The sequence below is a fragment of the Dermacentor variabilis genome, chromosome 8 (genome assembly GCF_050947875.1).
Source record: "Dermacentor variabilis isolate Ectoservices chromosome 8, ASM5094787v1, whole genome shotgun sequence".
In the NCBI taxonomy this organism is placed as follows: Eukaryota; Metazoa; Arthropoda; class Arachnida; order Ixodida; family Ixodidae; genus Dermacentor; species Dermacentor variabilis.
The window spans coordinates 21836418-21905428 of record NC_134575.1 but is presented as its reverse complement, the minus strand read 5'-3'; the positions used below and the strand labels follow the sequence as shown (position 1 = coordinate 21905428).

Sequence of the window (69011 nt, the reverse complement as noted above, 5' to 3'; positions counted from 1 at the left end):
TACGCCAGCAAGGACAATATTCCAGCTGTTCCCGTCTTCAAGGACTTCCCTGCCGATTTAATTCTGGGGACGTATTTCTTTCTGTGCGACGACATTCATATCGCCATCGATCACGGTCGCGTTAAGTTCCACTCTTCTATAACCCCGGCTCAGAGCACCATGTCCACCATGGCCGCTAGTTCCGTCACCGACAGGTGACCCTGCACATTCGCCTATCTTGTCGTCGGTACTCGCTCGCCACGCTGCATTGTTTGCCCATAGTACGGACGACCTCCCAGGCGCTAATTTGCTTGTGCATTTTATACCCATGGGTGACCACTCGGCGATATGTGTGCCATTGAAGAGGTACGCAATACAAGAGCGTACCGTGATCGCGGAACGCATGGTGAAATGCTTGACGCGTGCATCATTCGGCCCACTTCAAGCCCGTGGGCAGCGCCTGTCGTGCGTTGTTCGGAAGATGAATGATTCTGTGAGAGTTTGCGCCGACTACACGGAGCTAATAAGTGTCCGATGCCCGATGCATACCCGCAACCTTGAGTTGATGACGCTATTGATACGGTCCGCCATTTCATCTTCTTTTCATCGCATGATTTACGTGCGGGATACTGGAGATCTACGTCGCGGAAAACGACAAGTGCGAGACAGCCCTACGGACTTTTTCAGGATTGTACGAATTTACCCGCATGTCATTTGGTTTGCGCATGGACCCTAGTACCTTCAGTGTGTCATGAATCGTTTGCTAGGACATCTGAAGAACCAAGCTTGTGCAATGTATCTACAAGACATCCTGATAGTTGATGCAACAGAAGAACAACATCTGTGTAATTTGGATAAAATACTACACAGGCTCTGTGAGGCAGGGTTTCGGTTGAACCGCGAGGAGCGGGAGTTTTGTCTCTCCAAGATTTCATACTTAGGACATACTACCTCTTGATACAGGAGAAATCATCGGTGCTCCCGCGAACCTCAACAAATCTGTCCACAGTGCTGCATGAGGACTTGCTAAGCGTGCAGCCACAAGGCAACAAGATGCTGAGGTTCCAGATTGCAGGAAACCCCTCCTCACGTACAGCGAGTTAAACAAGCGCTTCTAACTAAGACGCCGGGCCACCCCCTCCACAGAGTAAACTAAATGGAGCTCAGGCCATTACGCTAAGGCTCTTGCAAAGAAGAACCTATCCAAACACGCTTCTAATCAACAAGATCTATCCGGAGTAGTCTACACCTACATCGTGCAATAAATGTAACGACACCATAGATCTTAGTCATATGCTCCTCGTTACGCAGCGACAAACACTACACTGAAGCGCGGTGGGACGCAGCTCTACGCAGTCTCACATACGATGAACAGGTATGGGCAGTCCCAGAAGGCTTTGGGTGCGAGCTAGTTGGTACGGATCATTATTCATATTTAAAACAGCGCCAAAAGCACTGACAAGGGAGGACACAGGACGAGCGTTGTCCTGCGTCCTTCCTTGTTTGTGTTTTTTGGCGCTGTTTTAAATATGAATGGGCAGTCCAACGGGCCCGCGTAGCAGCCGGAAGGTTCGGCTTTTCGGTCCCAACTTGGGAGCAGCCGGGCTTTGGGCTAGGAATTTAGCGCTACCTAATGGAGCACAATAAAATTATTCCATCTATCCATCCATCCAGCCGCTCCCGGAGCGCATTGCTGCTGCTGCGGAATATCCCACTCCAAGTTGCCAAGTTCAGCCATTTGTTGGTATGGCTTCATACTTACACAAATTTGTCCCCCACTTCGCATTGACGGCCGCTTCCCTGACCAATTTACTTCAAAAGGAGTTTGTTTTGAATGGGGCACCCCACAAAAGATCGCTCTTCCAACATTAAAACCGCAGTTAACTCGTTGTCCAGTACTAAGCGACCTCAATGACGACTGGACTATGGAAGTGCAGACTGGTGCCAACAAGATGAGCCTCGGGGCCGTAATAGTGCCACCTGACCCTGATGGCACAGAAGATGTCGCTTATGCAAGCTGCAAACAAATACCAAGTGCCACTACCACTCCAATGAACTGGAATGTCTTCCGGTGGTATGGTGTGTGGATAACGAATTCTTTCACTATCTCTTTGGGCGCAAGTTCACGGTCGTGACTGATAATGCTGCATTAACGTGGATGTTTTCCAAGCAGCAGCTGAAGCACAAGTTTGCCAAATAGATCATCACGCTGCAAGAGTAGGATTTTAACGCGCGCCACCGTGATGGGGTCTATACAAAGTCGCAGATGCTCTCTCCCGGCACCCTCTTGACTGCGTGTCCCGAAATGAGGAGAGTCGCATTTTCTCCTGCCAACAAAGCCTCTCCGAAGCCCAACAGCCGGACGAAGACTTTGTAGCAATTATCGCCTCCAATCGCTGCTACAGAAAAGAAACCGACATATGTAATACGTGAATGCATTGTATCAGCGTCAGTGGCACAAGCACCACTCAGAAGAATGATTTGTAGCTGCTTTAGGTAAGCAATATTTTGAATCATTCATGACGCCCCGGAAAGTGGGCACATCGGCCAAAGAGCCACGCTCCGCAAAATAGAAGAACGCTGCTGGCGGCTGAAGATGGAAAGCAGTGTCTACTCCTATGTCTCCAGTTGAGTGTGTCAGCAATATAAGCGACTGCCAGGATTCCACCCTGCATTAGAGACACCTATTCCGGTGCCGGATACTATTTTCGACATTGTTGGCATTGGCTACATCGGATCTCTACCAATCGCTACAGCATAAAACCACTACATAACTGTGGTCCTGGCCTTTTTGTGGAATTACGTCGAAGCGGCCGCTGTGCCATCTTTAGCGTCCGGTGACCTAAACGATTTCCTGAAGCTGAGATTTGAATGGAGGCACGGCCTACCGAAAATGTATTAATCTCGGCTACGACATTCTGCAGTCGCGAATTGAGGAATTGCGTTGGTAAGGCAGCGGTGCAGCGCAATTACACGACCGTATCTTAACCGCAGGCAAACGCCCTTACGGAACGAAGGAACCAAAGCATCCAGGCCCGACTGGCACTGTACTCGGAAACAGGGGCAAAACAGAGAAGCCGACTAGGACGCACATCTTTAATCAGCTGGTTACTGCATGACCACGGCACTGCACACGTCTACCGGGATAACGCCGTATGAAACCGTCTAGGGAAAGGTGCCTCAGCTGAAAGCGGTCTTCAATCTAGACACTCCCGTTACCATGTCTAGCTTCGCCGAACGAGCGACCGTGCTTGAAAAATTAGAAGAGCAGCAATCAGAAGACCTTCACAAGCGCAAGAAACCCAGAAGTGCCACTATGATCACCGATTTCGACCTGTTACGGTGTATAACATCGGTGGCGAGGTGTGGGTAAGAAGGGGAGTCAGTTTACTGGGCTGGAAGTCACTCCCAAGATGGGAACGACCCTCCACATTTACTGAGTGCATAGGAGAAAATACCTGGCGCGTAAGTATCTCAGTTCCAGGCTCCACTCTAGACAGGCGTAAAGTAATAACTTCGCCGTGCACGTGTCACGCCTTAAGAAACTGTTCTGCGGTAGATGTGAGCTGTCCGTTTTAGAATAAGCTGTCGATATTTTTTCGTCAGGTGCGGGGCGCGGTCGAGTGTGAAGACAATGAAGCGCTCTTGGGTGCCGACGCTCATCACACTACGGGCACGAGGAATGTCGGCGTTCTGGCGAACAGCGGATTGTCTACTTCGCTCTCTCAGTATATATATATATATATACTGAGATATATATATACATATATATATATATATATATATATATATATATATATATATATATATATATATATATATATATATATATATATATATATATATTGACGAAAAAGAATACGACGTACGTTGAATAAGCAGACTATATTTGACTGAAGTTTCGGCTGATGGAGCAGCCTTTGTCACAGACTTGACAAAGACTGGTCCACCAGCCGAGATGTCAGTCAAATATACTGTGCTTATTCAACGTACCTCGTCTTCTTTTTCTTCATTTTACTACTGGGGCCAGCGTGATTTCCTCAGCCATAACTATATATATATATATATATATATATATCCAGGTAGTTAGAGGTAATTTGAAGAAACGAAGGAACACACTTACGAAAATTGCATTTTTACTGTTTTAACGTTTCAGCCGGGGGCAAGAAGCCAAGGCATACGACCAAGGCGACCACCAAAGCCATCCGCGGAGCAGCACGACCGTACGATGGTGCGCCAGGACAGGTTCCGGCTCTGGGTTCAACTGAGGTAAACTATACCCCGTGGATCGACTGGCACACGCGGCCAAGTCGAGCGACATTAGGAGCATGCATCGTAACTTAACGGACATCCTTTCAGCTGACTGATAGAAAATCACGGCAGGACGAGCCCACACATTGAGAATCGACTTGTCGCCCAAGTGATGCCGTACGTGAGTGAGATGGAACCAGACCTTCTTCCTTTCTTTCAGAAGCGCTTCGTGAAGGCCCGGTGTTCGCCCTCCAAAAAACACATAACAGCGTGCAACCGAAACTTGGTATGAGCACTCGACAAGAAGAAGCATGAACTGGTTATTAAATTATGGGGTTTTACGTGCCAATGCCACTTCCGGATTATGAGGCACGCCGTAGGGGTGGGGGGTGGGGGGTTACTCCGGCAATTTGGACCACCTGGGGTTCTTTAATGTGCATATAAATCTAAGTACGCAGGTGTTTTCGCATTTTGCCCCCATCTAAATGCGGCCGCCATGGCGGGTCTTCAATCCCGCGACATCGTGCTTAGCAGCCCAGCTGTTTAGCCACTAAGCAACCACCGCGGGTCACTAACTAGTTGATCCCCTGCTTAGGCAAAGGCTGCAAAAAGCGAATAGTCTGATATGGAACACCTGGAAGACTAAAAATACTTGCAAACCGCAGGAGAAACGCCTCGGAAAGCAAACACTGCGAAAAGGTATGAACAGAGTCCTCACGACCGCCACAAAAAGGGCTCATTGTACGAGCCGGAATGGCTGCGAAGGGCCTGTAACACATCGGCAGGCACCCTCGCCCCAGGCGGTACATCAACGTAGCTTTTATGGCGTCGAGGAAGCTGGCTATAATGAGCATGTTTTTCCAGTTTGGCCTCTGGAAGAACAGATTGTACCTTTGCAATTCGGAGAGAGACCTGGGGTAAGTATATCGACTAGTTCTCCGATGGGAGTATGAAACTACATCGATGCAGGCGCGTGGTAATAGCATACAACTAACAGAGCCGAAGAGCGCATCACACCGACGGGGCGGGTGTTGGCAACTCTCTCGCTATCAATTGGCTGCTCTGCCTTAAATCCCATTGGTCGTCCCATCGTCGGCAGGATGAAGCTGTATCGGTACTGACATCAACAACGTCGTTTTTTTCTTTCATCGAAGGAGTAGCCCAAGCTGTACAAAAACGGTCTCCATGGCTAGGGTCAGCAGTTCTGTGGAATTGCGAAAGCTGCCAATGGATTCGTCGTGGTGGTCTGCGCCCCCAGTTTATTCAGTTCAACCCGTGGAAAGAGTTTGGCAGTCCGCAGGGTCTTTGCTGGTTGTCACAAAGGGGAACCACCTCAGAACAAGGAGGGGGCGGGAGTGCCCTTTGCCGCGATGATAGGGACGCAGTGTGGCACAACAGTAGCTTTTAAGATGTTTAAGATTGTTGAGATTTTTTTCTTAATTGTATCATAATCACGGATAGCAAGCTGCCAGATACGAGGCCCGGAGGTGCCTGCTACATTGCTCGATGGCAGCTACGAGACCAAGTGGCGTCAGCCACTTTGGCTGGTTGTGTGCCTGATGTGTGGTTTCATGTCGCCAGAGCTCTCTAGCACAGGCATATGTGAGAAGAATGTTCTTTGTTTTCTTTTTCTAGACTATCAATTTAACGGGCCAGTAATACGAGCACGAGATCGCGATGGAGGAATTCCAAGTTCAGGACCTTGTTCTAATACGCGAGGAGCTGGGCATTGCCACTGTCTATGAGAAAGCAAGGAGAGCGGTTCTCGACGTGAGGCGTGCGGAGGACGTGGTGGCTGAGGAAGTTGACGAGGCTTGAGAGATGATTGCATAGTGAAAGCTGGAGACAAGGGAACATGAATGACGTGAGAGGCTCGATCGAGAAGTAGTACGAAAATCCTAAGCAAAAGGAATGGCAAGAGAGCGGTCGAGAAATTCAAGAATTCATATGACGCAAAGCTCGATACCATCTCCACAATTTCAAACAAGGCGAGAGTCTTCTACTTTTCTAGTGGACTTCGAGAAAGTTTGCGAGAAACGTGTAAACCGGGACCTCTGGTCCGAGCGATTGATCCTCTTGCTCCCTTGTAACCTCGCGTGTGTTCTGAAACACTTACTCGACGAGGAGAATCGCGACTACGAGAAGGCAAAGATGTTTTTGTTGAGACATTTTCAGGCTGTAAGTAAGGCCGACGCGGTTGACGTCAGCGACAGTCCTGCCTCGTCCTACCGACGATGGGACGCCCAGAGATATTCAAGACAGAGCCAGGCCATTGTTAGAGAGAGAGTTGCCACCAGCCGCACCGTCGGTCTGGTGCACTCTTCGGCTCCGCTACTTGTATGGTATTACCTGCTATCACCTGCTATCGCCTGCTACATATAGATACTGTATAAAGTTTTTCGTCTCCTCCTCGTGTGGGGTCTGTCTCTCGTCCAAGAGACCAAGTGGCAAATACCACGCAGACGGCAACAGAGGTTAAACAAGCAATGCGTTGCGGAGACGATGCTTTACAGAAAAGCGTTGCTTCGCCCACGGGTGTGCAAGTGAACACAGAATGCACTGCGCGCCTCTGTAGTGACAGTCGTCGGCACTAACTTCCCTTCATGGTCAGTAAGAAAAAAGTTACATCCTAGTCCCACTTTGTACGTTCCGATCCCTCAATGAATGTCCTAATTGTACTTGACTGCCTCTTTTCTTCTGATATTATCAATGAGAACAATTCGGTTTTACTGCAAAAGGTGAGCTTGCAAAAATAACTGGACCGGATGTATATCTCGCTTCAGCATAGGCAATCTAGGAAATGAGTAATTGTAGTATTCAGTAGGGAAACACGTCTTTAAATATATTGCAGTAGAAAGGATATTGCTGCTAATTAGCGAAAGTAATAAAAGTTATCCCGCAAGCGCTTCCACTGCGCTGAATTTCCACTGCTATCATGCTCAGTGGATGCAAATTGTCTCTATATATGCCAGTGCATATATTTCGATTTGTACAAGAATTTCTGATGAATCTGATGTTTACTGCAGTGAAACTACGAGTGTTTCGTACAAGTGTAGTTATGTGATACTGGTAGCCCCACGGGAAAACTGTAGTGGGCATGGAGAAATGTCAAGTCCTATATCACAATAGCAACAAGCTTAACCTTCAAAAATTACTAACGTTTCTACTAAATTCTTTAATTGCTTAGCTCCACCGTAGCGGTGTTTAGCTTGAGCATTGAAAATGTTTGCGAAATATAAAACCATCCACGAATGTCTAGTAGGGGGCAACGTAGTATTAATATTCTAAATAGTTGTCTTCTTAAGTTCTATTTCTAGCCTTAAGCCTATATTCATGCGCTTGGAATACCACATATGTTAGGTCACTCTTAAGTAGGACTAAAATAAGGGGAAGTTGGCCATTTGACTTATACCGGGGAGTTCGCATTTCACACAATGAAACAGGGCACAGAGAATAAAGAAAGAGAACAAGAAAAGAGTGTTCGTTCAATGACCTCCATCTTTTTTGTTTATCTTGCTATATTCTTGTATAGAGGCCTGAGATAAACGCGATAAAGCACATTATCCAATCAATTTTTGAAGAACAATTGCGATTAAAATTTCCGTCTTTAGTATAAGGTTGACTAACATAATATGACATGACGTTATCAGGCTCGGAATTGGCGCCTCATTTCTAAAGCCTTGCGTAAGTCGATTGCGTTGAGAATTTTTCCAAGAACCCAGAACAATTCTTATGAGTGCTTGCACTTGGGCATAGAAATTGAATTTTGAATAACTAGGGGAGCGGAATTCAGTGGCGTGACATGGCAGGCTAACAACTGAACGTCATATAAACGCTAATCACGAAATATTGCTTCTTTGTTAGTTAATAGTACCTCTGGAGCAAATGCTGAAGGATTTATTTTGTTACAAGTGACGTTTGCTACATTAGCCAATAAATATTGCGATGATTGAAAATACTCGATGATTTCTTAAATACCTAGATTACACAGAGATTTCATGGCTCCTAGTGCGTATAAGTCTCTAAACTGAGACGGCTAGCTGCTTTATATAAAGATTGTGTAAAATATAAAAATCTAACACAATATTTGATTTATGAACACAATAATCTTACCGAAGTAGCTGCGAACACAGGAAATCATAACAGCAGTAGTCAATAGGTTATCAACTATTTGGCATTAAAATGTGTATTGCTTGACAAAGAATAGTGCGTTTTGTTCCTGCTGTACAAGGACAAAGAGGAGGAACATAAGTTAATAATAGAAAGGAAACGCCACCAGCGGTAGTCACCTTCTCAGCTTTTCTGCTTGCGCCAGCAGAGAAAGTCTTTAGTTCTGAACCCCTACGAATTTAGCTGCCTGTCGGGCTAGCTATCCCAATTGTTTCAGGTCATCTGAAACCACATTCTACACCACGGCCTCCCACTGTTCAAGAGTGGGGTTGGGAAGAGGGGCACACCGGAGTTGTGCAGCCACGCCTACTCATCACCCAGGAGACGTTTGTACCTGTACAGATTAGGATACATCCCATGATGAATACTTCGATGCGGAAAGGTGTTGGCCTGAAACTGCCGCCAACTTATGAACTGCACCAACTTATGCCGCCAAATTTATGTATGCTCACGTTATTTGAATGCAAAAGCGGTGTGATTTCGCTAATTAATTGGTTACGTCCAGGATTTTCTCTATTTATTATTGATGGAACTCTGGCAAAGCTCACAATTTTGTTAGAATTTCATTGAGACGAGACAAGCGCACTCAACATCGGCGGACCAAACGTAGTCCTTACGGAGATGCATTTAGAACGCCGGCGAGATCTTGCGCGGACAAGGTGCGCTTGGAAAACGCGACCAGTGAGGTAATTGATTCTTGAAAATAGAGAGCAGCTTCTATGGAGGACGCGTTGGAACGCAGACGAGCGCCACGGTGGCCCACTTATTCGAGAGACCCTTCACGAAAGTGGGGTGACCTTCATTATGTGCGTGGTATTCTCTGTAACGGCTTATCGCTCAAAACACGGCCGTCTCTGTTTCAAGGGTACCAGCAGAAGCATTTATTAGTAAAAATTCCAAAGAATGCCACGCACTGCATGGCGATTCGGCAGTAAGAACTTTCTGCCCCCATTTTTATTACCGGTGCCCTCCACATCGGCGGACCAAACGTAGAACTCGCGGAGGAGCAGTTAGAACGCAGGCTAGACCTCGCGCGAGGGAATGCCCCTAATCACCTGGCGTCCTTGTAATCCCCAACGCCTCGCAATATCGGTGGCAAGCCGCTCTTTCCAGTACAGCCTCGGACGACCAGCGATACCTTATTGACCGGGAAAACCGGATAGCAGCAGCAAATGACGCCCTTAACTGAGGGACTCCACCTTTATTCTTTATTCTTTATTCAGTGAGTGCCCCGCTTTGCCAGTAAGGCGTTAGAGCAGGGGGGGTTACAGACTTAAATAGAACACTTCTTCATCTATACAGCACACTTGCGTCTCTTGCAGCCGGTTCCAATCTCTTGTAGGATTTTATTACAAAACAACAAGTAAAATTTTCTCCTACTACTGCTGCTAGTTCGTGGGGCAAGGTAGGCGCGGATAACGCGAGGAGCGAGGCGATTGTTTCGGCAACAATACAAAGAAGCTACTGAAGAGGGCGCGTTGGGAGGCACGTACGTGCGTCCGAGGGCCAATGACGCAAGAAAAAAGAACAGTACAGCAACAGGAATCCTTCGCGAAAAAGGGCAGATTGTCATATTGTGCGTGGCATTCTTTGGAATCGCTTATCGTCTATAAAATATGGAAGTCTTCGTTTCAAGGCTGCAGTATAAGATTAACAAGTAAGTATTACAATGAATGCAACACGCTATATGACAATTTGCCAGTGGGGAGATTCTGCCCCAATTTTTATTACAGTGGTCTGAAGTGTTGCGAGACAGAAAATACCTGCCAACCTGTGTACCTACCGCAACTTCCCTCGAACAAAACAAATAATATGTCATACAAAAGCTGTTTCTCGAAGGAAAAATATCGAACTGTGAAAAAGCAAGTCTACATCAACCTATGTGCGTGGAAGCCGTCTGCTGGAAACTCACTTCGTTATTACATAGAGACAGCGGCGGCTTGCTGACGCATAAGTAGCGCCCCCTTACCTTCTGCACGGTTTCTACAATAATGCTATTCTGGGTGCGTTCGCCAACGTGTATCTGAAAGGTTGCCCAATCCACTTCGTTTCTTCTCAGCCCATGCTGGTCTGCTTTGTATGTGTACTGTATCTTTGCCACAAATGAATATGGATAATAAAAGATTCAATACCATATCGTCGGGTAATGACGTAGCATCTGTAAAACGCAAGCCGTCGGGACACCTTCCGAAAAGTAGCTTGTGCGATAAAAAACGAGAAAAGTAATGGAATCTGACCAACCACATTTTTTGCTACAACCATTCGAACGACACTCTTTTTTCGTTCTATGTTCTTTCTAACTGGAAAATAGAATAAACAGAGTACATGGTTACGTGCAGCTGCTGAAATCTTGTAATTGGGTGCTAAAGCCGGCAATGCACTGGCTTCATCAGCATCATTCCTATGGTCATTTACAAAGTGCACATTAACCATAGGAAGCGTGTACCTACTTGGTTGCTACACAACAACATAACACAGTGCACGGATAAAGCCCTTGTGACAAGTGGGATCCGTCAGATGCGCACAGTGGCCCTTAATTAGTCAGGGTAGAATTGCCTCAAAACACTTATAGAGTGGTTATCTAAGAAACAAATTACGGTTTGTGCACGATTGCTATTACGTTCGGTAATATTTTGCTGCGGCATAGATAGTTAAGAGTTGATTATCTGAGGATGTAACGAATCCATAATGCGACAAAATGCCGCAATGAATTTAACTACACTCTGCAAGTACTGTCGTCGGTGGTTCTTAGCAGCTAGAGTAACTTAAATATACGGAATCGAAAGTATGCCTCACGCAGAACTCTTTAGGGCATTTTTTTTCAATCACTAAAAAAACATTATTGAGATTCAATTCATATCTTGAATCCAGATAAAAAAAATGAGGCCTCATTGCATGTAAAAGTCGCACGATGGATATATTTTGTATAACGGTCCGTGTTGGTACGTGGCATCTGTCCAGAGGTATCGCTGGAGACGCCAAGCATGTGCAGATACCAGTGTCGTCAAGTCTTCTCTTAATAATGATATCTGGAAAATTTCTCTCGAAGGGTTGTGTCCAGCTTCGCCAGCATGATAGACCTGGACGTTGCCTTGTATTCCACAGTGGGCTGGTAACCACTGCAGAACGACGCTATGATGCAGTTTGCAGGCTTTATTGCAAAGGCATCCGGTGTCCATTGCGATCTGTTCCTGCATGCGTGGCGACTTCAGCGACTGCAGGGCCGCTCTTGAGTCGGTGAAGATGACCCAAGTCTGAGCTGTCTGGTAAATCAGATGTAAATCAGAGAGGCCTGCAGTGCAGCTGGTGCAGTGGCTGTAGTTGAAGTGCGCTGACTGAGAGTGGCAGACATGGTAACACTTCCAGCCGGAATCCGCACACCAATGACAGGTGGTGTAGGCGTAATGCAACCACCAGTGTAAATATGACGGTGAGCCCCGTAGTTCGTGTTAACATGCTCTGGAACAAAACATGTGAGTGCAAGACCAGGAGTACTTCTTTTGCTTGCGGTGACACGCACGAAAGTAACGATGTACCACAAAGGAATTTTCCACAATGGTTCCGTCGGCATAGAAGGGCTCTGATAATTCAGCGGGAGCAAGCTCCACACCAGAGGACCGCTGTCTGAAGCAAGCGGATGACGCGGCGCTCTGGTGGATAAGCAGATGTGTGCTCGAAAGAACTCCTCCTGCAGAAGCACTGGAACTTATAGGCGTCTGGTTCCTGCAAGCGTTCCTACGCTTTGTGTTTTTCGGTATGCCGAGACACACACCCAGGACTTTTGCTTGCGTACAACTTAGTGCTCCTCAGGACTTTTGCTTGCGCACCAGTGACTGTTTCTTTGTTCGTTTGGGAAATGGCTGGTAGCACACGAAGCCTGTATACCTTCACAGAGAGCCGTACACACGCGTAGCAGAGAAACTTCGGAGAAGCCTCCAGTGTTGCTTGGTAGCATACGGAAGGAGCTCACGTATGACTTCAATTTTCTTTGTGTTATATGGAATCTCCACGTCATCAGTCGGTTGATTGTCAGTCCCAGAAACATGTGACTTGGCATGTATTGAGCGGGAGAGTCTGCAACCACTAATATTTAGCGCCAGGCATCACGTATGTTGTATTGTCAATGGTAAATACAACAGTGCATGACTGTAATTTTCACTCAATTCAGTAACAGAGGTGACGAAGGGAAGCCTCAGGCTAGAGCCAACATTAGAACAAGCAAACATATTTGTGAGGAACATGATGAAGACAAGTTCAAACGCTGGGTCTCTCCTTGTGTATTGTCAATGTTGAATGAATCAGTACATGCACGATATTTTCGTTGAATTTAGAAACAGGGGTGACCAAGGGAAACATCAGCCTGGAGCCAGAATTTGGACGAGCGAACATATTTGTGAGGGCCGTGAAGAACATGAATTCCCACGATGAGGTTTTCCGTGTTCATCCACGGTGGTAGCCTGATTCTCAAGCCAAACTGACAATTCTCCAAGTACACTTTAAAAACATTTTGGAATCACACTGTACTCAAGTTTTTCATCTTGCGTTTGAAGAGAGAGGAAAATTGTTTTCCGTCATTTGTCCTATTTGTGAAATATCGAGTCGGCCAGTTGTTTGAGCTTGCCTTTTCTGGCTGTCTCTTATCTTACTGTGCAGGGGTAGCCTAGTTATTTATTTCTAACTATTCATGAACCATGTAAGAACAACTGCCAGAACTTTGTTTACATGAAAGTATCATCATCATCAGCCTGGTTACTCCCACTGCCGTGCAAAGACCTCTCCCATACTTCTCGAAATACCTCGGTCATGTAGTAGTTGTGGCCATGTTGTCCCTTGAAGCGTCTTAATCTCATCCACCCACCTAACTTTCTGCAGCCCCTTGCTACGCTCCCCTTCCCTTAGAATCCAGTCCGTAACCCCTAATGACCATCGGTTATCTTCCCTCCTCATTACATCTCCTGCCAATGCCCGTTTCTTTTTCTTGACTTCAACTAACATGTCATTAACTCGCGCTTGTTCCCTCACCCAATCTGCTCTTTTGTTATCTCTTAACGTTACACCCCTCATTCTTCTTTCCATAGCTCGTTGCGTCGTCCCCAATTTAAGTAGAACCCTTTCGCAAGCCACCAGGTTTCTGCCCCGTACGTGAGTACTGGTAAGACACAGCTGTTATGCACTTTTCTCTTTAGGGATAATGGCAACCTGCTGTTGATGATCAAGTTCATATTTCATGTTCATATTCATGAAAGTATAATTCCCTCTAAATTGCATGGAGCGATTTTCCTCATTTTGAAATTCTTTGCATTCTAATGCAACAGATTGTCGTTGTGATGGAGTATGTGATACATAGTGGCAGTGCCCGGCAAGCTGATTTGCAAAGAGCAGATAGAGTTTCTGCATTGGTTACTGTGAGCTTACTACCTTGTTATTTTTCTGCTCGTCATGGTTGTAATGGCATGAAATCAAACAAGTTGGGACTCAACATGCAATTTGTGTTTGTCATAAGGCGATCTTAAAACCAAGTAAACGGCTACGTATAATTTGCTCGTTACAATACAGAATGTAGAATGCTACTTTTGTGATGGTGCTGAGACGCCCCTATATTCTAAACTTGCAAACATTTCATGGCGGCGCACGGAGTTCAAGTGTACTTGTTTTTATTACGGTGACCATTCATCTTCTTATGACTTGGCTAAGGCAGCTTGCAGACCCATTTTCTCCCTTTTGTCCGTCTTCGATAAAAGAGAAATGATGAAGCCATGACAAACATGCAAGCAATAATGGTGAAACAAAGGTTAGTCCAGCAAACAAACAAATAACGGTTCTAGATAATGTATTCATAAATATACCTTCTGAGGATTGGGACCCTTTTTTTATAACAGTTGCGATACATTCACAGCTGATTTCTACGTAAAAAGACAATAGAGTCTAAAGAAGTGAACAAGTATGAGCAGCGTCTTCGAGGCTAGAATCAGCATAAAAAGCGTCTCAATTACCATGGTGGAAGTGTGGGTGAGTTTGCGATTCATGGCCTTACTAAGAACAGAGCAGATAACGCTCCATGATAGAAAGGGACCCATTCATTGGACACAGAAGCGACAGTGTCCAATGAATTGGGGGCACATTAAAAACGTCCTGGTTGTTAAAATTGTTCCGGAGCCGCCGACTAACGCGGGCCTCATAATCGAATGGTGGTTTTGGCGCGTAAAAGCCCCGAATTCATTCATTCATTCATACAATGAACTCGGCGACGTCTGTTGCGCACGATCTTGAAAGAGTTTTGGTCATCGCATACCAGGTTGTATAGTGAGCAATCCTATCGTTGACGAAAATGAATATTAAGGACACCAGCATGGAATATTAACTCCATGCGGGTGTGCACTAACGCGAAAAAAAAACGATTTGAAGGCATGTCAAGTGGTTAAAGGAACGGGCAAGAAGTCTAGGTGGCTTTTTTCAGAGCTCAAATAATTTTCGACGCCACACGTAGCGGCTGGCGGATCGGTATATACTGGGTCAAAACAAGCAGCACTGGACATAGTCATAGGTGCAAATGGCCAGCAGTCGATGCATTGTGTAACTAGGAGAGAACGGTGTGGCATAAAAGTTATAAGCAGAGTTAAGAGGCCTCAAAAAGGTTGACCAACGTTTCGGTAGCAGGACCTATTTTCCTGAAAGGTGCCGCAATGAAAACGTTGGCCAACCTTCCTAAGTCACCTATTCCCTCCTTATTGCTTTGATACCACATTGTGCTACTCCATCTGTGAGCCCCGTTGATGTAGGCGAGAACAGTGGCTCGTAATTTTCGGAAAACGACAAGCGGTTACTCAGGACCACTACGAAAGGCCTTTATATTGATGCATTTGCCTCTATATAATGTGCCGCTTCGAAGAAAGGGCATTCGAAAGGAACGGTCATACTTCCAAAAAAATGTGGTATTTTATATGTGAAAACCAGGCCATGATTTATAATGCACGCAGTAGTATGTAACTCTGGAATTATTTTGACCACCTCGAGGTTTTTAACTGCACCCTATTCACGTTACATGGGTGTTCTTGCATTTCTTCCCCCAAGAAATGCGGTCGCCCTCAGTGGCATTTGAAACCGCGCCCTGGGCATAGCTGAGCTGAAGCTGAGCTCGTCGATGATGTCGCGTCAGCTGAGGTGAGGGTGATGCTCGGTGGCGAAGTAAATTAATCTCAAGAGCGAGAGGACAGAAGCAGGTGCCTCAGTCTGCAGAAATATGATGAGTGTTGACAGGATGGCATGAAAAGAAATCGCTTTCTTGATGTGAACAGCTGGACATGTAGGTCACGGTGTGCGAGAATTCTTGAAGGCGTAGCGCACAGCGACTGAGATGTCCTCCATTCTCGTCTAGGGAAGAAAGCCAGCAGAGTATGTGGTAGCCTGTAGTGACTGTATATGGCCGGCTGTACCACTTAGAATAAAATTTTTCTACTGACCAGACATCTACAAGACACTCCCTCTCAGTCAATAAATAAATTCTTCTGATATGCAGAAAGCAGACGCGTACGCAATTACATGGTCGTAAAAACGGGCACAATTTTCAACAAATGAGGCGATTTTCCATAAGAGTAGTGGGGAGCGAAAACATTTGGAAATGTCAAAATAGGGATAGGCTTTGAGAAGGCGGTTGCTTGTTTAGGTCACTAGAAAAACGAAGCAATAGCCTTCAGCATTGCCGATAGAGGTTGGGCCATTATACGAAAAATGTGCACAAGGCTGAGAAAATAAGAACAAATGCCCACAAAGCTGAGTGCGTCTTGTCCGTACGTAGGCATAAAAATATATTTTTTACTGGCCGAACTTTACTTAGGTCTGGACGCACGCCGCATGAGTCAACAACATTGCCGAGGGCATTGATGTGGCAATGCGCGAAGTGATGCTTAGACTATTTGTGCTAAATACCAGCATTGCGAATATCAGAAGGAGCTGAAAAAAGGCATTCGAGGCGCGTCGCAATATTAGGAGCGAGAACGATCACGTCATGAAGGTAACAAATATAGATGGACCCATTGATTTCATGTAACCAGAAATGCAGCCATCATTGGTTCCAACGTCACCGCGGCAATACACAAGCCCTAAGGCAAGATATTTATATGGTTTAAGACGTCAGCTGATACAAAGGTGGTCTTGTTGCGGTTCATTCCATCCAGCACTATCTCTCAGTAGCCGGGACGAAGGTCGCACTGTATATGCAGTCTATGGGATTGGGAATGTGCGGGAAAGCACAAACTTCTCTTTATTTCATCATTATTATTAGAGTGTTTGACATAGTTTTCAGGGGCCAAGCAGCTATATATATATATATATATATATATATATATATGTACCTATCTATCTATGTTAGCACCTAACCGTTTCTCCCCAACGTAGGCCAGTGTGTGGATTACGGTCAAATGGCTAGAGCATCGGACTGCTGTGCTGAAGCAACAGGGTTTGAAACCAACAATCGGACACACTAGAGTCACTGAATAAGTGGAAACGTGTACATGTGCGCCTCTTTAAATCAACCTATTTCCCGATGACGTCGGTCACTGTGGACGCCGAACTGCTTATGTACTGCTTTTCAATGAAACGCTTTGGCGCCAACTTGGATCGATTGATATGTGCAAGTAAGTGTGTGCCGCTCTACAGTGAACGAAAGAAGTGCTCCGAATTTCTCAGGTGATGGGCGGAATCGAATCTACGACCTACGGCTTCGTCAAGGACAGCAATCAGGCGCTTTAGCATACCGGGCCTAAAATACACAAGGTATTTGCCACCTTACAATTAATGCCGTTCACCCCAAGCTTTAAAGAGCTTCGCCATGAATGCACAAGGTGTGCAGTGCTCTTCGATGAACCTCTCACCAACTTGATTCAACTTGTTATGTGCCACTGGGTTTACGGGAAGTCAAGGCACCATTCTCAGCGTTTCGCATGCGCCAGCGTTAGGTGCTGTCCTCTCGGAAGCCACACAGACTTCTCGAAAGCGCCAGTAGATAACGTGGCGTGCCCAGAAAGAAGCGCGAGAGTGGAGCTCGGCTGCCACATGACGCGTTTCCTAGCATTCTACACGCACCGCTGCGTCATGCATTTCGGACGCGACGCGCAGGCTTCGCTGCAGCGGCGCTACACAGCGTGGAGTGTTCATAGAGGTGCGCGAAAGTGGAGTCCCGCCCTGCCAGTACACGCCATATACATAACCCATTTCGACGGTAGCAATATGCATTGTCAATATATTGATTCGCCGCTAAACGCATTACCATCGACAGGGATCGTGAGATGGGCTTCGGTGAATTTTTTTCTGATCTTATTCAGGTACAGGAAGATTCTGTTAATGCAAAAATTGGTAAATATGTCAGTTGGATAAAAATAATGTTTGAAGAATTTAGAAGAATCCCCTTGAAACAATTATGAATTTATCCAAAGCTGAGTGAACAACATTGCGGTAGTTTCCTAGAAAGGAGGCTCCTGGAGAAAGAATATTGAGCGAGAAAATTTTCAAACCAAGTTGTCTGAACGTTGGTTCAAAACTGTTTTTCCTTAAAGAAGAAACACGGTGCCAGAATTTGAATGAAAATGATCTATGGTCCCATCTTCTGTACAGATTGCGCACAGAGGGGAGGGTCCCAGACCAGCCTTGTGACAATAAAATTTTAATACTCGTATTTGACAGCGTAATCGGATAAAAATTCCTGTACTTTTTCTGGTTTGAAAGGAAATTTCGTGCCAAGGGAATAATAGGCGTTTATATTCTGAAAATTTTCTATCACTGTTTTCATATAGTCTTGAGGAATTGTACATCTCTTTAATCCAGCCGTAGTTGGGTAAGCCGATGTAGGAAGTAATGGTAGTATTGCAAAGAACGCCAATACTGAAAGTCGTCGTTATCGGCATGAAAGCCATCCCTTCTTCGTTGTTGTTGCGTACCCATTGTGACAATAAATAATGACACCGCGCTAATTTACAGGGTCTCGCTTAATATAAATTTTCTTCAACAAAGTCCTGCACACAAAGCTGAACGTCATGTAGCTTAAGGTGTAAATCTGACCTGTCGTCTTTTGAGCCCTTTTCAATAACACATTTTATTGGGTGTGATTTCGAAATGAAGGAAAGGAAGGGAAAAAATCGGATACACGGAAAATTATTTCCGCCTTGGGACGCGTTATTGGTTGTGGGCTGATGCCTTAAGTACAGAGCAAGATTTCTTTTTTGTGACAAGGGCTTTTGTTTTCCTGTACCATCGGGTAGTCAGGAAACTTGACAATAATGCATTATTTCTAATATTTTCCCGTATTTATTAAGCGCGACCATGTTTAGTATAGCCTGTTAGGCGATATACTAAACATGGTCGCACCTAATAGATACGGGAGATCAATCCGCTTCTGCTGGGTACCAAGTCATGTTGGGATACCGGGCAACGAAGCAGCCGATAGATGTGCATCGATGGCAGCGAACAAAGAGATAACAAACACAACACTACCATACAAAGATAGCATCCGCGCGATTAGAGAAAAGCCTTCACGGCAAAATGGCAACACGAATAGGACCGTTGTGCTGACAACAAGCTTCATCTCACTAAACCCATAGTTGGCGAGTGGAAGTCATGTTATCTTCAGGAGCGGTTCATCGAAGTAGTTTTATGCCGACTACGAATTGGGCACACACACCTCACACACAATTATTTACTTGTGAAAGAGGACACACCAATATGCGAGAAATGCCAAGAGCCACTGACAGTTATGCATATATTACTGACATGTACGCATATTGAAACACACAGACGAGCGCGTTTGCAAAAATTATATCAACTACACTTACCGTTACACCCTCCTCTAATTTTAGGCGATAATCCACTAGTCCCATTATGTGACGTCCGTAAATTTCTAGATGACACTGGATTTTTACATAAACTATAGATTATTACCAGAGCCTTTTGCTTCGTAAACTGGATTTTAAAACACCTCGTGTCTGGCGCATCATAGCCTTAGCCGCTTTTGCGCCATTAAACCCCGTTTAACTAACTAACTATTTCTAATAAATTCATATTTTCTCATCTAGTGACTGATTATCCAAGAAACAGCATTTTTATAAACAAGAACAGCCTAATAAAGAAAATGGAGCTGCGTGCTACATTCGGGCCTGCAGTGCCCACTCCCAGTATTTCTTGACATAGCACTTTGTATTCCACATTTTTTCATCTCAGTGGTAGCTTTCTCTGAAGCATTTCGTTTTATATTAATAATAGCGTGCTGAAATTCTCATAGTGGCTATGATTTTAGCAGTGTTTAACGCAGACAAGGAAGATCAGCTTTATTATGATGTCTACCCACTGAGGGAACATTGCACTCATGCTATAGGGGATGGGGACGGTTGTCAGGCAGATATAAGCCTTTTTATCTGAAGTCTTTAAAAAATAAACATTTCACTTCAGGTTTTAATTTCAAAGCTGGACGAGGCCGTATTAAATGGTCATCTGCTTTTTTCCGGGTAAACGGATGCTTAGTACATGACGTATTTATCAGAAAGGCCAGCCTCCTCTAACTACCGGTGCGACTAGGTTCAAGCGCCAATACGGTCTGCATGCCTCTAAAGACAGCCTCCTCTGGCAAATTAAGTTAGAGAGGCAGGGCTGATGTAGATTGGGATAAGAAACACGTATGTGCTGCGGAGGCAATTTTCACTACTGCTATATATGGTATTGCGTGCGCGAGTGAGTTCAGAAGGAGATCGATGTGTGATTCGGATTGGTTGGTTGAGTGTCAGCTGTTCAGCAGCAATGTTGAGGACATTCGCTCAACGGGCCTCCAATCTATTGGACCTTGACGGAGGCGCATGTGTGCGATTATGTGCGTTTAGGCATGTGGGTGCATCACTTGGCCCACTCCTACTGCCTTTTGAAGCTTCTTGGATATTTAAATGGCCACTAAGTTTTGAGAAAACATTCAGAGGTCCCATTGCAGGCTTTGCAGAAAAGCCAGCTTGCTTGACGTCATGGGTGTCACAAAGTAACAGCGCCAAAGCGTCTACAGATTGGGACCACGTTAAGTGTGAATTAACTTTTTTTTGTCTCTAGACATTCGTTCAGAAGAAGTAAAAACATTTTCCTACGAAAGAGATAGTCGAATTGCCGAATAAATTTTGGAGTACTGCAAAATAAACCTTCCTTTGGGGTAGAAATTTCAATGCCGTCGATTTTCACCAATGCTCAAGTCATCATGCAAACGAAGACAGGAGGTCCGCTTTTTCTACATTTTGGAGCACTGACGACAAGAGCATTCCCAAAAGGTCCGATGTGATGTGCTCTGTCACCAAGCTGACATAGGAGCGCAATGGCTGTATTTTTGTATAGAACAAACACCAACGTCAGCGAAACTTAGAAATGCCACATGACGTCCGCCTTTTAGATTTTTGTGGAGGATAAGTTGCATCAATGTGTCCTAACTCAAGGTGTGGTTTTAATGTTGGTGTGGACAAAGGCGAGCTCATAAAAAATTTGAGAAATAGGAAAGACATGAAACGAACTCCATGTTTTTGAACACACAGATGATTTACAATGTGTCGGGCCCTTAGGCCCTCTCTGTAGCGCGCATGGGGGAAGCCTTTGAAACGCGCGCCACAACGGCACTCGTCGCATGGAGCATGCGCACCGATCGCGTTATCGTAAGAACTCGCGCGGGGACTGCCGGGAAGGGAGCTGCCCGATAAGAAGGCAGCTAAGACGGCACTCGGGGCTTTTTTGCGGGGCGCGGGCTTGGGGAGGCGCTGGTGGGGCGTGGCCCGTCTAGGTTTCTGTCCGAGCGTGCTACAGAGCAGGGGGAAAAGCGTCTTTGTATTGTGTCTGCATGAAAGAGTGCTCTTGTTGTTCGCTTTTGGGACTATCTGCGCGCCTGGTTCGGTGCTTGCTTGCTTTCTGCGCTTTATGCATTCTGTTATCGCCCGAAAGATTGTGTTGGTTGATGGTTTGTAGCGGCCGTTCTTTCGTCGCTCCCTTTGGCTTGTATATTTTGTTGCCTCGCTATTTTGCTGCTTGCTTCTTTGCTTTTGCTGCTTTTTGCTGCTTTGCTTCTTTACTGCTTGCTTCTTTGCCTTGTTCTTTTCTGCTATTGGCCACGAGGCTGCGGTAATTTTGAGTGTTACATTCTATCGTAAATTAAAGCGGTTCTTGTCCCTTGCGCCTTTGGTCCTTTGTCGTGCTGGTCGCGGCTCGCGGACCCCCTGAGCGAAGGCGAGGGGCCTTCATCTGGCGCCCAACGTGGTTTTCTTCTTTCTCGTTGTTTTTCTGTTTGTTCTGGAGTACGCTTCAGCACCGCAGGGACGACGAGCACGGGAACAAGGGAACCGCCCCCATCTCGAGGCAGCTGGTAATCCCCCCTAGGCCTACTTGTTTCGCTCCGACATCGGGTCCCACAGCTCACGCATCTGTACCCAACCCCACTGACCCGCGTAAGCTCACTGAACGTTTTTATACTACCTCTCGCTCTCCTTGCGCACCACTATTCGGCGCCATCCTGCCTCCGCAGAACCGCTTGACCATTCCGTCGGACCGCTTTGCCCGTCCAATTTCAACACGAAAGATGCACCGCCGGCATTTTAATGCACCTACGTTCGGGTAAAGTAAAGCAGGGCGAGCTTGAAAATCATACTCGCGATACCGCTAGTACGATGCCTGATAAAAAGGACCAGGGCGCGCCAGCCCAAGACATGTCCAGCATTATTGCCCGGCTGACCGCGCTGCTCGAGCATCAGACAAACATAACTCCAGCAGCCAGTTTCCGTTTGCAGCTCTCTGTGCCTACATATGAAGGCCACACAGATAAGAAATTGGTGGCAGACTTCCTTCAGGAAATGCAAGATTAGCGCGATGCGGAAGCCATTACGGATGACTTTGTTCTTCCGCGCGTCTTGCCCGTCGCCCTGACTGGGTCCGCCGCCCGCTGGCGTCGTCGCCAGTCATTCCAAAGTTGGGCGCAGTTTGAGCAGCTACTGCGAGCAGAATTCCTCCCCCCCGACTACGCTGTCCGCATGAAAGACGAGCTTCGCGCCCGTAGTCAGGCGGAGGAGGAAAGCCTCCAAGAATACATACGGTCCTTTCAGGAGCTTTACGAGCGCACAGACCCTTCAGCACCCGAAACAGAAAGAGTCACCCGGGCGATCCGGCAATCTCACCCACGCTTCCAGGCTTATCTAAGGGGCCGCACCTTCTCTTCGCTTGACGATCTCGCTAAAGCGGCGTCGGATATTCAGGCAGCGATGTTGGCAGAGCTCACTTACCAGCCTCCACCCCCGCCTCAAGCCTCCCTCGAGCCGTCTTGCGCGTGGCACTGTTCTCAAACTGCAAGCCCGGGGAATATGGTACCGCCTCCAAGGGCGCTTGACCCATTCACTCACCGCACCTTTGCCACCCAGGCACCTTTCCGGCCTCCGGTCCCGGAACCTGCCACAACGTTGCGAGACACTCGGGGCCGCAGCAGGCCTGTAGTGGCTGCCGCCCAATCAGGCGCAGCAGATACACGCAGGAGCATTCCAGTCTGCTTCCAGTGTGGAGGACGAGGCCACTACAAGAGCCAGTGCCCAAGCCCCCCTGGCTCCCGCCAGCAGGGAAACGACGAGGGCCGGCGGTGGTGAGCAGCTCCCAGTCGCCGGCCAACGACCTACCGCGCCCCGACGTCCCCTCGGAACATGCAGACTACAAGCACCGAGCGGGGGCAGGCATTTCCAAGACTACGAAAAGCCGGGTGTTTTGGTCGTCTCACCATCCTGCTGCCACGGCGCTGAGCCACGGACAACCTCGGCACCGTAGAGGGGGAAAGAAACGGCTCCCCGCACTCGAATCACCACCGGCATCAACGGTAGTAGCTGTACCGGAAAGGTGTCACCCCCCCCAGATCGAGAGCCCAGGATCTCGGACAAATGGTGAGGGCTTTGCCGTCCACGTTCAGTCTTCTTGACGCCCACCTTGAGAAAGCACCATCGGTGGTGGTCAGAATGGCCGGAATAGAAGTACCTGCTATTTTAGACACCGGCTCTGCTGTTTCCGTTTTCGGCGATCGTGTCAAAAGCGCCTGCGAGACGAAACGTCTACAGTTACGAAGTGTAAACACGACCCTTCGCATGGTATCCGCTCACGTTGCGTCCGCTACGTCAGCAGCCCGGTTAACAGTTACCATTAATGATAAAAAATTCCGGCACCGCTTCCTACACCTTCCAGGACTTTCTTGTCCTGTGATTTTGGGCCGTAACTTCATAGCCAAAGCAGGAATCGTTCTCGATCTCTATAAAGGCACCTACCAGTACGGCCTGCACGCACGCCCACTCAAGTTCATGACTAAGCCAAGAGAACCACAGTCAAATTTGTTTACCGCCAATATCTCTGCGGTCTCCGAGACGGGTAGTGGTATTCTCACTGTTCTGAAGTCTTTCACAGGATCTCCGGCGGAGAAGACCAAAATAGAGACAGCGCTTAAACCATTTGCCGAAATGTTCACGGAAGCTCCTGGCAGCGTTAATGTGCTGACTCATAGGATAGACACCGGAATGGCCCGCCCAATTCGTTTCAACCTGCGGCCCCTGAGCATTCACAAGCGAGCACTTCTTGATAGTGCGCTAGACGAAATGATCGCTACCGGTGCAGTAAGACCATCTAAGAGCCCTTGGGCATTCCCAGTTGTACTAGCACCTAAGAAAGATGGCACGGCGCGGTTGTGTGTCGACTACCGTCGGTTGAACGCGGTCACAGTTCGAGACTCGTACTCCTTCCCATCAATCGATTCAGTGATGTATTCACTTGGGTCCGCAAAGTTCTTTACTACTTTAGACTGCAGCAGGGGCTTTGTGCAAATTCCGATCGCCCCCTGCGATATTGCAAAGACTGCATTCACTTGCCATCGGGGACTGTTCGAATTTGTCCGATTGCCTTTCGGTTTATGCAATTCACCTGCAACCTTTCAGCGTGTAATAGATATTGTGCTTCAAGACGCCAAATTCAATTATGCGATGGCTTACATGGATGACGTGGTAGTTTTCTCGAATACCCTGGAGGAGCATCTCCTTCACCTAACCACCGTTTTACAACTAATGCAGGCCGCAGGCATCACCATTAACCCCCGGAAGGTTCAACTGGTTTCGCCCAGAATCAACCTCCTAGGTTTCATTGTCGAGCAAGGCACATTCCGGCCTGACGAGGAGAAACTCCGGGCCATACTGCAGCTTCCACCACCAACAGACGTCAAGAGCCTGCAGCGGTATTTGGGCATGGTGGGCTTCTACCGCCACTTTATCCCCAACTGCGCTGACCCGGCAAGACCTCTCCACCAGCTCCTACGGAAAGGTGCCAGTTGGTACTGGACTGACGTGGAGCAGGGATCATTTCGAGCTCTGTCATCGGCTATCGCCGATACCGCACGTCTGTTGCTTCCCGACATCAACCTGCCATTCACCGTGCAGACCGATGCAAGTGAGTATGGCATCGGCGCAGTCTTGCTTCAGAAGCACCAAGGGAAGCTTCACCCTCTGGCTTTTGCAAGTCGCACTCTCACAGGAGCGGAGCAGAACTATACCGTAACAGAGAAAGAGTGCCTAGCAATTGTATTTGCACTAAAGAAGTTTGACATGTATCTGGATGGGGCTGACTTTACTATTCAGACTGACCACCAGGCGCTGACGTGGCTGTCAAAGCTACAAAACCCAGCCGGCCGTTTAGTCCGTTGGGCCCTCGCTCTCCAGAAGTACAATTAGAGTGGAATACAGGAAAGGCACCTTCAACAAGGTAGCTCATTACTCCTCATTACTCCAATTACTCCACGTTCACACAAAATCTTTCCAGCCGCCTGGCCCACACTCTGAAGGAGGCCAGGGAAAACTTGGACCTTGCCCGCCTGGAGCACGGGAACCAATACAACAAAGGCAGGCGGCCCCTGGAGTTCGCGGTCGGCGACGAAGTGCTCCGCCGCACGCACCCACTCAGCGATGCTGCAAAAGGGTTTGCTTACTCACCTCGCGCCTAGATGGGATGGCCCTTACGTGATCACGAAACGTATTTCTAGCTTGGTGTACCTACTACGGGAAAAACATGGCAGCAGAGTAATAGGGCCCGTAAGCTTGCACGACCTCAAAGCGTACTACGAGCGCCCATCAGACAGCTAACCGTGCTTCAGTCATTATACGAGTTCAGCAGTTAACGTGGCTGTGCCCTACACCCGGTATCTGTTAATCGCGACGTTTTTACATATGCTGTCTTTGGATATGCTCGCCTTACGCAGAATGCCACGCTACCACTCCAACGGGCATGACCAGCCTGGCTGCCACGACGGCCCATCGAAACATCACCTACGTCATCGGCCTCTCACCCAGGCGACCGATGTGCGCTAACGTCGGTTGGGCGAAAAGTGCATTGTCTCTGAAAGAGCGCACGCCTTGAGCGCATGCCAATTGGAGCCGTCACGTGCAGCTCCGAACGACGCCAGACAGCATTCCAGCCCTTCGCGTGCCAACTGCCCCGAACATTTCGCTTCGCAACAGCCGTGATATAACTCGACTAGGACGATGCATGGTGCTGTTGGACATAGTGTTGTTGCATAGTGTTGTTGCATAGCGTTGTTGCATAGCGTTGTTGCATAGCGTTGTTGCATAGCGTTGTTGCATAGCGTTGTTGCATAGCGTTGTTGCATAGCGTTGTTGCATAGTGCTGTTGGACACGCAGGCGGGTGTCCGGTCTTGTACGGGGGGGAGTGTCGGGCACTTAAGCCCTCTCTGTAGCGCGCACGGGGGAAGCCTTTGAAACGCGCGCCACAACGGCACTCGTCGCATGGAGCATGCGCACCGATCGCGTTATCGTAAGAACTCGCGCGGGGACTGCCGGGAAGGGAGCTGCCCGATAAGAAGGCAGCGAAGACGGCACTCGGGGCTTTTTGCGGGGCGCGGGCTTGGGGAGGCGCTGGTGGGGCGTGGCCCGTCTAGGTTTCTGTCCGAGCGTGCTACAGAGCAGGGGGAAAAGCGTCTTTGTATTGTGTCTGCATGAAAGAGTGCTCTTGTTGTTCGCTTTTGGGACTATCTGCGCGCCTGGTTCGGTGCTTGCTTGCTTTCTGCGCTTTATGCATTCTGTTATCGCTCAAAAGATTGTGTTGGTTGATGGTTTGTAGCGGCCGTTCTTTCGTCGCTCCCTTTGGCTTGTATATTTTGTTGCCTCACTATTTTCCTGCTTGCTTCTTTGCTTTTGCTGCTTTTTGCTGCTTTGCTTATTTACTGCTTGCTTCTTTGCCTTGTTCTTTTCTGCTATTGGTCGCGAGGCTGCGGTAATTTTGAGTGTTACATTCTATCGTAAATTAAAGCGGTTCTTGTCCCTTGCGCCTTTGGTCCTTTGTCGTGCTGGTCGCGGCTCGCGGACCCCCTGAGCGAAGGCGAGGGGCCTTCAAATGTAACACCTGATCCATGAAATATATTTGTTCAATATAATTTCTGATCTTTAGATGAAAGTTAACTTCGGTTTCAAATGACGCTTCACCAATATCGGGGGGGGGGGGGGGGGACGATTTCTCGAACACCCTCTTTTCTGCAATGAAAGAGTATCGTCCTTATTCACACATAAAATATATTTAGCAAAAATTTTAAGAGAATTCAATTTTCTCATAAAATATTGACCTACATAAAATAACAACGGTCATGTCACTTGGACGTTGCACACAACCTTATAAATAAATAACAGGACAATAATTAACCATGTGGGCAATTGGGGTTATGCTGAAGAGGCGTATGTGTTATGGAAAAAAATGTTTTTTTAATGGGTGGAAGCTAATGTGCGCGTCTTCTGCAAGATGAGCCCTTTTACATGCACAGGTGTTGTGCGCAACAGCTGTGACCTTCTGGGGCGCACGTAGAAAAGAACTGCGACGTGCATCGATGGTTCACCGATAGGTCGTTCCAGTTCCCTTGGTCGATATTTAGTACTTGCTCTGTCCGTTCTGCACGTATCGCGTACCTGTTCTAAAAACGAGTCGCAGAACACAACCCTCAAGCACACACTCGAATTTGTAAATATTTGTACACTATTTGAAATACAATGATGTTTCATTATGAGAACGGGTATTGCACATTTTTCCAAGCATTCCTGTTAAAAACTAGTCCATTTTTTTGTCGTCATAGAACTTGTGGATTGTCTTACCGAGTATTCTAGGCTCTCTGTGTTTTTCTGATCAAAATATTGCTGTGTTTGTCATGAATGCGTCTTACCGATGGTCCTTACGACGCATCATTGCATCATGTATTGCATATTGACAACCAAAGCCCACAGTGGGCGTTCGACTTGGTGAGTGCAATTTACGCAAGCACATTACAACGGCGCCCTTGTAAACTATAGAGCGCTTACCGTAGTCAACCATTTATGACGTTGATTTGGTAATTGTTGCCCATTTCAGTATGCAAAACACCCACACGGATTCATGCGAAAGAAATGCTAGAGTAATTCAGAGAATTCTCTACTAATGCACAAGCATTCTTTGGCTGGGCTGTTACTTCGTTTTGCTTACTTGTGTTTCCTATCTTATGCAAATGTACCCATCGCTTTTCCAGCGCCAAGGAATGCTTGCGCGTGAGTAGACAATTCACAGAATATTTGGTAGCATTATTGTTGCTTATCATGTCTATCCTGCCTTGTGCATATCATAAGGGTCCAAACCATTCCATTCCATACAATCACAGGATTACAATTTTCTTTTACTGCTGCGTTGTGTAAAATTTTATTTTTTGTGAATCGGAGATCCTGCATTTTTTTCTGTGGAGAATAGAAACCTGTTTTTCCTTCGTTTTGAATGTCGCGCTTTTCCGCCGTCGCCGTAGCTGCTTGGTCTTCGTCTCGGTCATCTTCGTTCTTGATCTCCCCTGCTGGTTCAAGCACACATTATCTCAATTGCACTTATTTTGCTTTATTTCCATTTTTACGGTTACTACGTGAATGCGGAGACGTCACAAATATTTGCTTTTTTTCCTACCAATCATTCACTGTTACACCATTATCACAGCTGCCAAGTAGCTATTCGATCATTTTTTATACTCCGCCATCCCAAAGCAGGCTCTTTTGAGCGCACAAGTTTTCCGTAATCAATTCAGATAGTCGAGAATGTTGCCCATATATGGCTGGTAGGTTTGAAAACTGGCCTGCATGTAACGCTTCCGAGCACTTACTATTAAATTGTCACCAAGGTAGAATTCATCAACAAACATGTTACTTCCCCGGGGATCTAGTTAAAGTGTCACGCTCTCTCACTTCATTTTTGCAAAATTTTATATTGGTAGTGTTCACAGTTGTCTGAAGGCGGTGGGATAAATTCAGTGATAAATTATGGGGTTTTACGCGCCAAAACCACTTTCTGATTAGGAGGCACGCCGTAGTGGAGGACTCTGGAAATTTCGACCACCTGGGGTTCTTTAACGTGCACCTAAATCTAAGTACACGGGTGTTTTCGCATTTCGCCCCCATCGAAATGCGGCCGCTGTGGCCGGGATTTTATCCCGCGACCTCTTGCTCAGCAGCCCAAGACTATAGCCACTTAGCAACCACGGCGGGTATAAATTCAGTGCTGTTCATAAAACGAACTTGGTTATTCTATTTTACTGACAAGCTGCGCTGGCAAGGCATCAAGAATAGCTCCTTGGTTTCTATTCCAGTTACCTGTCGGTACCTAAACCAAAGAGAGTCACTGGTTACTATGATTCACCCTACTGTAGTATTTATTCCGCGATACCACGGGGCAAAATTTTAGGTCCGACATTGTTCTATGAATGATTTCGCACTGCTGATGCCAAAGGCATTGGTGTACGCAGACTATAGTACTTCAATTTTTTCAGGATAGTCTGTTGTAGCTCTCCATAGCAAGGTGTTCACTGATTTGTTAAACACTTCGGCCTGTTTTGCCAAGGATCAGTTGGTTATCAACTGTGCAAAAAGGAGATACGTTGTGCTTTACTACAGCAGGAGACGTAATAATAATACAGCAGTTGCCGTGTCAATAAGCAACATTTTCATTCAACAAGTTTCTTCTTTCCAATAGTTAGGGGTAATTTCTGATGAGCATTGTTAACAAGTACAAAATTATGCGCAAAAGTTGCCGATATGGCTGCTGTTTTTTAACAGATACTCACCACTGGTTTCCATTATCTGCACTTCGTATATTTTGATTTAATTATGTCACTGTCACATATGTTACTGTATGGATTCATGAGGTGTGATGTACATTAGTTATCTAAAACTTCTAAAACAAATGCAAAAGCTTATAAGTTAGAAGCAATGATCAACCTAGAGGTAACATATCACAATCAAAACCAGTCTTTCAGTTCCCACGTTTTCCTTTCCTATAAGCATTTCGCAACCTGCTTCAATTTGGAATTTTAAATTGCCACAGATTCTTAAGTTTTGTCGTGAAAGAAATCTTAGAACTTAAAGGAAATAAATTTTGAACACGGCGCCCTTGAAACATGAACTGCTCATAAATTCGGACTAACATGCAAATTCTTCTGTCTGTCCAAGACCTCTAAACTTTCGTGCATGTTGTGCAAATAACATTTAAGATTTTGCTTACGTTATTTAAAAAATTTACGTGTCTCTCTAATTATATATATATATATATATATATATATATATATATATATATATATATATATATATATATATATATATATATTTTCTGTTTTGTTTCGCTTGTTCTTCTAGCTGACCAGAACATATTTGGTTCTTACTGTATAGGATCCGCCAATTGCCGGAATGGGCTGTCTATTGCAATATTTTTGTATACAATTTTAGTGCACTTGAAAACTAAGTTCTATTGATTGGTTTTAGAAAAATGCATATAGCGTTCCTGCACTCACCAAAGCATGCACGGTAAAGAACCAAATATGGTAAAAACTATTCTTGATCCAACCACTACATCCTTAAGTCCAAAATTACAACCTTTTGTGACACAAAGATAATCGTCGTCTGTCTTGTCCGCGTTTCCTTTCTTTAACGCGGTCAGCCCGGTGGTTAAAAGTCATGAACAGTATCGTCGTTATGATACATGACAGAGCATTCTCGACAAGAATATAGCGAGCGCAGCGTTTGCAAGGAAGGAAACGCAAGCAAGACAGGTGACAATTATCGTTGTGTGGCAAATGTACACACCAAAGGGTGTACGTTAGTTTTAGAGTGCACACAATATCCTTAATTACCAACACTGCGAATCTGTGCCGTTGAACTCTACAATTTTACCGCGACAGCAGTTAAGTGCCCGAAAGTGGGTTCGACTGTCCCGTCCGTGATGCCATGTTGACTCGTCTGCACAGTCTGATTAAGTGGCTCCACTCGAGCAATAACAGCATTTTCCCTGACACCGCCGGAATCAGCTCATGGCAAAACATAAGCAATCCTCCTGTTGTATTTCGTGTGCATCAATTTGTATTTGATGAAATGCGACTGTATTTACAGCACATGAAAGAAAAGTAAGTTCTGTAAACGCAGATATCTAGAGCGCATGTAAACTAACGAATTAATGCTAGAAAGAAATTTTGCAATAATTCCAAGGCATTCCAACGATAATGACAAGGAAGAAGTCGATAGGAAATAAAACAGCTACCTACATAGGTTTTTCAGCGAATTGCCATGCATTGTTGTTCCCGTGCAGCATCCTGTGTTTAACAAATAGCCCGCCAATGAAAAAAATGTCCAAAGTAGAGGAAGCGATTGCGCATCATAGTTCAGCTTTATGTAATATGCACAGTCAAGGAAGTCGAAATAAAACCCAGAATTTACTAACGGTGGAAGTGCTTGTGATTTCCCTACTTGCAACAATCTTCTACTTTTCTTCCCGACAATCTTCCAATCACCTCCTACCAATTTCTACTGCGGGAGCGTTTACTTTCTCCCTGCTCTCACTGAGCACAAGGGTTTCAACGAAGCCAGAGGTGCCTAAATAGACAGGTGGGCAGATATCTACGTTCAAATAAAACGTGCTCCTTCATTTCTCCACCTTTACTGCAGCAAGCACTTGCTTCTTCGTTGTTGTATCTCGCTTTAGAAGTGCACGTTTTAAGGCGTACTAATCTCGCTTCGAAAAGTAAAGAGTTTCCGTTTGAGTTATCATTAATTGTTTCTTTCCTGAATTTTCTTTTTCCTCTTTAGTAGTTGCTCATAGCAGGTTTCTTTTTCATTGCCGCGACCCATGAAATTTTCTCAGAATCTATGACTTCCCGCTTGCAGTTATTTCTTGCCATGTTGCTCGCCATACCGGTCGCGTAATTACTAGTAAACGTCCAAAGTCTTTTCCTCCACTGTGAGTCAATTATTTTCCTTCACAAATATCTGAACACTATCCCAGCTCCCTTACATTCTTCCATATTTCTCAGTCATTCTTCATATTCAATTTTTCGGGGAGCTTCCCTCACTTCAAAACTTGTGCAGCCGATTTCCCCCTACACAGCTGCATTTGTAGTCTTCCCGTGTGCGTTATTTGCGAGGCATCCCGCTGACCTTTGTTTGCTACCGAGTTCTGATTGTACTCCTGGCTTTAAGTAAACAATCGCATTTTCAAATCTATGTCCTGGAAACATTACACATTTCCCCTTTGGGTTTTGCTTTTTCTTATGTCCCCATAACTTTTCCCAGTTGCTCTTATTCTTTTTTCGTAAGTTTCCATATATCTATAGCCGTCGTTTATCCATATACCAAAGTATTGATATTCTTTTACTCGAGGTATTTTCTGGCCGCTTAGTGACACTTTCTGTTCCCTGTTTTTATTCAATACCATAGCACATTTGTCAACGCTAAATTCGAGGCCTAAAATTACGCCTTCCGACCCACAGATGTCAGACAGACGTTACACATCAGTTTCCTTGTTAGCTAGCAACAGAATGGCGTGCGGATAAAGCAACCCAGTAAGCTTCTGCTCTACTACTGTACCTGCTTACTTGTACGAGAGATAAAACCCCGTATTACGTCCCTCTAGTATCATTTCCATCCTTTCCATGAACATCGTAAGCAGCAGCGGGGATAGAGCGCTCCCCTGTCTCTTTACTTTGTTGATATCAACAGGCTCCTCGCTCCTTATCCCTTCCCATTCAGCACAAGCTGTATTTTCTAGCTAAATCTCTCAAAAGCTGCATACAGTCGTTGCGTATGCCTCCCCTTTCCAGAATATTCCCCAAAATGTAGCGGTTAAGAAAGTTAGGTAATAACAGCACTGTAATACTCCCTAATATTTGCTTAGATTTTCAATGATGATAGAACTCATAAGTAATGTGATAGAAGTTACCCCTTTTGGAAAAGCAAATAAAATTACGCTTTCAGTGCACTTATAAGGTGCGATGATAATAACAAACTGCCTTGGTTTAAACACAATTTGGTATGTACTTACAGAAACACTAGATGCATTTTATTTTTCAGTTTAGTTAATGATGGGTACTTTGTACTGAAATCCTTCGTGATCTTGTCACTTGGCGTCAGAGAAAGCTCATCTACTGGATTGCATTTCTTCGGCCTCTGTGCCACGCTGGGATGGAAAAGCATAGATTTTTAGTAATATGTTGAATGTATTTGCAAAACATGAGGAGCGCAGGCGAAGCGAAAATCAATGCAGGACATCGTCACCCTAAAGTGCGCGGACACTGGTAGCTTTATAAAGGTATAATGCTCCTCCATTTAATACCCCAGTTTTTCTCCTCGTTTTATTGACATGCTCATATTATTCCCTATGCCTGCGACATTGAGTGTAGAATGATTTGCATTTCGAAGAACCTAGTGTACGTTTCATTAAACTTCTATTTACGGCACCTGCAAGACGTTTTCCAGTGTCTAGTTTCACGTTACAACCTTCCGTTAACTGAAAATGTTTGATTTACCAAATATTTGCAAGTTGTCAGTTATTCAATGGTACAGGAAATAAAATTTCCAATGATCGATTTCAGCCATCATATGCAGCTATACAAAGTCAGAATATTCGACAGAAACTGAGCCACATAATTATTTCAAGCAAAGGCCTTTTAGCACTAGTTCTACCCATTCGTCCAACAGGAACTTGAATGTTAGTGATGGTGCGAAAAATTTATGAAGTGAGGTGTGTTGGTTACAAACAATTGAGCATCCCTGTCGGCGAACAAGAGAAAGAGCTAGAAAGAAGGTGCGCTAGAGAGGAAATACTTATGATAGCAAGATATTCCACGCAATAATCAAGTCCACATTGCTATAAGCCTCGCTGCACTGAAAACACTGGTGAAGTGCATCCCAGTTTGTTGACATTCTCAGTACCACCGCAATCGCATTGCTCCATAATTGTGGTGTTGCACAGAATCGTGATAGAGTGAAATAACCACTTTAACGTTATTCCGTTTTCTAGAAGGCTGCACTGCAATCTCCTGATGTTCCGGCCGAGTTCAGTAGCGTTAGCTATTCATGCAGAACTGTCGAGCATCTGGAATAAAATTCAGCGTTTCCGGTAGTATCGCATCACTTTCTTCGTTAACACGTAGCATTTCTGCCCCAACTGGAGTGAGTGGCTAATATTATGTTCATATCGACCAATCGATTACTGAATCAAATCAAATTTTATTTCAATATCGAAGGCACTTGGTGGGTACAGACAAAAACGATCTATGTGGCTTGACAAGTTTCTGCACCAACGAGTATTGGCAGACAAGGCGCACGATAAATACCGCACATGAACAGAAATAAACTCAACAGTGTATAGAAGTCAGGTGCATTAATGGAAAGGCCCTAAATCAGTTTCTAATCAAATAAATACTAGTAAAAATAGGCATATTAACAAGTAAATGTGCAGAAAACGCTTGTAGACTGAATTAGCTTCACATCAATACATGAATACCACATGAAATTACATATGGTATTATGAAAGCAAAACACAAAGAAAATAGGAGCGTCACAGCAAATGAAATAAGACGGTTAGGTTTGCTATTGTTATATTTGGCGCTCTAAATTATCAAGCGCCACAGTTTTATGATATTTTCGCATCTGAGTTCCGTAGGTTGTATGTGTTCTAGGCACCTTCCAGGTTCCACGCACCACCACAGAACAGACATGCACAAACTGCCTTAGTCCGGCCAATTCAGTAAGAAATTAATTGTTATTTTTCTATTCAAATTTATACTGGTTTAACATTGCATGATAGAGGTCATTTACTGGCAACAGATTTAGAATCTTATAAATTCGTTCACTGTGTGTGTCGTATGCAGCCTTAACGGTGTTGTGAAGGGCTTTCTTTTAATGTTTCTCTAGTTTCTAAGTGTTCGTTTTGTAGGCATGCCCTGGACTAAGTAGCAAAAAAAAATCTAATTATGGGGTTTTACGTGTCAAAATCACTTTCTGATAATTAAGCACGCCGTAGTGGAGGACTCAGGAAATTTTGACTTCCTGGTGTTCTTGAACCTGCACCTAAATCTAAGCACATGGGTATTATCGCATTTCGCCTGCATCGAAATGCGGCCGCCGTGGCCGAGCTTCGATCCCGCGACCTCGTGCTTAGCAGCCCAACACCATAGCCACTGAGCAACCACGGCGGGTCCCGGACTAAGTAGGAGTATGAGCAAATAGGGATTTGTAAATTAACAATTTTATTTTCTGAGGCAAGACGCAGCGATATTTGCACAAAACCGCTATGGTTTTTGAAAGTTTGTTTAATGTTTCATTTACATGAACTGTCCACGTCATGTGTGACGACCAAGTGATGAAGTACCACGGGCATTAACCGTGGTCGTGACTCGTTTATCTTAGGTTGCTAAATACACTCAAGTTCTGAAAGAGCTTTCAGTCTGTCTCGTGCATCAGTGCCACTCGAGCGACTGTTCAAGACGATTGGCCGGTACAGCCGGATGCAGCACGCGATGTGGTAATAGAGCCGTTACTTGGCCCTCACCTGTGATTAGAGTTTCGAATTAAAATAAGCGATTATTTTCTGGTGCGTACCACCTCGATGGGTGGAAAACTTGAGTTCGTTAACCATGAATCACCACAACAAGTCTCTAGTGATTCCAAGGCAGCCTTTCAGTGCATAAAAACCCCAATGCGCCACGGACTCAACGAACAACTGGCCTCAGAAATTCGACAGATATATCAGCGCAGCCATGATAAGGGACACAAGATAATATTTCGATGGCTTCAAGGAAATTTCAACAACGGGAATGGCCCCGCAGACGAAGCCGGCCGATTTGCGCCTGAAAGTGGTCAAGTTGTTGTGGTTATGTTTTCGCGAACAGAGGCCGCGGCTGGGCTGGGATTGATTTCCAATGAATGTATTTTGCCCCTGTGGGATTCGAACTTTTTCAACATGTGTCATTTGCGTTCGTTGTCTCCGGATATACCGATGCATCTACCGCCTGTGTTAACACGACATGAGCAGACCATGCTGCACTGCCTGTGACTTGGCGCTGCACTTAAAACTCATGCGCCTACTTTATTGGAATGCCCAACAGCCCCATGTCCGACACATGCAGCAGCGATGCGACTCTCCCACACATCTCTTTCTGCCCACGATATAATGCCCGATATATAGACAACTGATGTGCAGACTGCTGAACCAATTGGAAAATCAGGCCACTATCAGAACTAAACGTTTTAGGCCAGTGCTCGCAAAGAACATCCACGCTGAAGGCCTTACTAGCGTTACTAAGGTGCCGGTGGTGTACGGGGCTTCAGGATAGATTTGAAGAACGCCGGCCCCCATAGCTTCATAGTGTGCTCGTTTTGTTTGTGCTCGTCTCTCTCTCTCCCCTTTCCTCTCTCTTCCTTTATCTCTCTTAATTCTACCCCGTGCAAGGTAGCCAACCGGAACTAACTCTGGTTAACCTCCCTGAATTTCTATGCATCATTTCTCCCTCTCTCATATGTGTCGCTGCAGAAATCTTCACAGCGTTCGCGTTACATAGTTGCAAAATTGCTTCCCCATAATACATTAACCTCCTTATCTAAGCAATTAAATGCATTGGCATATTTCGTTTGTGTCGGCGTCACCGCCCTAATATATGTGCAAGTCTAGAAAATAGTAAACGATACATAAGATGTATAACAACAACAATCAATGAATCAATATTTATTTTGCGTCCAGAAACGACCGGATTTCTAAATGCTGGTGCATAAAGAAACAGAAGTTATAAAAAGAACTAAAACTGCCACGACCGAACGGTAAGAGATCACAGAATATAACTGAAAGATAGAATGAACAGATATTAAGCAACAATATTGAAATAACACAACATTCAAAGGCCTAGTACCGACATATACATTAAGTTCACATATATAGAACCTTGTACGTAAGTCCGTGGCCTTGAGTGAACAATCGATGAGGTGACATATTTTAACTTACGCAGAAAGTGGGGCTAGTTGGTATTGATGCATTCGCTGTTACATAGTTACTAGCGCTAACAATACTAACGAAAAAAAAAGCGCTTTGTGTAGTTCAAATTTTTTTCGTTAGTCTTGTTAGCGCTAGTAATTTTTTTACTTTACGCTCGTACAACCGCATTCAACCTGTCTGATGCACAGGAGTTACCTAGTCATAACGTATAATTGCATCACAGGGGTAAGAGCATACAAAATTTACCGCACAGACAACAACTAACGAATGGGCTAAATGGTGAGCAGGTGATTTAATTCGGAATTACTACCAAGTCTTAGAGCACTCAATCATGGTCAACGAAGTGAAGTACAAATTGTCCTTTAAGGTTGTCAGGTATGAAATTGTCGATGAAGCGCATTTTTGACTGCAGGTTTCGAAGCAGAGAGGAAGGAGCGACTTCACTCCAGTGTCCATATTACGGCTGGATCGGGTCAGCCCCAAGAGAAATGTCTGGTTGCACGTTCCCTGGACCGCCACCATCTGTATTCTGCTATTTTAAAACGAAACTTTCTTGCCGAGTTCTACGCACATTTTCGTACGTATCTCGCATCTAACACCGATCGCCATGGTTGCATGATGCGGCAAGCAGCCTAGAACACCCGTCGTCGCGGCCCAGCCACCATGCTGAGGCACTTGGAGTGTTTCAATCCGCAGTTACACTAGAAGGAACCGACGCAACAGGAACACCCCGAGTGCAACACGACACTACGGATCACCCCTGAAGGCTTAAACAAATAAAATATGTATAAGACTTACTGCATGTAAATATGTGCACATGATATCTAGCCTGTCTATAATTCACTGCAAATAAAACAATTTCTTGGAATAACTTGCTGCCATTCAATACTAATATTTATACCTCGCAAACTACACTTCAAATTCACAAACACATGTTTCATGAGCGAATAACACTAAGAATGCTTCGCTTTACGTAGATTTCAACTGGAGTTGAGTCGGCTATTTTTCCTAGCAAACGGTCCCGCCTTTCTGCGACCAGAGTGTCGGCGACATTTGATCCTCCCGCCGGCTACCCGAGCCCTGTATTCAGTAAATCTTTATGTCAGCAAAAGGTGACGTGTTTCTTCATTGGCCCCAAGCCGCTTTTCTTCCTTTGCTCTTTCCTCCCCTCCTTCCTACTTTCTATTTATATGTTGCTGTCACCTCCCTTCTGAAGAGTAGGCCGGCGCTGTGTCCCTTCCGGTGAAAGTTGCCAATCGGCTCCTCGCTTTCCCTTTCCTGTTAATTGCATATACGTGTTCAAAACCAATAACCTGCTCTGGCTGTTCTGTGGTCGCGTCTGTTCTTTTTCACTCACGATTACGGGGCGCAGACACTCTTTCTTCCTACCACACTAATGCCCGATTTACACATCACACTTATCTGTTGAGGCATCGTGTAGTCCTGACTCCGTGATTTTTTGGTGCCGCATCCACCACTAAAACATGACACATATACGCAAGGTGAAAGCAACTATGGGAACACGGGAAATGAGCTCAGCTAGTGAGAAGGCTTAAGGTGCGATTTCGGAACAAATAAAACCTAACACTTTTTGAAATATATCAAAATTGAAAAAAAATAACTACAGTTGTAGACACTGCATGCGGAGAGGTGAGCGTCTGGTGGAACATTAAAGGAACAGGCAAGAGTCTACTGCCTTCTTGTAGTATTCGGCAAAACCATAGGTAAAATAGGAACTAAGATATCTGGTGGTGTTCTATTCCCATGAATGGCGAAAAAAGGTGGACGGCGGTGCGGCTACTTTAGCAGCTAAGTTACAGACGTTTGGGATAATTCTCCAAACTTGTAAAATTTTAGGCGTACAAAGGCCAGACAACTCCACTATTTTGTGCAAGGACGCAATTACTGTTGTCCAAGGACACAATTACTTGTGTCCTTGCACAACACTGAAGCATATTCAAGTATTGAAAACAACAAGAATGCGAAGAATTTACAGAAGGAAAGTGGGGTACAAAAATTTGTGTTAAATATCTAGACAGAGCCAAGAGGGCGCAGCTCTCGTGTTGATACGCGTTTAATGTGGCCGGAGAAATTTAACGTATTATCAAAAATCATACCAATTGCGCCTTTTTAAAACCTTGGCGAGTGCTGTAAGATGAATCGAATAAAAAGACAGAATAATATTGGCGTTAGGTCAATGTGACCTACTTCAAGTTTTCTATTTATTGATAGTGAACCCATTTATTTAGCATTATTCAGAGAATGAGTATATGTCAGATGGCAGAGCAAGGCAGCTCCTAATGTAAAAGGCCAGCTGCAACGGAATTCCACTTGGGCTAAATTGACTATAAATGCCTAGCGTATGCTCTCAAAGTAATCGCGCCAAAGCCACAGGTCTGGTAATTGCCTAATTTTGCTAGCAGCTCTTAAACTATGCCTGTGCACCAAGCGGCAAAGTGGTAGCGATGCGAATAGGGCGAATATATTGAAGAATTCCGCCCAACTGTTCATCTCTCAGTTGCGCCACGTTGGGTCTATAGGCAGCCAAGCGCACTGCTCGCTCATCCTTTACAAGTTAACGGGAGTCTGTGCGCAATTGTGCCAGGCGTGGATAGCGTCCGCATTAAGCCGGACTACACCGCACCTTTAGTTTGGCGACCCCTATGCGTTCTTTTTCGAGCGGAGACTGAACGCATAGAGGCCCTGCTGTTGAACGTAGACAACCAGCAGTGGCGTAGCCAGAAATTTGATTCGGGAGGGGGGGGGGAGGGAAAGGGCTCAGATTGCAGCTCGGCCTCCTCCTAAGAGGAAACATGAAGTCGGATGCTCCTATCTAAATACATGTAGAAGGAGAACCAGTTTTGACGGCAACCACTGCACCAAATTTGATGAGGTTTGTTGCATATAAAAGAAAAACTGAAATCTAGTAACTTTGTTTTGAATTTTCAATTTAGGTCGTCAATATTTTATTGAAAAGTGAAAATTGATATAACAATTATGTGAATTTCACATAATAGTACATCTGCAGCGGACAAAATTGATATGTTGCACATGAGTCTAAAAAAATGAAGTATTATGGAAATACGGCTCTTGCAGAACCCTTGTACATAACATAATCAATACACGTAAGATACAAATAGACATATCAAATTTGTCCGCTTTGAATTGTGTAGTGGATGCCGTTTACAGAACCGCGACATCTGTTCTTAATTCAGAGATATTTAATTGTAAACTTCGTCCTTCTATTTTTTCGAAGTTTCGAATTTTTCAAAATATTTTAAACAAAGTTCCAGTCCAAAATCGAAATTCCGCTTCCAACAGAAACTAGAATTTACCTTACTCTCTAAAATGCAAAAAAAAAATTCATTAAAAGCGATTCAGGAGTTATCTCAAAAAGCCTTTCTGCGTTTTACATGTATCTGAATAGGCCGCGTCGGAGTTGGACCCAAGCTAAAGCTTCCTCTTAAACAAATTGCCTAGGGATCAAATACATGAATGATAACTGTATTGCCATTGCCAAAGATGCTACAAACGAATTCTTGAACGCTATACACTGTCAATACAAGTAAAATTGGTATTTTTTCATAAAATATTGTACTCGTATGTGCCAAAAATTGTGCCCAACATAACTGATGTCAATTCTTCCGTGTGTTTTGTCTGTTTAATAAGTAAAGAAAATATCACATGAACTTTAGAACTACATCAGCTCAAAACCAGCAAAGCAGTGCTTGCCGCTGATATGAAAAACGTAAGGGCCAAGAAATGAACAAGTTGAGGACAAATATGTTAATAAAACTTTGTCATCAAGATCCTTGTTTACATTCTTCTACATATGCAACGGCCAGTCAAAAATCTCAATGACGCTGCGATTTGTTCCATTGTATTACACAGGAGCAGCTGTCACCGGTCGTGTATAGTGAGTAATTTCACCGAAATTATAGTCGCAGCAGAGAGCACGTATAAAAAGCAGGAGTTCTGCAGAATATACGAGGCCTAGTCAAATGAAAGTGAGCTAACTGAGTGAATGTTAATCGGGGTACTTTATTTAAAAGTAGACTCCATGAGCATTAAGACATTTGTCCCATTGACTAACGAGTCGCGTAATTCCCGTCTCATAAAGCTGCTTGGGTTGCTGCTTCAAAACGTCTGTAACTGACTTTCACGTCCTCATCCGAGACGAATCTGGTTCCCTTGAGCTTTTTTTTCGGTTGCCCCAAAATGCGGAAGTCGCAAGGTGACAGATCTGAGCTGTATGGCGTATATTGCAGCGTTTCCCACTTGAACTTCGCCTGTTTTATATTAACCACATCAACGACGTGGGGACGGGCATTGTCGTGGAACAAGATGACCCCATTCGTCAATTTTTCACGTAGTTTGTTCTTGATTGCGACACGCTGCCGATCCGGCGTTTCACAATTTTCGAAAGAATTAATAGTCTCTCCAGAAGATTAAGCAAATTCTATCAGTAATGCCCCTGACGATCAAAAAATAAAAGTCAACAACACCTTTCCGGCGGAAATGATGGCGATTGCTTTCTTTGGGGTGGTGAATTCGAATGTTTCCATTGTAAGCTTTGCCGTCGTGTTTCAGGCTCGTAGTAGTGGCACCATGGTTCATCCCCGATCACAATTGCAGACAAGAAGTCGTCGCCCTTATTGTGATATCGGATCAGATGAGTCAAGGCAGCGCTGAACTTCTCCGTATTCTGGCGGTGGTTCAAAATCTTGTGCATTCATTGCGCACACAAGAGCCGATAGCCGAGATGTTCATGAATTATGGCGTGAACGGTGACGGTGAACCGAACCGTGACTGATGTTCACACGCTCTGCCAGTTCATCGATGCTTATCATCTGTTCTTGTGTCATCAGCTCATCAATCTTTGCAATTTTGTGAGGAGTGATTGCACGATGGCTTTGGCCCGGTCTGGGATCGTCTTTGCAACTTTCACGTCCTTCTTTGAACCGTTGTTTCTAACGCTTCCCAGTGGCCAATGAAATGCAATTTTCAATGTACGCGGTAGCCTTACGGTGACTAATTTCTTTTTGGGAAACACCTTCAGCTGTCAAAAACCTCACTGCACCAGGCTGCTCAAATTCTGGAGAGTCTAATAGGTGTCGCCACCATGTTCAACCCAGTGTATGAGCGCATTAAAGAACATTTATTCTCACACCTGCGTGCCACTTTTGTGAGAGATGCCTGCATGCCACGCGCAGGCCTTGCAGATAATGAACAGAACCATAATTGCGCGAGGTGGGTAGGCTCACTTTCATTTGACTCGCCCTCGTACATTAGAAATGCGAAGATACAGCTTGATAAAGAGCAAAAAATTGCCACTGGAAACAAAGTTCACTGCACGTATACACAAAACCTCGCAACAAGATATCTAAACATACGTAAGAGTCCCCAATAAATCTGCGTATCTAAGAAAAAGTCGCGGTATATAATGGCTCAAACAAGACAAATAAACATGTTGCGCAATCAGAGATTCACAGAATCCTAGATCCCTCCCCAATTCCATCCATCCCCCCCCTCCGATGTATCGCGCGCGAAGGAAGGCGGCGCGCTTGCTCCTCACTTTTCTCCCTTGCGCACACAAGACTGAGCCACCATCTTCTGAACCCATTCCCCCACCCCTCACACGTTTTCAGTCGCACATACAGCATGCGGCACGCGGTAGCAATGGTATCGCCCTTGGACTTAATGCGGAACATCAGGGCGACGGCGACGGCGCGCATGCGCCTAGAGTCTCCATTTAATTGCTATCGCAATGATATAATAAGAGTATCCGGCAGCTGAAGCGTCCCATGGCCCATTACTTTCCGCAATAGAAGTAACAAAATAGAAGTTTCACCATGCGACAATTCGCTGCGCCGCAACATTTTTTTTCCTTTTGTGGGGTGGGGGAACTCCAGCCCGTCTTGGCATTTTTCGCGGTGAAATGGCTTTTGGAGCGTGAAAAAGACGTTCTAGACAAAATCAAGAATGATTTCCTGCGCCGGGGATTGCTTTGGTCGGCGGTGCGTGGACAGCCCGAATAAATTTCTGGGGGGGGCTGAAGCCCCATAAGGCCTCCCCCCCCCCCCTGGCTACGCCCCTGACAACCAGGTAGAGAGAACCGGCTGGTCTCGGAGAATAAATACTTCGCATTAAAAGAACATCACGCGCATGCAACAGCGCTGTCACAGCGCACGAAGCAGCTACCATAGTATACTAATTATGTGGCTAGCACACGTGCGGGACCTGTTGTTCGCTGATACATCGGAACGATATACAAGCAAGGAAAGCCGAAAGCACGGGCGCTGGTACTCCACATTCTTCACTTTACTTCACTTCCGCCGGGCGATAATGGCGGCGTTTTTGCACTTCCGGTAGGAAAAATATCGATCTTTGCGAGCTCTTTGTGATGAATTGTCCAGTGTATTTGAAGCGCAAGATTTTGCCCAGGGGCTACTGCATGTCTAAATGATCTTAAACTGGACTTTTTACGCGGTCAAAATTTCTCTGCAGTTCGATTGAAGCAGCTATTCAGATATTTTGATGTCATCAGCCTAAAGAAGAATTGAAGACTTCTGCATTCTGAGGAAACGTCAGATAAAAAAGCTGGGCTCGAATCCCAGATGAGAAGGTGGATGGCCTGCAAAGCTTTGGCATTAGTTGATCCCATAGACCTATGTGATACAGGCTTGAACGATTGAGCAATGCGTTAGATCAAATTATTGACAGCTAGACAATTAAATGCACTGTAGCAACCCTTTATTTCATTGAAATGATATTGATAACTGCTTTGTGATTGCTGTGGTAAATACTGAGGTTTTCCTTCGCTAATTTTGAGAGATTCTTAGCTATGGTCAAACCTGTACATGACTTTGTGCACAGTGGTTCGATGACTTGGATTGTCGAAGAACATGCAATCAAACTCCTCTACATGAACAGAATAAACCGTTACTGCTCCGATTTTGAAATTGCCACATTGAAGTCTCCGTCATGAACACCAGGGTGACGTGACCAAACACTCCCCCCCCCCCCCGAGAAGAGAATACAGTTTACGTACTCCATGTCCCATAGCGCCATCACTGCACAAACAAAATCAGTTGCTAGGCGAGTTGTTCTTTTAAATATGAAAACGTAGTGATGTCCCTCCCTGCTTCGTATGCTACAATAGCCGCTTCCCGGTAACTGCAGTTTATGCAACCGCATTGTTAACGGGGAAGTACACGCGGCGAAAGCTACGCATGTGCTTCGCATTGTTGCAACGCACCTCATCACCTATTGTGTGCTTCTGACACTTGAGTTCGTCTTTTTTTTCCTTCCATCGCTCTTTGCGCTCTCCTTAACTTGTTCTCGTGCTTCTTGGTTAACCTCCTAGTTTCTTCCCCTATATAATCAGTGGTAGAATGTAATGCTTGTACATTTTAATGTTCAATGACAGTGGCAAGCTGCCAGTCAGGATTTGGTAATTCCTGATTTAACTACGTCGGTTCATTGTATATAGCCTCAAACAACTGCGCAGCAATCGCACAGCAGAAACTCTGTGTATGCCGAGCTATATCACTTGGATACATTTAGAAGAACCGTTTTCACCGTAGCAGATGGCACGACATACAGAGTAGAGCGTACCAATACAAAAAGAACCATCAGGACGGCTCCGGAGAGTAGGCTTAGCACAAAACAAAGTGCATTCGCCAAGCCATCATGACGACAAAATCAGCCGGCTCATCGATAGTACCCCTGCCTGTGTAGTATTACGACTCACTCAAAAAATAGTACGTACAAAAAAGTGCGTGTGGTGCGACGAGTACAATGTCCACCGTGGGTAGAGAGAGGAGGGGGCTCTATATGAACGCCATATGCGACGGGTACAATGTCCGCCGTGGCTGGAAAGAGTGGGAGGGGGGGGTTCTATTGCGGGTGGTGCCGGCCGCTGTATATAGAAAGCCATCTGCGACTAGTTCAACGACCACCGTAGGTAAAGAGAGAGAGAGAGGGGGGGGTTCAACTCTTGGTGGCGCCACCCGCTATATATTCAAAGCTATCTGCGACGGGCGCACAGTCCGCCGTCCGTGGTGTTTTCGCGGCGTAGCTCGCGTTGGACGTGAGGGTTAGCGCGATGGTTCGCGTTCACACGAGAGGTCACACGATGGTTAATTGCTCGCTGCTGCTGCCACGCTTCCTCACTCCAGCGCTTTTAAAGTGAGTCTCCGCGGTCATCGAGTGAGCTTTTCATCTTGGCTTCTGCGCGCGTGACACTGTACTTGTGAATTTAGTTAGTATGCCCAGGTAAGTTAATACGGCCGATGAACATACCATCCTGCCATCGGATAGTTTCAATGCTTCAGCCTTCGCAATCAATGCTTCAGCCTTCGCGTGAAACTGCGACGCTGTAGTTTGTGTTTATTGCACTTCAATTGTTTATTAAAACACCTCTTTGCCATAGTGCTGAGGTGAGAAGAGTCCACAGGGAACATCTGATTTTGCTTCTAGCGCTACGGGCTAGCGGTACGCAGACAGCGTGAAGCGTAAATCACAATAACTACCCTACGCAATACAAGCACGCGCAAAATGCCTTTAGGTGCAATGTAGTTTTCATATGACATGTTACAGGCGGACACTGTGTGATACAGAGCATTCCGCTGACTCCACTTCGCAGAGCTCCATAAGTCAAGAGCGGGGGTGAGGCAGAAGACATGGAGGTGACGTAGCCATGAACAAAGTTGCTTAATTACGTCGTTACAGAGAAGTCAGCTATAAAGCTTCCTGACGGATAACAACACACTCTCTAGCTCGTGAAGAAGGGTGAAGTCCGTTGACGGGGGCGTCTTTTATGAAGTCATTGGAATTCCCTCGCTCAGGAGAGGGAGAAAGCGAACGCTGATCAGGCTTGCGACCGCCACTTGGTACATGGAAGATAGTTCAAAGGATTTTGCAAGCGCGACTGGCCCAGCAGAGGGAAGGACACTCACGCGCACGCACGTACACAAAGACACCTCCAGCATCTTCCTTGTCGAGCAGGAAGAAGAGCGAATGCACACATGAAGCTTGACCGCCCCGCCCGCTGAAGGGAGACAGCACTGGGTAGCATATGCAGACATCAGGACGTCGCGCGAGTCGTGGGGAAGGAGGTTAGAATGCGCGCACAAAAGCTAGCATCCTTTCGCCGTTGCTGCCTCCTAGGCGGTTTTGAACGTTGCAGGCGGAACGGCGTATTTCAAACGTCTGGACTTTCCCGGTGGCTTTGCCGGCGCGACGCAATTATTCATCAAACAGGCCACTCGTAACAGCAAGTAACATAAACGACGTAAATGAATTACAATTTTTCGTACACCTTAAATTAGAATAGCAGGTACGGACAGTCAAACTTTTACGATCGGAATGCTTTGCTAAATGAAACGTTGATACTACAAAGAATGCTTAAACAGTATATTGTTCCTCACCGTGTTCACAACGACTTTGCGCATAGAAGTCGTATGTTTTCTACGCCTACTACGCCTTTACCTACTCTTTATCGCAGTAATGCGCCTAAGTTGTTAGAAGGCCTTGCCTAGAGCCATTCCAGCTTAGCGCTTCTTCGTTTCAAAACGGAGAGACAACGCCTGTGTAGTGCGGTTTTCAATCAACCCCAAAAATTCTGGCAAAGGAAATATTTACTTACCCGGGGCAGCAGCTCTTGTAGTAGTAGTGGATGGAGTAACAGGACGTGGGTCTCTTCTTACTCTGTGTTGTCTTTGCATATGTGCACCAATAGCACGCGCAGATGACCGCCCCGTCCACAGAATAGCTGAGAGGAAAAAGGCCAAAGCAACAAAAATGTTCATCATTTGGAAGCTGAAATATTTGGCCGTAGTTCAGACGATCATAAATGGCCAAATTATGCCTGAATCAGACCACATATATATTCATGTCTGAAAACAATGCAACTTGAGTTGAGAAAGCTCGGTTCTGAGCTTTCACTGGCAGTTGTCATGTTTATTTTTGGCATTATTATCGCGGCAAACTATAGTTCTTTTTTACCATAGAATACTGAATGTGCTATGTCCTTATTTATTATATGACGAAGTCAGCATTGTCATTGTGTTATGCGTGGTTGCGGTTAGAGAGAACATTATGAACGAAAAAGATTGCAAGATTGAACAGCGATCATAAAACTGCAACAGGTAGACAAGGTATCTAATCTGGCTATACAATTTCCTTCTCATAGTGGCAGCGTAAACTAAAGAAAACCGAACCTACGAAAACAGGACACAAAATGGACGGAACACTGGTCCAATTATATTCATCTTTTTCCTCAACGCGGTTTCCTGACTGCATGCTGTTCATGTATTGCAAGCAGTAGTAAATAGCATGTGCGCCTTTGCACTTGTGTTATACTTCAAGTGGCGAAACTTCAGTACAGAGACGTTACCTCCACGACAAAAACAGTATGCAAATTTATGGGTAACAATGCTTTCCTGATTGTTCAATTCAAGTATTTTTTGCTTCAACGCTTACGTAGCCTCGAATGTGGACAGTACAAAGGGCTTCCCAACGAAGCGCAACTCTCGAAATGAGGCAGCCTTATTGGTGGTGGCTACATTCCGCCATATTTGCTAGTAAGTGAGAGAGTTTACGTTTAAAATTTTAGGCGGGATAATTTAGTAATTTTTTGCGACGTTTGACCTATATTTCCAGGTGAGGTAGCTTATGAACAAGATACTTCTGGGTCTGTTAGTAGCAATTCATGCAAAATAAGATCGGACTGCAGTTACAATATGCAACGTGTCAACTTGCACAGTGAACCTTGTCCCGCTGCCTCCTGGTCACCTAGCTCTGGAAAAAAAGGCGACGTTCTAATGTACCAATGATGTGAAACGATTCTTGCGCCATATTGATGGGTATTCTCATTATGCATTTGTACTTACTTTGTTCGGTCCAAATGATGGTGACAAGTTTAGCGGGAACATAAAGTTATTGCCTTAATTTCCCTGCCTCTCTTCAGTGCCAACGGCATCAAGGAAGATACATCTCAAAACTGTACCTGGCTTCGCTGGGCCCACTTTTGGTAAATAAATGCGAAAAGCACGCGTGTCTCACTTGAGGCTATCAAAACATTTCCTTGTAGCTGTTCTCAAGGTCTACTCTTCCGTAAGCTATTCTGTCCAGTGTTAACCTATGGAGTTTTCGGCGACTGAGATCCCGGAACCCAATATTACCATTATTAAATGATGTAAAATTAGGCTAGTTGGTCGACGTCTTGATTAATGTACAAGCTTAAGGTAATATGCGTGAATAGTGATAGAAGAACCTGAACGCAAGAGACTCTAGATTCCCCGACTTATTTCATTCAGTTTTCTTTCCAACAAGCGCTTCTCCTAAAATAATCCCACTAACAAAGTTATATTGAAGAACGTTCTGAGAATTCACATAGTTAAATTCGGTAATCAGACTTTGTATGATGATCTTCCAAATATTAGTCGTGGACATTTTCTTCGTATGTTACGCTGTATTTCACCCCCTAAAATTGTAATGATCTTGAAGTAGTTAAATTGAAGAAGATGAGATTCTTTTCCTGCCACAAGAGTGATTTAGTATATTTGTGGAATAAAAAAGGCACTGAAAATATAACTTGCTGTTGGGCTGGGTGGCGCATGCTGAACAATACTAAAATTAGCACCAAAAACCCACCGAACTTAGCGCCGCAACACCTTGATGACGCTCGAACGGAATCAGAGGTAATGGGGGACACTAAACGTCACACAAAATTCGTCTTCAAAGAAGTGCTTTCAATATTACGCGTGTGCGCCCTACAAGTGCCGGTCCAGCAATGGGCGCCGCTTGGTCTCAGTCTCTCAGCGGCCTCTTCGGAGGCCGTCTGATTGGCATGTCGCTCTCTTTAACACTAAATCCTTAAGATGGCTCATGGGAAGGAAATTTCACCGTCAGGCGTTGTGGCCCAAAATTCGGTGTTGAACCCTCGACCTCTGGTGGGAGTCCAACCCATTCGACCTTTGGTGTTTATTATGCCAGAGTGAATTAGGACACAGTTCGTTAAGACAGGGTTAATGAAGGCACTCGAACGCACGACTTGTGCAGTTAAATTGGGTAAGCGCTGAAGCCTTTTTCCTTTTGCTTACTTTTTTTGTTTCACACGCGTTTCTGTTATGTCCTGTTCAAATTCGTCGAAAATTTATCGAGTACCTAGGCGCGTTCATGGCCGCATGCGTACGTGAGATTCCAGAACCACAATCTTAGGACCAATGAGGAATGACACTATATTTTGCAACCTACAGCATTAATCATAGGCTAGCAGTAGTCGTAACCAAAGGTAATAAAAGTATAGATTGAAGGCAGTGCAAGCCTACACCCCAAAATCCAGTCACGATGATGATCAAGTAGATTAGATTTATGAAGATATTGAATTGTCGATGACGACAGTGCAAACTCAGTATACTGTTGTAATGGGCGACTTCATGCAAAAGTGGGGAAAAAGGAGGCGGGGGATCAAGCAATTGGCAACTACGGCTTCGAATCTAGGAAAGCTTGCGGAGATATGCTGGTATAGAATTCCCAGAAAGGAACAAGCTGCGAATAATGAACAATACTGACTAGAGAAGGGCGTCAGGCAGGGAGATACGATCTCTCCAAAGTTTTGCACAGCGTGTTTACAGAGGGTATTCAGATACCTGGACTGGGAAGAATTGGGGATAAGAGTTAACGCAGAATGCCTTAGTAACTTGCGATTCGCTGATGATATTGCCTTGCTTAGTTACTCAGGGAACCGATTGCAATGCATGCTCACTGACCTGGACAGGCAAAGCAGATGGGTGGTTCGAGAAATTAATCTGCAGAAAACTAAAGCAATTTTTAACAGTCTTGGAAGAAAAGAACAGTTTACGATAGGTAACGGAGCACTGGAAGTGGTAAGGGAATACATCTACTTAGGGCAGCTAGTGACCGCGGATCCGGAACATGAGACTGGAATAATCAGAACAATAAGAATGGGATGCGCTGCATTTGGCAGGCATTCTGTGATCATGAACAGCAGGTTGCCATTATTCCTGAAAAGAAAAGTGCATAAGAGCTGTGTGTTACCAGTACTCACCCGCGGATCAGAAGCCTGGAGGCTTGCGAAAAGGGTTCTACTGAAATTGAGGACGACGCAACGAGCTCTGGAAATAAGAATGATGGGTGCAACGTTAAGGGAAAAGAAAAGAGCAGATTCGGTGAGGGTGTTAATTAGGGTAGTATTGATTGAGATAGTTTTAATTATGGAACTCCAATCTATGACCGTTGGTGGGAGTTGAAGCAACTTGGAGATATTGGCAAACGAACCATACCTGCAAACTAGATTCCAATTGACATCGTCAAGGCCGAGAGCCGGATCCACGGCTTTTGGTATTAAGGTGAAATTGTTTAAGGCACTCGAACCCACGACGCAACATGGAAATATGGGCGAACCGGCCTTATCTCCAAGTTGGATTACAACTGAAAAAGTGAACAAAGAAAGTCGAACCCACTACCTTTGGTATTAATTAAAGCTGAGGAAGGTAATGCATGGTTAAGTGGCACTCTAACTGCTAATCGGGACTCTAAAAGGCACTCTAACACAAGCCCTTTGGTAGGAGTCGAATCTGCGGCATATTGTGTTAATTAGGGCGATGATAATTAGGTCCAATTAAGTAAGATAAAGTTTGTTAGGCAATCAAACCCTCGGTCCTTGGCATTAGAAAACAAATAACAGGCAACAACAATGCATTTGAATGAGAATGTCATTTAAAGAACCGCTCGTGAGCACACAGGCTTTTGCATCCATCCTCTTTAGCGTAGAACTCTCTTCATTTCTGTAAATCAATTTCTCTCTCTCTCTTTAGCGTATGCTAAAGTGACTGTCGAATTCTTCGGCCGTGCATCCCTTCTTTCTCTCTGCCTGGAGGGACGCGGCTTCCCGGCCGCGTGTATCTGCGAGATTCGTCGCTTCGTCTCCCGCCTGACCGTCCTCGCCACTTAATGCCTCTGCTATCTCTGCACAGCCTTCAACCTTTTACGCTGCTCTTCCGTTTCATACTCTCGAGGGTCCATTGTTGCAGCTGCAGGAAGAAGCCTTCGTCTAACACAGCTCACCTAGCGCAACTGAGCCACGTCTTCCTGTGGCGCGTGTGCCCTTAAGTGAAAGGGGAGGAATATGGTGCCGAGCCAGCAGGGGGCGAGCGGGTGCATGGAGGCGTGTGTATCAGTGTCCAACTCTGCCACTTTGAGCAATCTCACGTTGAACCTCATGTCTCATTGGACAATGAAAGGCTTCGCATTTACACATAGAACAAAATATAACTGTGTTATGGCACAGCCAGAGGATGGTGGCAAAAGGTGTGTTTGACAATTCCGTGATATGTTTGGTACATAGAAGTCGTCAAACTAAGAACGCGATATCAACGAAATAATGGTGTCGGAAGGTTAGTTTAAAGGCGTGGTTGTAGTGTACGGAGGACGCTACCATACGTCGGCAATATTCAGGTGCCAAACAGTTTATGCGGGCCAAAGAACTTCAAGATTAGATTGCAGGCCAAATATTATATATAAATTAAATTTATAATATAGGAAGAACGTCGCCGCCTCTGCACCCGGTCTGATCACAGCCATGCACTGCAAGGCAATGCACTAAGTTGACGCATTCTTTTTCATGCATGTGTAGGAAGCCGAGCTTTGGTTGGTGCGATCATATGTGCGGTGAGAGTTCAAATACCGGAGGAAAATGTGCAATGCTTCTTAAGAATCCTTCTGGTGTTGGTGAGTAAAATGGATAAACGAAATTAGGGCGTAGGAGCACCACGCCTTTAGATTATCTGTCTTGGAGAACCATGGACGGTAATACTTTGCTTATTGGCACCAGTGTGGCGCGATTCGGTTTTCTTTACCAAATCTATTCGGGAGATGAAGATGTAAGTCTTTTCATCATTAACCCATTAGGGACCGGTTTCTTTTTTTTCTTGCTATCTTGAAATCGCTCTTACATATTAACTTATCTTTGTACTTATCCACATACAAAAAATTATTACTCTTGTGCAATTAGTTTTTGAAATATAGCCTGCGACCATATGGTCACACTGGGCCCTTACGCTACAGCAAAATACGCAAAGTGAAAAACATTTATTTCAAGCCATGAAACATCACAAAAAACACACATAGCGAATAGTCGAGCACTTATTTAGTGTGATATGGTTTGAATCATAGAATACACATGCTGTCGTCATACTTTGTGCATTGTGTGTGCACTGCGCTGTTGCAATTATCTCATGCACACCTCCACCTCTTGCCATTAGGTATCGGTGCAACAAAGTGGGCCACTTGGTCATACCGTGTACCAGTCAGGACAACACCAGTCTTTGGGATTCTGCGTTGACCAGGTCCTCTATGCTTATTGTCCCATTGCATCAGGTAGCTTTGTGCAATTTGCTTACGGAATTCCACCTGCAGACGTTGAACCCTGTGGTATACGAATTAGCGCCCAAGCGTTGCTGATAGATACATCACAAAGTCAAGTGAAAATCGGCCACCACCACTTTTTGCCACGGATTACAATCCTGTGGGCGCCTACATTTGCATCAATCTGGTCCGTACCTCTCGTAAGACTTGTACTGAGCAACTGTGTTTTTTGCGGGCCACCTCGATTTCCTTCTTCTGAACACGAGAGTACTTGTCTGCAGATGACATTGGCTCTACGCCGTGAACGGCGCTTATAATCGTTACTACAGAATTGTCCGTCCAGCAGACAAGAATTATCCTATTGTCGCTCAGCACGGGCTCTTCTCGCCCGCGAGGTTGGCGCTCGACGAATTGAGGTCGAACGATAGGGCACTCTTTGGGAACACGGTTCTGCTTCACAGTTCCCGTGCCTTCGTAGCCCAGTGCCTTGAGATGCCTGAGTAGCGGCATGCCTGTGAATAAATTATCAAAATAGAAAAATAAAGGAAGGTCGTGCGTCTCTGCTGCGAGTTCATCCACCATTTGAAGAAGTGGCGCCGCTGCTTTTTCGAAGTCCTTTTTCATATTTTTCAGATGTTCCGGGATCCCCTGTTTGCCTTGATACACTTTGAAGTTTACAAGGTATCCGTTCTTCGCATTTAGGCAGCATACTTTATACCCGGAGCGGATAGGCTTTCCGCGTATACACTGTTTACTGGCATGACGACCATAATACTCAATCATATTTTCGTCATAGCTCAGGTGACGCACAGGTTGAAAGTGCTCCAGAATCCTTGCTTTCAATAGTGCCATCAATGGACGCAACTTTGCCAACTTGTCACTAAGCGTTAGGCTTGCATTTCGCACAGTGCAGGAATCGCATTATATGTACGATGCGATTTCTCCGCATAGCGTTCTAGGCCATCGTGTTGCGCATATCAAAGCCGCTGTCCCGATAGCACTTTTTCCCTGGCAAGCGGCTATAGCCGGACAAAACGAGCACTCCAAGAAAACCTAATTGTTCTTTGGTAACCTCTGGGTCGGGCGTATTGAAAAATAACGCATACTTTCTTGTTTGTTCGACTAGCAGCTCCACGACGGCTTCGTCAAAAAATATTTCGAACAACTCAACAGAGGAAAAGCCCCTGTAAGCAGCAAAGTTTGGGTAGGGAAATATGCCAAGGCTTTTCTAGAGATCACCGTTTGTCCACTTAGAAGCAGTGGATAATTTCGCAGGAATGGCCGCATCAACTATGACAGAAGAAACCTCTCATGTTCCATCACCTTGCCCTCCTTGGGTCGTCATCGTCCGAGTCGGATCCACCAATGCGGCGTCCGTCAGAGAAAAAGTTTCAGCGCCGGCTCATAGCTGCCGCCAGATTAGATTGTCAAGGAGCCGGCCCGAATCTTCATCGGTCAACTCTTCATCCGAATAGGTGCTAGCCTCTCGCGGATCGATATAAATCACTGACACGTCGTCATCGTCTTCTTCGAGTTTCTTCGCTATTCACCCCAACATCAACCTATTAAGACAATAAAATAAGAAATAACCACTGCGGGAATGCGCCAGCAGCCATGCAAGAGATGAGAATGCAGTTTAAAAAAAATAAAAAGTTAGGTAGACTAAAGGCCCAGCGTGACCATATGGTAGCACGCAAGATAACGCGCTCGTTGATGAATAAATCAAACATAAATCTTTCACAAATGGTCATCGACGGTCACATAATCAAAGAGCAATATGGAGGCAAGGATATCAGACTATTGCTTAAACAAGTGCTGAAAAAAAAACACATTACCCCTTGGAGTGATGCATGGCGACGCTACTCGCACAGCAACACTTATTCCCGCCTTTGCGAGGGGTTTCCACAAAACGACTGACACCTGCTGCCACTTGATATCCATAACGGGAACTGTCCTCTGTCTAAAGGCATGTCAAAGGCGATTTTGGTGCCATTTTGTTAATCTTAATTAAATGAAATCCACTGTGCAGACTAACGTGACCATATGGTCACGCTGGTCTTTAATGGGTTAAACAAATTCTTCTATCACAGCTGAAACTGTGCTCTATATGGTAGAGTTTTGCGGAAATAAACTAATTTTACACTGGCGGTTCGCGTTGCTGCGCAGTGACCTCAAGTTATTGTGCTGTTTTGCTGTTTTAGTGTGCTGCGTCAAGACCGAAATACTTCACATTAACTTACTCATCGACAATGGATCGATACTGCCTGAGACAGGCTGCCTATGTCCGCATTACGCATTCCTATGTGTTCGCACACACCGGCACATCGTGCACTTGTCGGCAGGCCCAGGTTTCGCAGTAATCCCGCCAGATGGCACCAAGTGTTCCTAGGAAAGCACGAACTAGGAGTCCCAGTGCAGTAGAGGCCTCGTACATAATTACTTTCGACGACGGCAATACGATGTGCCATTGTATTGCTTGAATGCTAAACTCAATACTGTCGAGAGTCATAATCTGCCGATTGATAATTGCGTTTGTAAGCAAACATATTCGTTTGCTTTGAAACCCAATTTTAAGAATTTTAAATAAAGTTTCATTGCGTACGCCGGAGAGAAATAGACATTTATTAGGTGTTTTTTTCCTCCGGTAATTCACATTATTGGTTTCTCAAGTCGTGGTTGGGCAGCTTCATGTTGGGAGTGATCATGGAACAGGAACTGCGGCGCTGGTAAGAAAGTGCCAGCGGCGCAGCGTTCGTGGAAGCCCCGGAGTGAGGGTGAGACCGGGGTGTCAGGGATTAATCATAACTAACAATATCCAGCAAAGAAGTTCTTGTTACTTCCGAAAGCGTGGTAGTACTCACTTATACAGCTTCGCTGTCTTTGATGTATTGGTTGCTCGTGTTGGCATACATCTACGAAGTGTTTTATTTTGTTACAATCACAAAAGGTCAATAAAGATGATTATGTAGTTGTGTCAATGCATCATCACTAAAATTACGAGAATGAAAAGATTCGTCAGCGAGGTCGATATAAGCGTTGCAATACAACGAATCCCATAAAATAAAAAAGAACTTCGTATATATCTTTTGCTTGTGCTTGAGGTCTTATCAAGTGCATGTGCTGATAATCAAGTACAAATGTTGGCGGTAAAGTGAGAGGGGAAGCATCTTATTCACGCGACGGACGCAGTATTGAACAATTATGCAAATAAGTCCGAGGGGCTGAGCAGTAATTAATCGCCCCGTCGTCAGCGTTAGCTTGTGCTTGAGATTTTGTCACGCAACGGGTTTGTTGCCCAAATGACCTTTCTAGAGAGCGCAAGAGGCCAAACCTGATAGAACGATTGGTGAGCTGCTTGGAAGCTACAGGCTGAGTATCGAAATGATGTTGTCATGATAGTGGCATTGTGCATACACACGCACGGGTCGGAGATTTTCTACATTATGGCTAAATATGTCACAAGGCAGAAATTGTAATGATTCATTATTGATACGGAATATGGAGCCCTGTTCGTGCCGCATCTAGCACCGCCGTCGTCGTGCCGTCGCACTATCGACGGCACGTGCCTGACCTGCAGGAGAAGGTTAGTTTCACACCACATTATGACACAAGAACCATGAAGAGAATTGGGGGCACCATTAACCTGTACTGATTTTCTACCTGGGCGCCGGCGGATGCACATTGCGTCGCAGCTGGCTCTGCTAATGCACCCTCAAAACCCGAAATCTTCGACCATCGGCACGAAATCGTACAACAATAGTCACCGGCAAGTCACCAGCAAGTCACCAGCTTTTACTTGGCACCAATATTTCCGGGCAGGACTCTTTCTTATCGCGAGATGGCCGTTTGAAATCCCTAAGTGGCGGTCACCGCGTTAAGTCTAAACGTGCCGCCGCGACAGCGGCACGGCGGACGCGAGCGCCGCGTCGGCATCCGACGCACCCTGCAACGCCGCACCCTGGGTAGGGGCTCGAGCCGCGGAGATGTTCGCCAGAAATTCCGCCCGGCTGGCCAGTTGGACTGCATGGATGCACAAGACTTGGAGCCGACATGTCGAATGATGCACATCCTCAGCCACCTGTGCCTCACACTCCGTGGTGCCGGGTGGTCGACGCTCGCCGATGGGGCGGCTGACGCCGAGGAGTCCTTCAAGACATCACCCTCCCCATTCGACTCACACTAACGTCGGCACGGACACGGCTTGCCTCGGCTGTCGCGCTTCCCCGCAGGGGACCACAAGGTGGTTCTCCGAATAAGAGGAGGTATATCACTACAACAAGAAGCGGTCTTACCGCTGCGAGACGGGATACAAACCGCGCTCCGTTCCCAGATGCCTCCGGTGGCACGCATACGAGTACGCAAGGAACAGAACATCGCCCTGGTGAGCACCCTGGACCCTTACCTCGCGAAACAGCTTTGCCAGATTCAGACGCTCCTGCTCGGCAGCAAATTGTATCAAGTTTCTGCATATGTGGCTTCCCCGGACAACTCCTGCAAGGGCATAATCACAGGCGCCCTACCTATACCTACCGTGGAAGCCCTTATCAACGATACGGTAACCTACACCCATGATATCAACATAATTCAAGCCCAACCTTCGGAATGAACGGAGCATGCCTCTACACTTTCGAGGGCAGGCGTGTTCCCCAGCTAGGTATATTTTCAAAGCTTATAATTTCGATGCAGGCCTTTCCGTCCAGTCACCCAAGTGTGCCACTGCTGCCGCCAAACCAGACATCGACATGACATCTGTCCATACCCACAAGAACGGCGGTTCGGGAACTGTGGCTTGCCCAACCCAGATGAACATCACGAAGGCTGCCTTTCACGCTGTCTTACCTGCGGATCCGATGACCATCCCACCACCGACTTGAGTTACCCGGCTCGTCAGAGGGTGCTCGGGCCCCGAGCTGTGAATGAGTGGCGCCAGCGCCCAAAGGCTCCCACTACGACTCCACCGAGGTGGGGTACCGAGGTACCAACGACAAACCAACAACCTGACGACGTTCCTATGAATGCCCGCAGCCAAGGGCCTCACAGCACTGCCCGAGCCAAGTAAACGAAAATATCACCCCACGAAAAGAAAACCCAACAAGCACATGCTCAACCCCGAGTACCTCGTGCCATACGGACACCGGCGACACCACTCACGAACCACCCGCCGCCTTCTCCTGGGCAGTGCGGTACGAGAAGCGACGCTACGTTGCCGGCACTCCCGCAAGGAGAGCCCACCCATGCACCTGGCTCTGCGGCAAGAGGGGGTCTGAAGATTTTATCTGGTTTGGCAACCGGAGGGTGGCCGGATCCAGACACATAGCTGCAGCAGTGGCAGGACCCTCTGGGCCGACACTGGTAAGTCACCCGTTGAACAGGCCTCCCCACTACCTTCCCGCCCCCCTGCGCCGCCCCATGCACCGCTCCTCTCAGAACAGACCTGTGCGCGATATTTCCAAACCCCAAAATTCACACAAGGCCTTACGCAACCAGTTCTAAAATTTGTAAGCGACAGCCTCGAGGCTGTTAAAACACAAATGGTTAAGGAACAAGAACAGGCTCTGCGACGAGTAGAGACCGCGTTTAATCAACGCATCTGCAAAAGATAATCTGCAATGAATCAGCTCTTCGATTTGCATCCTCAATCATCACTCACCTCTAAGCATAAACAGCCCGAACCTGCCACCGTCGCTCACTCCCCTCAGCCCACGGAAGAGGTGACCAGACCATAGGTGGGGGTTCCGACCCCGTAACGACTCAACATGGCCAACTCTTATAAGCGACAGAATTCAGGTAGAGCGCGCTTACCTCCTCCATCTGGAAACCAAACTTTACCTGACCTAATCATATGGCAATGGAATTGTAGAAGCATCAAAAAGAAACTCGCCCAATTGGCCGCATACATTCAACAGTTCCCGAAGCCGCCAGATATACTGGCCCTGCAGGAAACATGGTCCGCGTCTTTATCCTTGCAGAGATATCACGTGGCATCCGTAACATCGAGTACCGTTATTGTTATTAATAAAACCCTCCCCTTCATAGACCGAACCCCTTACCGGGGGTCCTTCACAAGGAGGAACCGAGAACGCCGCTCTCGAGATGATCCGGTCCAACCCCACATCGGGAAAAGGACTGTTGGTTTTCAACATATACAGTCACCCTAAGGATAAGGGCACACGATTACCGGAAATTTTATCTCAAACACGCTATACACATCGAATCATAGTGGGCGACTTTAACGCCCACTAAGATTCTATTATATAACCCCACGCCCAAGGCATGGGGTTATATAAGTAACGCGTCGAAGGGCAACTTTATACATGCCACTATGATGCACCACGCACTTACTTTAATCACAGATCCTACTATACCAATGAGAGTGCGCACCAGTATGGCAAGGGACACCACGCCAGACCTCACGATGAAAAGCACACATGTCATAGTGAAAGCACACGAGGTCCTGCCTCACTCCTTAGGCAGCGATCATCAGGCGATACAAAGAATCCTAACGCGAAATTCCAAAATTTTTTGGCCCGAAATTGAGACTCTCGTTGACTGGGATAAACTACGGTCGCACGTCGCCGTGGAGAATACCACACCGCAGACCTTGGAGTCATGGACTCATAAGATACAACATGCTCTGGACAGAGCTGGAAGAAAGGTTAAGAACACCAAAAATGCCCCTGCCCCTGTAGACCCCACCTCCTCCATCTGTGGGAGTCTCGTCGAAGCTTCTCCAAACGATGGAAGTTCGAGAAATCAAACCGCAAACTTCACCTTCGTATCGCTGTAGTCACGGAGGAGGCTGCACACTATGCCACCCAGCTTGCTCAAACAAACTAGCACAAATTTTGTGGCACACTGAAAGGAACGCTGGGCACAATATGTACTTGGAACCTCCTGAAGGCTCTTCTCGATCCCACTTCCACCAACACTTACGCAGACACTACTACTCATAAGCTGATTTTTTAAAGGAGCAAAAGGGCCAGGATAATATGTAAAACGCCAAAAATCTATATATGCCACAGCCCATACCTACACATCCGAACGCAGCCCCTTTAACGCCCTCTGACCCAGTCGAAAACCTGGGTGCAGATAACCCACACCCGGAGGGGAAACAGGCCCTTGGTTATATTACCAGGAACACCGAACCAGGGCCCGACCAGATAACGTACAACGTCCCCCGAAATTTAGATGACATATCATTGCAGGAGCTCACGGACCTCTTTAACGAACACTGGCGAAAGAGCACACTGCCTGGCGATTGCAAACACGCCCAGATTCATCTTATTCCCAAACAGAGTAAATCCTTACTGCCTCAGAATTTACGACCCAACTCGCTCACGAGTTGTGTGGGCAAACTTCTTGAGCACGTGATTGTCTGGCGACTACAGCCGTACTTAGAAGCTAAACATTTTTTCCCGAACACTCGGTTTGGCTTCCGCCCCAACCTATCGGCGCAGGATGTCCTCTGGCATATTAATGAGACCTTATTAAATGCCATAAGACGGACGGCACACACCAGAGCCATCCTAGCATTACACATGCAAAAGGCCTTTGACAACGCCAGACACGACCATATCCTCAGGACGCTTCCCACCACAGGTTGTGGCCATAAGGTCTGGCTCCATGTCAAAGCTTTTTTGAAAACTCGCACCGCCGAGATTAGATTAGGTCCAGTCACATCGGTCACTTTTGCCCTTCCAAACAAGGGCACACCCCAGGGAGAGTCCTATCGCCACTATTATTTAACGTAGCCATGGCCCTACTCGCCAGAGACCTCGCAGGTATCACAAAATTGCACAACGCTTTTTATGCTGATGATATGACCCTATGGGTGTCACATGACTCTAGTGAATAGGCCCAAGATATCCTACAAACTGCTCCCAACGTTATCGAACGGCATATTAGCATAATGAAGCTCTTCTGCTCGCCAGAAAAGTCCAAATCGTTCTCTATTAAACCCCGCAAGTGCGACCCAGGCATACACCTGTTCATACACGGTCAACAAGTTCCTGAGGTACATAGAATCAGGATCCTGGGTCTGCACATTTAATCTCACCTAGATGAGGGTTTTACACTGAAGCTCCTCGATAAGTAAATAAAACAAATTTCAGGACAGGCTCGCCGGATTGCGTCGCGCAATCACGGTCTGCCTGAAAAGGACACCATACAAATGATTGAAGCTTTGGGATTCAGTCGCCTCGCCTACCACCTGCCGTATCACCACCTCATTCAAAAACAAATGGCTGAGGCTAATCGTCTAATTAGGCGGGCGGTTAAGACCGCACTGAGGCTGCTGATGCGCGCTAGCACTACCCGCCTCCTACAGATTAGTGTCTATAATACTGTCCAGGAAATCACAGAGGCACAGAGGAGTAATCAACTTCTGCGCCTCCCCCGAACACCCAGTGAGCGAAACCTACTCCGAACACTGCGGTGTGAGGCAAGCGGCACGATCCCGATAGAAGAACCGTGGTTCCCCCTTCCTGTAAGACTCGCAGCTAACATGCAACTCAAACCCTTGCCACGAAACATGAATTCGCACCGCTATCCGAGCTAACGTAAGGCGTGGGCTGATTACTACGCCCGAAGTTATCAAAATGGCGAAGACGTCCTCTATGTCAACGCTGCGGTCGGTCCACTCAAAGGAACGGTCACGGCGGCTGCTATGACGGAGGACGCACGAATTAACATCTCTGTCTGGATTAAAACAGCGCACCAACGCGACTGAGGGGGTCACATTAGCCCTAGCAGTGGCGCATGCGGCTGCAGATTCTACCCTTACAGAAATCTGCACCGATTCCCATTGTGCCTACCGTTACTTTCTTCAAGAACTAGCACATAAGATGGTCACACACATTTTACAAAACATTCCTTAGCTTCCCCACCCGGTGACTATCACGTGGATCCCTTGGCATGAGTGTGTCCCCGGGAAAGAGCGCGTTAATGCGCATGGCCGAGGTCTTTTCCTCCGGACCCTGGACGACCACTCCCCCAACCCCATGGAAAAACCAGGAGAGGGCATCTACACCTACCACCAGATTACCACGTATTACAGGGATGATAGACGAGATTTAGCTCCCCCTCACCATTCCCTTACTACCCATCAGAGTACAATCTGGCGCCAGATCAAACCAGAGAATTTATTTCTCCCTATCTGGCACGTTTATTTTGCCCTGGTCTCCATAATCCACAATGTACCACCTGCCGAGCGCCCCGGGCAGATCTTTTCCACTGTTTGTGGAGCTGCCCCACACGGCGGTAGAGTCTATTCCAAACCCTTTCTTCTCCTCGTGAGAGGCCGCTCTTCGAGCCACTTACTCGGATGACCAGCTCTGGCTGGTGGACCGTGCTTGCCTAGAGATGTCGGCCAGGAGGCTCCCGGAGGTCTTGGGGCCGAACCATGTTTAAATATATCCAATAAAGTTTTATCCATGCATCCACCCAACCTGTCCTCAATCGGCTCTACACATTTGTCAGCGTATAGCGTCCTGGCTTTTCGCTGCTGGCACAACTGCGACACGCACACAGCTGAGCAGCTGTGTGCAAAAGCACACTGTGATGAGCTCATTTGTCTGAACAGAGATACAGTCATTTTATTGAGCGCTAGCAAATGCCGGCAGCTTCTTAGTCGGCCTCATCTCGTGCAACCAGGAGGTACGATTCCAGTGGCACTGCTGCCAGCGTTCTTCATCGCGCCAGCGTTGTGTAAAGCAGGAGACACACGGTCCGGTTTCGCGTCCGATCGGACGTGCGGCGCGCCGGAACGACGTCATATCCGGCTGGTTTCGCCGCGTCGGAAAGCTCTATCGGACGTTCCGCATGCGACTGCCGGGCCAGTTGAAAAACTGGCCCGGCAGTCGCATGCGGAACGTCTGATAGAGCTTTCCGACGCGGCGAAACCAGCCGGATATGACGTCGTTCCGGCGCGCCGCACGTCGGATCGGACGCGAAACCGGACCGTGTGTCTCCTGCTTAACGATGGCTATCCGCCGAGCAGCTATTCCTGCTGATTAGCAAAAGTTCTCATGCCAGCTGCGTCGCGCCATTGTGTCGCCTTTACATATTGTAAGGATACCACCTCAGGAGCTTGAGAGCAACGTTAAAGCTTGCTACGGCTTTCAACATTTTACCTCCGGGTGAAGAAGCAATTTTTTTGTCATATTAGCACTATAACACTGTCTTTTTCTTCCTTGCCATTGCACTAGAAAAAGAAAGAAATCAAATACTCATACTTTTAAGCCAAGAATATCCAGACGGAGAGGCTGTTCATGCGCTTATCTATGAATTATTCAACAGCCCGCACCGAAAGCCACGTAAGTTTTCTTTCGCTAGAAAAGACAAAAAGAGAAAAAAATAACTTGTTTCCTTTGTGTTTGAGAAGCGCACATATGTACCTAACGCAAGCTGCGAATTTAGGGAGAATTTTATTTCTGGAAATATGCATTGTGTCGACGCTTCTAAATTTAAGAATCATACTTTTTCGAACAGCAAAATGTGTTGCGTTCTCAACACGTTTTCGGCGTTTCCCGCCTGCGTGAAGGTATACAGCATACATGTTTATTGGTTATCCCATAAATAAGGCGAAATTGGCGAAAACACGTACAAGGCAAGCTAAGAATATTTACTTATTGTATTACTTCACATAATTTCATTGTTTGAACACCTAAATGAGTGCACTAGTGGCAAAGAAGAAAACCTTAAATCATCTAATTAATTGGACTGAAATGTAATAGTGTTATCATCAAAATGCAGCAAAAAGTATCTAAGCTGTGGAGACATTTTTATGTATCTACTTGAGGCGTCTGAAAGGATTCGTTTGCCGAGATTAAGGGGGCCTGCACACACACGAAAGGGACTTATTTCACAGACATATACCCTCTTTCCAAGTCCGAATAAGATCCACTTCACAACCTATTTACAGAAATCTCAATCTTGTTTTTGTGTGTTACATGGTAGGCGTTATCCCATAACATCTTTAGTGTTTAATCCAATTTCTTGATGTATATACGGGGTGTTTATTTAAAATACAGATATTTTATGAAAAGGTAATGAGCGCTGTGAATGTGGCGTTTCTGCAAACGAGTTCTTAAGCGAGGTGGACATACCTTGACTCCGATATGTGAGCTTCTCAAGAATAATTACAAGAAATTCAATCAATAAAGCTTTTGCTAGTACCTTGGGGGAACTTCTCTAAATGACGAATTTTTAAGTAGTCGCACTTTAATGCACAGCGTTTTTTTACCTTTAATATCGCTCCTCAATAGGTATTCCATATGTTCTGCTTCGTGAATGCGAATGGTGAACGTCCTTTTGTCCATGCGGTATTTAGTAGTAGGCCCCAAGGCTACGCGTTGGGACCGCTTCTCTTCCTTACTTTCATCAATGATGTTTCTACGGCAATCCAGATGTTTTCATCTGGTCTTTGCGCTGACAACATCAAAGAATTTAAGCAGATGGGCTATATGTAGAACTGCCACGCTCTCCAGTCTCACCTATCCTCGTTCTCGAGTGCTGCAAATGTACCGGCTCACTTGGTATTTTTCTAAAGCCATAGTTAAATTACATTCAAGCAGATGTCATGCTGCTATCTTCCCTTATTCTTTCGATAGCACAGCGTTGACCAAAGTTGCTGACATAAGGTATTTTGTGAGCTTTAAGTAGAATTTTCCTCCGACATCAAGTTGCCGATAGGCTATTCTAAGAGCCCCTATTCCGATTTCTCCATTCGTTCGGAAATTTCCATCCGCAGAAACATTCCATTTTTTTCTAGAACCTAGGTTGTAAACGTAAAAAATATATACATACCTTATTGCACTCACTCTGCGCAGGGCAGATGATTTGCTCGTGCAGTAAAACAACTCAACGCTAGGTGTTTGACTGCTACAAAAATCAAATACAATGAAAGAAGTGTCGATTTTTTTCATTCTGAACTTCCATTTCAAGCGAAAGCGTTCCCAAACGTCATTCTTGTGGCCCGTAGTCCAAGGTGTGATTGCAATCCCCGATAAAGGAAAATTCTTCAGACATACGTGCCAGCTGCAATGAAGTTTGATTTAGTTTGAGTACTAAAACAAAATAAACACGTGTTCACATTATGCACGCACAAAAAATGCACGCGTGTGCATATAGTGGCCAACTCGCACATAGAGGCTGTTTCAAAGGCGTTGATATATATATATATATATATATATATATATATATATATATATATATATATATATATATATATATATATATATATATATACATTAGGGGCGTTGTATTACGAATCGGGTGTTTCATAAATTCAAGGAAATACATGTGCACATGTACAAACAAACACATTTAATTTGGGCTTTAGTCCGGGGTCCGATCCTCATAAATTGTGAGATTGCAAACACCATGAGCTCACTTCATCCATTTTTTCTATAAGCTGCAAGACAATAAAAAAAAAACCGTGGGGATTAATGAATAGCAACAGGCATATACGTTAACTCATGTAAAAAATGCAGTTTTGCAAAAAAGGCGCAGTATCAGTAGAGATAGCAAATGCGTAGACGAAGTAAGATAGTAAAGTAGTTGTAAAGATAGCAGATTTATCAGCCGCATACACTTGAACACATTCGTTTACTATCTACACCAATAGCATAGTGTCAGGCCGGCCAGACAAACATGGAGATACTACACTCGATGACCGCGGACACACGTGTCAAAGCCCTGGCATGAGGAAGTGCGGCAGCGTCAGCGAGCGAATTGGCCTTCGTGCTGTGTATCCCTTCAGCGCAAACTGCGCAGCGAGAACGCAGCACCCGGAATGGTATGAGCCGAGGCCGCACCTAGACTCATCCTTCAACGCTAGTCGCCTCCATGACAGCACGCGCGCGGCCGCGCAATGCGTAGTTGCTCTCCCTCATCTTCCGACGGGACCTTTAGCACGACTGAAGACGACGCGTTTCATCTATGCTTTTCTCCCTCGCATGCAAGATTTAGCAGCGATCGTAGGCTCGCCTCGCCTACTTTCAACCGAAACTGCAGCATTGCGCATGCGGCGACGGTGTTATCGCCTTTGGACTTTATACGGAACACCACGGTGACGGCGACGGCAATAATGCGCCTGACGTGTCTATATAATTCTTATCGAAATAAAGAAGCTTAGGTGCACTGAATACAAACAGGCGTACATTCAGTAAAGTCCACAGCAGAGTGTGGGAAATAAAAGATCGAGAGATGTGGCTAGTAGAGAGCACGGGAGAGTAGTAACATGTTAGCATACAGCAATGGAGGTGTCGGAGCTGCCACGGTAGCTTCCTGGTTTCTTACGCTGTTTCTTTAAAGTTAGTGCAACTTTCAGTAGACTAACTAGTGCACTGAAATCCCTTCCATAACTCATCCATGCTGTTACTTCCACTAACCTCCGACTTTTGTGAACTACATTCCATCCCATTCATTGAATAGGTTGTATCTTTTGCAATAACTGGCAAACTGATTTTTCTTTATACGGAGTCTACGCGTGTATGAAAAATAGCCGTAAAAGCTTAGCAACGATTACGATACTCATTATTGCGAAATTCAATAGGTGAATAGGTGTTTCCATTTTCCTATATATCGAGGCATCCCACCGATCACCGCACCGGCTGGCAGAGTGGCGACGTGCGGAGAAATTAAAGCACTTTCGAAGAACTCCACATTAAAAAAAAAATGAACTACTGGCTCTCCCGTAATTGAAAGTAGATGTGAGCATTAAATGGCAACCGGCAAATCAGATTTGTTGGAGATGATACTAGCCACACTCTTAAAATTGATGTAGTGCATGCTCGCAATGACCCAACCCACCACACCAAACCACGGCCCGTCACGCCATACTGTGCGCTGTTCCATATGGATGCCGGCCAGTTGGTAAAAAAAAAGACGGCTGAAAGTGGCACAACAGGCAGCGAAAACAATAGAGAGACAGAGCGCACTGCCCTTCTAGAAGTGATCGAAGGAGCTGCGTGGCGCCATCTCTCGAAGTGACGCATACACGCACCGAGAAAGTCGTGGAACGCTGGCGTTGAAAAGACCACAGGCAACCCTATATCAGCGCCACAAAGATGACAGTAAAGTGTACGGTGCCCTGTATATTCCTTTTAAACATCGGTATTGGAAATCACAAATAGAACTTCAGCGTACTGGAAGTTACAGCTTGAGTGACGTAGTGAACAATTAGTAGGAAGAACTAAGCAGCAGTATATTTTGTAACTTGTTTGGGTAGTAAAGCGTATGTCGCACTCCTACAGCGGGCTGAGGGCCCGGGACCGCATTTTGTTATGTCTTGAGCGGTTGCCCGGATGTTTCGTTTTGTTCTCCCAGCTTGCAGGGACTTTCTCGATTGTGTGCCCGGATAACGGCTTTGGTTTGTCGGTCAAGGTAACTTGTAGGTCGCCGACAAAGGCGGCTGAAAGTATTTCATGCTTCAAAATGACAAAACTAGCGTTTTATTGGGCGAACACGTGCCCTCAAAAATGGGCTACACACAAGGAACGGCGACAGCGGCGAACGCAGTTGGTGATCGTCGAAAATCTGATCTGCCGGTCAAGCGCATCGGCTTTTATAGACTAGTCATCGAAGTTTCCAGAATGGTGCCCGCGTGTCTTCCAGAAAGTTCTACGTAATTCGCGTCGCACATGCATTCAGATTTCACAAGGTTCGGTGACAACAGAACCATCGATAAAATCCGGGAAACATCCGATGCATGCGGGTGCGTCCCGCGCTGAGTGATAAGATTTCTTAGACGGGGAATAGTGCTCACCAAATAAACATAAACAAGTCCATGTGTCAATATACAGGTTGTCCAACATAACGTTAGCCTATGTTTCAAAAACGAAAGACACTCCGGACGCGAGTTCAACCAAATGCGTAATGTTGGCACTGGCCTAGAGTAGCACAGTAAGAGTGCGCAAGTTCCCCATCGCGTGGTATTTTTTCACATTTCGCGGGCTTTCTTTGGAACGTGGAAGAAAGGACCACGTGAGATATATCGTGTTGGAAACAATTTCTTGATAGGTTTCCCATGTAACTCTTCAACTTCGCCTATAATACTTGGAGTCGAAAAGTTGGTTTATAAAACATAACTAATCCTTTAGTTAAGGGGAAAATCAGTAACAGCCTGAGTAAATCTAGACCAGTGCCATCATAATGCATACGGTTCAACTCGCGTCCGGAGTGCCTTTATTTTAAGAACTTGGGCTAAAGTTATGCGAGACAACCTGTTTGAACGTCTAAACATGTTTTATTGAGTAATGTAATTTTTTATCTCTGAATAAGTAGCAAATTGGATGATGTTAACGATGGCAATTAATAGAGCTCCACTGAATACTTTTTCTTGCCTCAGGTTCAGCATTAAAATGCACCGAAAACTGTACTATTGTTGTGCGTAATGTGAACGAAGTCAGTTCTCATATTTCCGTTAGGAAGATGTCGTTGCATTACTGGCCTTCATTTTCCGAAGGTATGGAATGACAATGTTACTCCTGCAAGAAATCTGTAATGACATGCTTTTTATTCTAAAGAACTCGTTACAACAGGGCAGTCGTACAGTGCATTTAGACTCGCGCTAAAACAAAACGTCATTGAAGCCCGCGAGCTTCATAGGTTGTCTTCCGAGAGCGCGAACTAAGCAGCCGTAAGGCACTTGGATTTCCATGTGCTTCGGTGTCAATGGCCTTAAACGCGACAAACGTACTGTCTTGTGCAACGTTCTTCTTTTTAATTTCACTAAGCGAGAACATACCAGCACAAATACGCAACTCAGTTCCGTCTGTGTTCTTATTTTACAAAGTGATGCAGGCAATATAATGAAAACAAAAAGTACGAATTACTTACTGTAATTAGGCATGGGACGAAGTGGTCTGGGTGTTGGCGGTGTTGAAGGTATTTTACCTCTACTTCCGGAACGTTGGGAGGGCTGATGCTTTGGTCGGTTTGGCTGACGATGCACGACTCCAAGCGCGCACCAGTGATTTACATCTTGCATTAATAATATGAGAAACATGGCTGTCACAGAAACTAGCAAGATTACTGAGCTCCAATATTTTACCATATCTAAATTCGCAGACGTTTCAGTGTAGAATTGTCCAGTATGTTCAATATATTCGAGCACAATTGCCCGGCAATTCGTATTTCCGACTGTGGTTTTTCATGCTACTTCATTTACGCAGTTCCTTTAGCGAGTGCACCGTAATCCTTTTTTTAAAACTCTTTTGTTATCCAAGGCACACGAAGCCCGTGTGCGAGAGCAAAGACGCGAAAAATGTCGTAAGGGTGAGAAACAAATATTGAACAATATATAGCAATACATTCTCACTTGACAACCCGATATCATACTGTGGACCATTGTATTGTCCACGAAAAACCAGCAGGAATATCTGAGACATCCCCACCCTACAGTGGACTAATGGTGGAAGCGCTGCCCGACGCAGGTTTAGCTCAACACGTGTATGACAGCTTCGGCCTAATTATGGCGTGAGGCAGGCTGCGCCATTATTGGCCGTCTGATGGTTCTGTAATTATAATCTTTTCTTGTTTTCTTTTTTTTTTTGGGGGGGGGGGGTTGCCCAGAACGCCAGACTGGCCGCAACACCAAATATAGTGAAAAAAGTACACATACCCACGAAAAAGACATGATACATAAGGAGGAGGGCTACTGACAAGTCTTTGTTTCAGTTTACAGACCATCCAGCTTCATAAAGTGAGCCACGGTCAAGAGTCCCGACCCTTCCCCGTGCGTAGGGGATGAAAACAAACCTAAAGAAGGGAACAACTGCTAGCCTATGGTCATAGGTGCAGACATTTCTTGCACATTTTGCACGACATATTGTATCGGCTTCAAAGAACAAAGTTCAAAGAATTCAATTCTGTATGGTGCAAACATTAG

The 69011-nt window shown here is 45.7% G+C and overlaps 1 protein-coding gene and 1 pseudogene across 8 annotated transcripts; one reads left to right on the top strand and one right to left on the bottom strand.

The window, feature by feature from the left end:
• Positions 1-22067: 22067 nt before the first annotated feature.
• Positions 22068-23030, top strand: LOC142590740 (uncharacterized; annotated as a pseudogene).
• A 5061-nt stretch (positions 23031-28091) lies between these two features.
• Positions 28092-68370, bottom strand: LOC142589802 (uncharacterized). 8 transcript variants are annotated; one of them, XR_012829956.1, is made up of 8 exons: positions 67961-68370; positions 63926-64156; positions 50038-50185; positions 49803-49869; positions 46377-46502; positions 32780-32914; positions 31008-31055; positions 28092-28277 (listed from the first exon to the last, which is right to left on the bottom strand). XR_012829956.1 is itself a non-coding variant. In XM_075701380.1 (5 exons), exons 1-5 carry the CDS (start codon positions 46999-47001, stop codon positions 28256-28258), a joined length of 381 nt encoding a protein of 126 aa, XP_075557495.1. In that variant the 5' UTR covers positions 47002-47092; the 3' UTR covers positions 28092-28255. The 8 variants fall into 8 exon arrangements, 1 of the variants encoding a protein (XP_075557495.1); XR_012829954.1 differs by lacking the exons at positions 31008-31055; positions 50038-50185 and adding an exon at positions 62353-62448; XR_012829955.1 differs by lacking the exon at positions 31008-31055 and having other exon boundaries at positions 28092-28280.
• Between the last annotated feature and the right edge of the window lie 641 nt (positions 68371-69011).

Excerpts from the sequence above, each read along its gene's own strand:
- LOC142589802 (XM_075701380.1), bottom strand. The coding sequence starts at position 47,001 with ATGAATATAATTGGACCAGTGTTCCGTCCATTTTGTGTCCTGTTTTC. Across the intron at positions 32,915-46,376 it reads TACAAGAGCTGCTGCCCCGG|CGTGGCACAGAGGCCGAAGA; the intron begins GTAAGTAAATAT and ends TTTCCATCCCAG. Across the intron at positions 31,056-32,779 it reads AAAATGCATCTAGTGTTTCT|GATGCTGCACGGGAACAACA; the intron begins GTAAGTACATAC and ends TGTTAAACACAG.